The sequence below is a fragment of the Equus quagga genome, chromosome 14 (genome assembly GCF_021613505.1).
Source record: "Equus quagga isolate Etosha38 chromosome 14, UCLA_HA_Equagga_1.0, whole genome shotgun sequence".
NCBI lineage: Eukaryota > Metazoa > Chordata > Mammalia > Perissodactyla > Equidae > Equus > Equus quagga.
In genome coordinates this window covers 72,044,313-72,116,401 of record NC_060280.1, presented here as the reverse complement: position 1 = coordinate 72,116,401, position 72,089 = coordinate 72,044,313, and the positions used below count along the sequence as shown (strand labels likewise).

Below are 72,089 nucleotides of genomic sequence, written 5' to 3'. Positions count from 1 at the left end.
GGACTAAGTCAACAGTCTGAGGACAGTGAAATGAAAGAGTCTGGGTCCTTGAGAGTATTCACTTTCTGACTCACCCCTAGGACAGTGTACATACTGGTTTATTATTCTGTGAGAAAAGTGCCTATTTTAAATTAATTTTTAACAGAATTCTATAACTTAAAGCAAGAAACTTTCTAATGGAGGGCATGAGTTAAATGCTACATTCCTGAGATATAAAATGGAAAGTATATTATTTTAATAGATTAATACTTTGAAGGATAGTCCTACAACTTTTCAGCAAACATTGAACAGAAAAGCTATCATTTGCAATGATAGAAAATAGAGTATGTGCAGATTTAAACTTGAATTTTAATATATTCTTTGGTTCACTTGGCTGGTGCTTTCTGTTCATTATGCTCTTGTGGTCTATGAAATGTAAACATTCTCCAGCATTCTTTTGTTTATATTTGTTAAGAAGGGTAAGACTTTGCACAATACTCAATGTGCTCAAAACTCTTAAATCAATCGAAATAGTACCTTCCCAGTTTTAATCAAATTTAACTCTCACTTGATTTCTTCTTTAATTTTATCTGAAACTTCATCATAATTTGATACTTACACTTTGATTACAATGTTTCAATTGTTCCATGGATAATTGAGAAACACTGAAAGTTCTTAAACTAGGAAAGGACAGATCTGTGCTTTCAGAACTTATTCCGGCAAGCAGTGCATATGGCCAATTAAGAAGGAGTATGTGGGAAAAAGCTGGAATAATAGTTGGAACCACTGCAAATCAGCAGTACAGTTCAATTAAATCCTTCTAAGTACCTGAATGTACGTGGTGGCTGAGGGAAATGGATGGAACTCAGTGTGGTTGTAGACTCTTATACTTAGCATGAAAGAAATGTGGAAAACATTCTGAAGGTTTTCACCAGAAGACAATATAACTTACAGAATTATTTATGGAGTGCCTACTATGTACTCTGCACTATACATTGCACCGTGAGAATGGTACTAAGAAAGACAGAGGAGATGTTTGTCCTTATAGAACTTATAGTTTATGGGGAAAAACAAAATTAAATGAAAAAAATGTTGTGTTACTATGGAGGATCTATTGGAAGTTTTGAGAGCATGAATAATGACAGCTGTGATTGACTGACTATTTACCACATGCGAGGTAACGGTCTCACTATTTGACATGCATTTTTTCATTTAATCTTCAAAACAACCCAGTGAAATAAGTGCTATTATTAACATCATTATTTTAGAAATTATGAACTTCCATAGAGAGTTCAAATAACATGTCCAAGTTAGTAAATGTAGGAGTAGGAGTCAACGCATGCCCTCTAACTACATAGCCCCCATTCTTTTCTAGAATGAGAAGTAATTAATTCTCTCAGTTAAGGAACTATTACATTTAAGGACCCAGCAGGATCGTCAGGTAGAAATTTCTAGCAGATATTTAGAAGTGAAAACTTTATGAGGGAAAAAGTCATTAATTCTTTTTTTTGAGATAACCCAGGAGAGACAACAACTAAATCGAGTTACTGCAATTTTTGAAAAATTTCAGGTAAAAAAATGAAAAAGACTGTAGGCAGACTCTGGAAATTTTCCATTTAGAATATGGAAAGAAACAGAGAAAGAAGATATATAATAGATTTTGCTTGAGAGATGAAGATGATAAGAAGATGGGTGTTTATTTTTGCCTCTGCCTTAGGGGATATACAAACCCTAGAGTGAAGTGTAAACTAGATTAAAACATTAAGCCCCTAAGGAACTAAAGAGAGATCATGATCCAGAGTGTAAATATAATTCCCTTGTTTCTCTTTTACACATAGAATCTAATCCCTGGGGAAGACAATGAGCAAGCTTCTGCCCGGTTTATAATCAAGCGTTCTATATTATTAAAACTTAAATTCCATCTTTTTTGTCTTATCAAGTGGCAAATATGATAATAATAAAGACTGTTTATTTTTCTCTACTCCTTGAGAGGGCTCAAAGTCAGAATCAGAAATTATGATTTGTAGTTTAGAAAGATTTCCAGGGCATATATGAAATAAATCTCTGCTGCATTCTTTTGGAAGCAGAAGAAGCAAAGCCCTGGAACCTGAAATTGCCTCTCCAGGACCATGTGGGTACACACCAAGGGTAAGAGAGCACTAATGTTTTCTGGCCTAAGGAGAGTGAGTTTCTGAATTTTATTTATGTTAATGTCCTTCTTGTTTTGAGATGGAAGTCCAGGGATGTAAGATCTGCTATTTTCTTTCTCATTTTAAGCAGTCCTGAGATTCAAGTGAAACTGCTGGGAGAATGTGTTCAATGGAGATCAGAGAATATTCAGAGCTTAGGAGGCTCAGAAAGTGCAGTGTCTCAGTCAGTAAGTTCTCTCCCCATGAACAGACTCACCCTTCTAGATTTATGACTTTTACTCTGTGACATGGGGTAGTAACTTAAATTCTCTTAGACTTTGGTCCCTTAGTTTTGGTTAGAAACAACTTCTTGGTCCCACTCCACCAAGTCTAATCTGCATTAGAGGCCAGCACCAGGTTGGTAGGGTCTCTGCCTACAACTTTACTGGTGAGGGGAAGGCTTAAGTGAGTGAAGAAATTGTAAGATGAGAGAAGGATGATTATGTCCTGGTCCATCCTTCTCTCTTATCCCTTGGTTTTCCAGCAGTTACATTTTCAGACGGCAACGATAGCCTTCCCCCAATAAGATAATTTTGTCTTGCCCTTTGCCATATTTAGCCTATTAAGACTCTAGTAAGGGAAAGTCCATGTCACTCAGTATCATGATGGTAACAACATATTCTATGGGTCCAAGTTGGGCTAGTCTGAGGCATACCCAGTGTATACACCCTTGTAGGACAAGATATTGTGTGAAGAGCTGAATTCTTCTTTAATGTAATCTTTTTCTCCTATGTCCACAGATTCCCTTGGAGAAGAATGGCTCCTGGAAATGGTTCCATGGTGACTGAATTCATTCTGGTGGGATTAACAGACCGATCAGATCTCCAGATTCCCTTGTTCTTCCTGTTTCTAGCAGTGTATAAGGTCACTGTGTGGGGAAATTTGGGCTTGATAACTCTAATTGGGCTGAATTCACACCTGCACGCTCCCATGTATTTTTTCCTCTTTAACTTGTCCTTCATAGACCTCTGTTATTCTTCAGTATTTACACCAAAAATGCTGATACATTTCTTATCAAAGAAGAATGTTATTTCTTACATGGGGTGCATGACTCAGCTCTACTTTTTCTGTTTTTTTGGCATTTCTGAAGGCTATATGCTGACATCAATGGCCTATGATCGCTATGTGGCCATCTGTAAACCACTTCTCTATAACATTGCCATGTCCCATAAAGTGTGTTCCAGCCTCATGCTTGGTTCATACTTGATGGCATTTTCTGGTGCTATGGCCCACACAGGATGCATGCTGAGAGTGACTTTCTGTGATGCAAACATCATCAACCACTATTTGTGTGACATACTTCCTGTATTCCAGCTCTCCTGCACGAGCACCTATGTCAATGAGCTGGTTGTTTTCATTGTGGTGGGCATCAACATCATTGTGCCCAGTCTCACTATCTTTGTCTCTTATGGTTTCATCCTCTCCAGCATCCTCCACATCAGTTCCACAGAAGGCAGGTCCAAAGCTTTCAGCACCTGCAGTTCCCACATTATTGCTATTTCTCTATTCTTTGGATCAGGTGCAATTATGTACCTCAAACCATCTTCTGCTGGGTCTATGGATGAGGGAAAAATCTCTTCTGTCTTTTATACCAATGTGATTCCCATGATGAACCCTTTAATCTACAGTTTGAGGAACAAAGATGTTAAACTTGCTCTGAGAAAAACCTTGAGCAGGAGAAAGTTTTCATTAGAATCATTGTCTCTGTGCAGGTAGACATAGTACAGGGAGATTCCATGTGTTTATTTACAAATTTTTTAGTAGCAGCCTTCTTAGCCTATTTTTTTTTCTCACAATGGTATAGGAAATTTGATGCTTCTCTCAATCATTTTCTGCTTTCTTTAGAGTAGTCTGCTTCCTTTCCTCACAATTTCTTCTCCTTTTTCTCATTTTTCTATTTAAAAGTAGCATGAAGGAAGAAATTTATCTGTTTTCTTTCTATTTTCATTATCCACATTCTTTATTTCCCCTAGAAAAAGATGAATCATTCTGCTAATGATCAATAAAGTAACACTAGTGTGACATCTTTCTTTGGGCAATATCATAATCGCTACTTGGAACTTGCCTTTGGAAGCATGAATCAGATAATCTGTACCTACTCTTTTTTTTCCATCCTATAGTGGACAGGAATATGACCCCTTCAAATGCCAGGGTTTCACAATTATAGCAGATTCCATAATGACCTTCAAATATATCCCACTTTGCAGAGGTAAACACTATGCATTAAACTTCTTTCATTTTACTTGAGAGATTTTATAGTTACCTTTCTACATTCAGAGTAGTACATAATGATTGTCAATATATATTTGTTACATGGATAGAATAATGACACTCAGACAGGTTACTGATTTACTTAAAATCACAAAGCTTGTTTATGAAAAAATCTAAAATAGAATATTAGACTCCGGATTTCAAGTCTACTACTCTTCTTTTTTTTTTTTAATTTTCATTGAGGAAGATTGGCCCTGAGCTAACATCTGTGCCAATATTCCTCTAATTTTTCTATATGGGTTTCCTCAACCGCATGGCTTGATGAGTGGTGTGTAGGTCCATGCTCAGGATGTGAACCCCTGAACCCCAGGCCACCAAAGCAGAGCTTGTGACCTTAACTGCTATGCAATTGGGCTGGCCCCATCAAGTTTATTGCTCTTTAGAATATACTTCCTTTCTACGTAATTTTATTTTTATTTTAGTAAACAGGAAATATGAGAAAACATTTCTATTCTGAAAGAACTTTTTCCACACACACACAAAAGAACCTGAAATGTTTTCAGGGTCTTATAATTCAGAGAATGAGAAATGGGAGGAATAATTTCCCAGGGACAAGTTATTAGTTCATGACCCATGGAGACATGTGGCCAATAAAGAAAAGTTCCCTCAGTAGGGGATAAGCAATGAGATTTAAAAAAACACATTTCATTCTGAATTTTTATCCTGTTCTATAGAGTACTGTAACTATCTTTCTGTCTATAAAGTACTGTACTTATCCTCTACTGTTCTTAAAACTTTCATTAAATCTTATAATACATAATGACCACATATTAATAGTGGTTTGAGAATGAAGACCGTTGGTTATGGTCACATTTGTGTGGAAACAGAGATGGGACAATATCTTAAGGAGGTTATATAGTGAGTGGAAGAATGAATAGAAAATAAATTAATGGAAAAAGAAAGCCTTTTCCATGTCTCTCTTCTCCTTTCTGAAAAAAATCCTACCAATATTATAGAAGTCAACCTTCCAGATAGGATGAAAGCTTAAGTTATTTGATATTAAAAAGTTTTACAGCATTGGTGGACCTGGGAACAACTAAATTATTCCTGTTTTTCATGGCTTCCATATGCTACTCCCATATGTATTTTAAAGTACAAAAGCCTCAAATTGGTGCTGGGAGAGCAATGACAATTTGAAAGAAATAGTTGGTGAATAAATTAAATTTAGACAATTTCTTTTCTAGAATTTGATGTTGGATTATTTTTCTTTTGAGAAAACAAGTAAAAAGATAACCACAAAAAGATCCTCAATATGATGTATCATGATAATTTAAACATGATCTAACATAACTGTAATAACATTTACTATTTTACTGTTTTTCTAATCTCCACTCAATATTTAGGTATTTTTCAATTTAGCATAGTTGGATTGTTGGCTTTTGTTCATTTTTTTGTTTTAGATGTTCAGCATTGCTTAAATCTTTGACTTATGGTTTTAAATGACCGCTCACACCTTAGCCCTTGACTCCAATACTAATATTTGAATGTACTATGTGTGACAATGGCTCTTAGAAGTCGTGCTGCAGTTTTCTCTGCACTGTCACATCTGTCCCTCTATGTGTTCCTCAGGGAGGAACTTTGAGATAAATGGAGAAGGGGATCCTGGTTCCCATTTCATAAGTGAAACTAACACATAGAGATTTTCATGGCTTGTTCCAAATCACAATTTATAAGTGCTAGAGCTGAGATTAGGACTTGAGTGTTTAGATTCTAAAATATCAGGTTCTTAAAAATTATAGAAAATTTACCATACATTTAAAAATCAGTGAAACATGAACAATGGTTTCAATGAATAAAAATACCTCTGAACACAAACAAAAGCAAAATTTTCAAATAGGGCAAATGTTCCTAAAGGATATTTCATGTTTCATTGACAACCATTGCCTAATTTAGAATAGATGAATATATTACTGGATATATTCTTATTTCATACTTCTATATACAATGAATGGAAACACATAAGTTTAGTCTATAATGATCATTACTGTTAATAGGTGCTTACTAAGTGCCAGAGTCAACAGTAAATTCTTACTCTCAAGATTGCATTGAATTTTCACATCAGTGATATTGGTAGGCAGCAATATGATTAGCCCATTCTGGCAGATTGCTAGCTATTCACCTCTTCTTCCACAGCACACATTTCCCAGTCATTCTTGCAGAATGATGTAGCATGTGACTGAGATTTAGACATTATGAACATCATTCCATGGCCATGGAGTGCCCTTTCTACATTCTCTTTGTGCTGGATGCAGATGACCATGAGACCCTACTTAGGTGTAAAGCTCTAAAGAAAAGCCAGAGAGGGAATGCAATAGAGTTAAGAGAGGGAATGGAAGAACAAATGGAACTAGCATCAAGTAGGGGCACTTAGAGTGCTGTGGATGCTGGCAGTAATCTATTTATAGATCTGCATGGTGATTATAAGCTTTTCATTTTATAATAGACATTTGAAGTGTATATTTATAGACTTTTACATATGTATTTATGCTGTTTCACAATAAATTAAAGTTACAGAACTTTGATTATACTTCTACTTAAACTGAGCATTAAACTAATCCCTAAGCAAAGACTGAGAATAACAATTCAAGTCTTTTGGAACAGCCTTCCTAGCAGATTGGCTCACACAGAAGCCAGCAGAGGTGGAGTAACATGTGCAAAGTAATCTAGACCTGTCCAGGGCAGAGAGAATCCCTCTACTGCACTCAGTGAAGAATTTCTTCCAGTGTCTGTGAGAGGAGGAAAAAGAATGTAAAATCCTACTTTATAGATTTGTGGTAGGTATAAAACATTATATTTAATTTAATGGTATAGTAGAGAGGGTATAGTTCTTATTCCATATAATTTTATTTTCTTAACCCTTTCTGCTTTCTTTATAGAGTCTTTCACTAAAGAGCTTCTGCAGGCATTATTTTTAATAGGTCCATGATGAGAAGAATTTGGAGATATAGAAATATTTAGACATAGAGAAAAGACTGTTCTTCAATCTCCAGAGTGTTATAAAACATAATGATTGAATCAGAGCCTGGTATCACAATTGTAATTGAAGTTTAGGGATGATTCAGCAGTAAGTAACTTTGTGTCAAGTTCCAGAATATTGGGTTAAAGCACTTTATATTTCACCTACGTCTCTGGATAAGCATTGTTCCTGGATAAGAAGACAGGCCTGAATCTGAATACGGAACTCAGGTTGTCTCTGTTTAGTAAAGCAGAGAGTGAATAAGTAGTTGGCCCTTGGTCTTTGCATGTTTGTACTCGTAATGCAATTGTCATGGTTATTAACTTTCCATAAACTGGATAGAACATGGAGCTTGCTTTTGATTCCAAGTAAATGATTTTTTTTTTTTAAGATTTTCTTTTTTTCATTTTTCTCCCAAAGCCCCCCCGGTACCTAGTTGTATATTCTTCATTGTGGGTCCTTCTACTTGTGGCATGTGGGACGCTGCCTCAGCGTGCTTTGATGAGCAGCGCCATGTCCTCACCCAGCATTCGAACCAATGAAACACTGGGCCACCTGCAATGGAACGCGTGAACTTAACCACTCAACCACGGGGCCAGCCCCCCAAGTAAATGATTTTGTTTATAAAAGTGATGGTAAAATATCATGATGACATAGTGCTGAAAATAAACATTTTGTTAGCTGTTGCTAGGAATTATAAAGATAAAAGAAACAAAAAACATTAAAAGTAGAAAGGAACTATTATATAAAATAAGGGCCAAAGAAAAAGTTCACTTATCACTAACAGCGGGAATAGGAAATGTGAAAAGATTAAGAATACTTTGACAGAATTCTGGCTTGAATCTTTGGATTGGAACTCTCCAACTAGTATAGTCTGCTGAGGCAGAATATATTCTGCTATTCTTAACTTGGACTTGCATTTCACAGGCAAGAACCTTCTGATACCCTCTCACTGAAAAAAAAGAAAAAAGGCTTTTAATTGTTCCCTGTTTCTTTTATATTTTAAACAATTGAGGTGTGATTGACATGCAAAAAGGTGTACATATTTAATATTATCAACTTGATGAGTTTGGAGATAAGTATTTACTTGTGAAAATATAATCACTATTAAGGCCAAAGACATAGACATTACCTCCAAAAATTTCCTTCCACCTTTTAATTAGTATTTTATTTTGTAATAAGAGCAATTAAATTTTACTCACTTGACAAATTTTAAGTATGCAATACAGTACTGTTAGCTATAGGCATTATGTTGTATTGTAGATCACCAAAACTTATTGTTGTATAACTGAAACATCGCACCTTTTGACCATCACCTCTCTGCTTTCTTCTCCCCAAAGCCCCGGCAATCGCCATCCTGCCTTTACATCGGTGAGTTTGACTATTTTAGATTCTTCATGTAAGTGAGGTCATACAGTATTTGTCTTTCTGTGTGTGGCTTATTTCACTCAGTGTAATCTCCTCTAGTTCCATCCATATTGTTACAAATCACATAATTTCTTTTTTAAGGCTGAAAAATACTCCATTGTACGTATATACCACATTTTCTTTATCCATTTATCTATCAGTGGGCATTTAAGTTATTTCCATACCTTGGATATTGTGAATAATGTTTCAGTGAATATAATTGTGCAAATATCTCTTTGAGATACAGATTTCACTTCCTTGGATATATACCCAGAAGTGGTATTGCTGTTTCATTTTTAATTTTTTGAGAAATCTCAATACATTCTTGCATAATGGCTATATGAATTTTACACTCCCATGAACACTGTACAAGCATTCCCTGTCCTCCATATTCTCACCAACAGTTATTATCCTTTGTCATTTTGACTAGAACCATTCTAACAAGCATGGGGTGATATCCGATAGTGATTTTGATTTATATTTCCTTGATGATTAGTGATATTGAGTATTTTTTCATGTACCTGTTCACCATTTGTGTATCTTTTTGGGAAAATGTCTGTTTAGTTCCTCTGCCCAGTTTTTAATTCTGTTTGTTTTCTTGTTATTGAGTTGTATGAGTTCTTCATATATTTATGGTATTAACTCAGTATCAGATATACGGGTTGCAAATATTTTCTCTCATTTTGTAGGTTGCCTTTTCATTTTGTTGATTGTCTCTTTTGCTGTGCAGAAGCTTTTTAGTTTTATGTAGTCCCACTTGTTGATTTTGGCTTTTGTTGCTTGTTCTTTTGGTGTCATTTTCAAAAAATCATGGCTAAGACCAATGTCACAGAGTTTATTCTCTATCTTTTCTTCTAGGAGTTTTATAGTCTCAAGGTTTATGTTTAAATCTCTAATCCATTTTGAGTTGATTTTTGCATGTGGTGTAATATGAGGGTCCAATTTCATTCTTTTGTATGTCAATATCCAGTTTTCCCAGTACCATTTATTGAAGAGTCTATTATTTCCTCATTTTATATTCTTAATTACTTTATTGGTTAGTTGACCATATATGAATAGATTTATTTTTACGCTCTTTATTCTGTTCCACTGTGTCTGTTTTTAAGCCAGGATCATACTTCTTTTTTTTAAGATTTTTTTTTTATTTTTTCCTTTTTCTCCCCAAAGCCCCCTAGTACATAGTTGTATATTCTTCGTTGTGGGTCCTTCTAGTTGTGGCATGTGGGATGCCGCCTCAGCGTGGCCTGATGAGCAGTGCCATGTCCGCACCCAGGATTCGAACCAACGAAACACTGGGCCGCCTGCAGCGGAGAGCGCGAACCTAACCACTCGGCCAATGGGCCAGCCCCAAGGATCGTACTTCTTTGATTGCTCTATCTTTGTAATATACTTTGAAATCAGGAAGTGTGGTTCCTCTAGCGTTGTTGTTCTATCCCAAGTCGCTTCAACAATTTTAGGTCTTTTGTGGTACAGTATGAATTCTAGGATTATTTTTCTGTGTCTGTGAAAAATGCCATTGGAATTTTGGTAGTAATTGCAAAGGATCTCTTGTTCACTTTGGATAATATGGAGATTTTTAACAATTTAATTCTTCCTATCCATTTTTCTGTATCTTCTTCCAATTCTTTCACCAATGTTCTATAGGTTTTAGTGTACAGATCTTTCAGCTCCTTGGTTAAAATTATTCCTTAGTATTTTACTTTTTTACCTAATATAAATGAGATACTATTACAAATGTTTTCTTAGTTTTTTTCAAACAATTCACTGTTAGTCTAATCTAATTTTCATATGTTGATTTTGTATCTTGCTACTTTACTGAATTCTTTTATTAGTTCTAACATTTCTGGTAGAGTTTTTAGGATTTTCTCTATATAAAGATCATGCCATCTGTAAACAGAGACACATTTACTTCTTCCTTCCTCATTTGGATACCATTTATATCTTTATTATTCCTAATTGCTCTGGCTAGAACATCCAGTACCATGTTGAATAGAAGTGGCAAGGATGTCTTGAATCAGATCTTAGAGGAAGAGCTTTCAATTTTTCATCATAGAGTAAGATGATAGCTTTGTACTTGTCATAGATGGCTTCCTTATGTTGAGGTACATTTCTTTCATACATAATTTGTTGTGAGTTTTTATCACAAATAGATTTTGAATTTTGTCAAATGCTTTTTCTGCATCTGTTGAGATACTCATATGATTTTTTCTCTTTTCAGCGTCACGATTTTCTTTTAGTTTCTTTTAAAGATTTCCATCTTTTTATTGATATTTCCATTTTGTTTACATATTGGTTTTTTAGACTTTGTCCAGATCTTCATTGAGTTCATTCACCCTCTTTAAGACAGATGTTTTAAACTCTTTATCTAGTAGATTTACCATCATGTGTTTTTTCCTGAGACAGTTTCTGTTGATTTATTTTTATTTGAATGGGCCATACTTTGATGTGTTTTTCTATGCCTTGAGGGTTTTTTGTTGAATTTTGGGCATTTTAGTCTAATAATGTGGTGACTCTGGAAATCGGATTCTCCTCCTTCAGAGATTGTTGTCGTGGTGAGGTCAGGGAGTCATAATGAGTCACAAGAATTATGTGTGTGATGTGAGTTCACTAGAGCTTAAATATTGTGACTTCATGATTTAGTCCTTCCAGATTATATTTTCTTTGTACCTTAGAATTATTTGTGAGCACAAGGTATTGGTATTCATCAGATTTTAAAAAGTTATTCGCTAAATATCAGAATATATTAATTATTCAAATACAAATTCTTAGAATCTATGAAATTAAAAGTAAAAAAATTAAGCTTTTGAAATAATTTTTACTTAAACACCACTAAATTTAGCTATATCTATTTTTACCAATTACCTGAGTTTCCATACCTAGGTACTTTCTTCCCTTCCCCTTCCACTCGAATTTGACTTAGTCCTCTTTAAGGTCAGATACGTATCTACATTTAGAATCTTTATTTTATTCGATTTAACTTTCTGAGTTACACAATATTACAAGCAACTTTATCAAAATGAAGAAGTATTTAAACAGGAAATTTAAAGAAAATCAACCACATTGAAAATCAACTTACACATTACATGAGGAGGAAAATATTGGAGTGTCAGATACCAGGAGATGTGTTTTGTCCCTCCCTGAAGACAACCAGCTAAGGAAGAACTTATATTTTCAAATCTATACAGTGGTTTATTTTCATAAAATCAAGTATTACATTTTTTGTAGGATGAGGGATTTGTTCTTTTTTAAATAAACTATTAATTTAATTTTTTTCTCTTTCTAAGCATTTCTTTTTTTAACTGAAGTAACATTGCTTTATAACATTACATAAATTTCATTTATATACATCATTATCTTTTGATTTCTGTGTAGCCTACATCATGTTAAATACCCAAAGACTAATCTCCATCAATGACCATAGACCTGTGCCTGGTCATGCCTTCCCCTTCCTCCCACCCTGCTTCCCCTCTGGTAACCACCAATCTATTCACATTATTTTTGTGTTTGTTTGTTGTTGTTGTTGTTTTAATCTCCTATTTATGAGTGAGATCATATGGTATTTGATGTTTTTTCCCTCTGACTTATTTCACTTAGCATAGCACCCTCGTGGTCCATCAATGTTTTTGCAAATGACAAGATATCATTCTTTTATAGCTGAGTAGTATTCCATTGGACATACATACCACATCTTCTTTATCTATTCTCCTTTTGATGGGCACTTAGGTTGTTTCCAAGTCTTGGCTATTATGAATAATGCTGTAGTGAACACAAGGGTTCATATATCTTACGCAAGTGTGTTTTCCTGTTCTTTGGATAAATACCCAGCAGTAGAATAGCTGGCTCATATGGTAGTTCTATTCTTAAATTTTTGAGGAATCTCTATACTGTTTCCATAGTGGCTGCACCAGTTTGCATTCCCAACAGTGGTACATGAGAACTTCCTTTTCTCTACATCCTCTCTGACAATTGTTATTTCTTGTCTAATTAATTATACCCATTCTGATGGGCATATAGTGTTATCTCATTTAGTTTTGATTTGCATTTCCCTAATAATTAGTGAAGTGGAACATGTTTTCATATGCCAGTTGGCCATCTGTATATCTTCTTTGGAAAACTACAAAACATTATTGAAAGAAACTGAAGAAGACACAAAGAATTAGAAAGATATTTTGTGCTCTTGGATTCGCAGGATTGATATAGTTAAAATGTCCATACTTCCTAAAGCAATCTACGGATTCAATGCAATCCTTAGCAAAGTTCCAATGATATTCTTCAGTGACAGAACAAATAATCCTAAAATTAATACGGAACAATAAAAATCCCTGGATAATCAAAGGAATCCTGAGAAAAATAACAAAGCTAGAGGTATCACACTTCCAGACTTCTAAATAGACTACAAGGGTATAGTAATCAACACAGCATAGAAATGGCACAAAAATACACACAGGTCAAGGGAACAGAATCAAGAATGCAATAAACTCACATATCTGTGGACAGCTAATTTTCTACAAGGGGGCCAAGAACAGACAATGGAGAAAGGAAAGTCTCTTCAATAAACGGTGTTGGGAAAACTGGACAGCCACATGCACAAGAATAAAAGTAGACCATTATCTTACATCATACACAAAAAGTAACTCAAAATGGATTAAAGACTTGAATCTAAGACCTGGAACCATTAAACTTTTAGAATAAAACATAGGCAGTACGCTCTTCAACATCGGTCTTAGCAGCATATTTTCAAAAAGTTTGTATGACCAGACAAGGGAAAGAAAAGAAAAAATAAACAAATGGGACTACATCAAACTAAAATCTTCTTCACAGCAAAGGAAACCATAAACAAAGCAAAAAGATAACCTAACAATTTGGAGAAGATGTTTGCAAACAATATATCTAATAAGGGATTAATATCCAAAATACACAAAGAACTTATACATCTCAACAACAAAAAAACAAACAGCCCAATTAAAAAACAGGCAAAGGATCTGAACAGACATTTCTGCAAAGAATTTATACAGATCGCCAATAGGCACATGAAAAGATATTCAACATCATTAATTATCAGGGAAATGCAAATCAAAACTATAATGAGATATCACCTCACTCCCTTCCGAATGGCTGTAATTAAAAAGACAGGAAACAATAAGTGTTGGAGAGGATGTGGAGAGAAGGGAACCCTCGTACACTGCTGGTGGGAGTGCAAATTGGTGCAGCCACTGTGGAAAACATTGTGGAGATTCCTCAAAAAATTAAGAATAGATCTATCATATGATCCAGATATTCCACCACTGGGTATTTATCCAAAGAACACAAATGTTTAAAGAAATATGCACCCCTATGTTCATCACAGCATTATTCACAATAGCCAAGACTTGGAAGCAACCTGGGTGCGCATGAAGGGAAGAGTGGATGAAGAAGATGTGGTACATATACACAATGGAGTATCACTCAGACATAAGAAACTATGAAATCTGGCCATTTGTGACAACATGGATAGACCTAGACGGTATTATGCTAAGTGAAATAAAAGGGAGAAGGTCAAATACTGTATGATCTTACTCATAGGTACAAGATAAAAAGAATGACAAACACAGAAAAACAGAGATTGGACTGCTGGTTACCAGAAGGGAAGAGGTGGGAGGAAAGTGAAAGGGGTGATTAGGCACATGTGTGTGGTGATGGATTTTACTTAATCTTTGGGTGGTGAACACGATGTAATCTACACAGAACTTGAAATATATAATGATATACTGCTGAAATTTATATAATCTTATAAACCAGTGTTACCGCAATAAAAAAAAAAGAAAAGAAAAAAAAGTTGCCTAAAATTTGTAAAAGAAGGGCCAGCCCAGTAGTGCAGCGGTTAAGTTCGGACATCCCACTTTGGCTGCCCAAAATTTGCTGGTTCGGATCCAGGGTGCAGACCTATGCACCACTTGTCAAGCCATGCTATGGCAGGTGTCCCAGATATAAAGTAGAGGAAGAAGGGGATAGATGTTAGCTCAGGGCCAGCCTTCCTCAGCAAAAAGAGGAGGATTGGCAGCAGATGTTAGCTCAGGGCTAATCTTCCTTAAAAAAAAGAACAAAAAATTTGGAACAGGAGAATGGAGTCAAAAAGCCACATCAGGATGGAAAGCAGCATGAATTAAGACAGGAGCATAGGAATGAACCCAGCATAGTTGAAATATTATAGGAACTACTCTACCCATCATGACATACTGCTTTTTAGTAAATACTATGCTATTAAAATATTACTATATTTTATTTATGCATTATTCATTTTATTTTAATCACATTTTGCATTGTTTTTCTTCTTAGACACAATGCTGCATTCAAATGTTAAACTCCAGAGAGAGCAACACGGAGTTATCTATGACTAATACAAATATTTGGAAAAGGGGAAGAAATTGCTAATAATTCCTGATTTTCATTCTCCCTTCCTTCCTCAATGATAAATGCCCTGAATCTTAGTGTGGCACAAGACTATATAGATAACCAAGGTATTTAATAGACTCTCTTACAGCTAGGTTTGGCTATATGACTAAGTCTTTACCAAAGGTAAATAGGTGGAGATAAGATCTGGCACTTCTAGGTAGTGTTCTTCAAGTTCAGAGATGTTCCTTTCTTCTTCCCTATATTTATTTATGATAATTGGGTGGTGGAGATGAAGGAAGGATCTGGAGCTATTACCTGAGATCAATAGATAGAAGCTACATGTTGTAGTCAGCAGAGCAACAATTTAAAAGATATTTATGTTCCTGATGAACAACTCTTTCAGCCCTGAATCATCTCCTGCTTTAGGCACTATGGTACATGGAAATATCTACACAGCTGTCTGTGTGTGTGTGAGATGCACAGACAAAAATAATTACAACTAAATTAGAAGATAAAAAATGATTCTTTCCAAAGTTCACTCTAATGGCATACTGAGGATTCTTGAAAATACTAATTGTACATGAAAAACTGTTTTCTTTTAGAAATTTAATGAAGACAAAGTCTGTATTGGATTATCATCTGAGTGCATCATAGTGCCTAGTGTTAGAACACATTACTCTAGCATGCTCTTTTCAACTACTAAAACATTTGATGGTATGTTTCCTTTTGTAATGGTACTTAAGAAATCCTACATTTATTAGTCAGATATTTGTTAATTGTTTTCTCATTTGTAGTAGGCCTCCTTCCTCAAGGTCCGTTATCACTTTTTGTTGTGGTAGAGCTCCTCTCCACTTGGAAATATACCTGAAATCTGTTTTAATATTTTCCAGTTTTATTGAGATATAATTCACATTCAGCACTGTATAAGTTTGGAGTATATAGCATACTGATTTAATTTACATATATTGTGAAATGATCACCAAAAGAAGTTTAGTTAACATCCATCGTCTCATATAGATTTGAAAAAAAAGAAAAAGAACGTTTTTTTTTTTTCCTTCAGAAGACAATTCTGAGAATTTACTCTCTTATCAACTTCCAAAGACAGTTATGCACCACATAACAACGACTTGGTCAATGACGGACTACATATATAACAGTGGTCCCAAAAGATTAGGACCCTATAGCCTAGGTATGTAGTAGGCTATACCATCTATGCTTCTGTAAGTACACTCAGTGATGTTCACACGATGATGAAATCACCTAACGATCCATATTTTAAGAATGCATCCCCATCGTTAAGTGACACATGACTGTATACCATACAGTAATGTTCAAAATAGTCATCATATTATACATTACACCCACAGTACTTATTTATCCTATAAGTGGAAGTTTGTACCTTTTGGCCAGTTTTGTGAATTTCCCCTTCCCCCATACCCCAAATCTGGTAACCAAAAATCTGACTTCATTTTCTATGTTTGTTTTTTTATTCCACACAAAAGTGAGATCATACAGCATTTGTTTTACTCTGTCCGACTTATTTCACTTAGCATAATGGTCTCAAGTTCCATCCATGCTATCACAAATAGCAGGATTATTTTTCAGTTTTATGGCTAAATAATATTTCATTGTATGTATACCACAACTTCTTTTTCATTCACCCATCAATGGACACTTAGGTTGTTTTTATGTCCTGGTTATGGTAAATAATGCTGCAATGAACATGGGAGTACAAACATCTATTTGACATCGTATTGTTTTCTTCAGATAAATACCCAGAAGTGGAACTGCTGGATGATGTGGTAGTTCTGTTTTTAGTTTTATGAAGAACTTCCACTCTATTTTCCATAGTGGCTATATCACTTGACAATCCCACCAACAGTGAATAAGTGTTCTCTTTTCTGCATATTATCATCAGTATTTTATTACAAAATTTTTATTAAAATATTCTAACATTTTAATAGTATGTTCTCCACCAGTTTTCAGAATCACTGGAAACATTATAGACATTTTGAAAAATCTTTCTTAACACTTAACAGTTTTTATACACAAATGCTTGGAAACACAAAAAATTATCATAAATAGTTATTTGTGTCTATCACTCAGTGTGAAAATAATTTACTAGATGTTTGTTTAATACTTAGGGTAACAAAATAAAAATTACACACATAGAGTTTCCAGTTCAAGATGATGATGTAAGAAGATTATAGAAGCACATCCTCCCATGGACATACGAAAGCTACAGCTACATATGGAAAAATTTACTCTAAAAAAGAACCCAAAACTCACTGAGTAACTCCTACATATTGGGTGAATGAGGACATACCCACAATGAAGTCAGTAGAAGAGGATGAGACACCAGCTCAACATTAACTCCATCTGGTTACAGTGACCCACAATCAGTAGGAAACTCAAGACCCTGAGAGATGAAATATTTGAAGCCCATATCTACCATGCCAACTTTTAAGACCTGCATCTGAGAGAAGAGCTCCCAAAACATCCAGCATTGAAAGCAAATGGAGCTTACATCCAAGGCTATAGTGAATTGAGGAAGAGTTCTTAATGGACTCCCATGCACAGACTCATGCACCCCAGGGCTCAGCACAGAAGCAGTTGACTGAAAAGCACCTTGACTTTCTTTGAAGGAGGCTTATTTGCTTATCCTAAAACATTGACCTGAAAGGCAGGCATCTAATTATATACAAGTCGGGGACTATTGAAATATTCTCTGTGGACAGAGGCTGGGAGTTGCTACCATTGTGCAATCCTTCTGCCTCACTCTAGCCAGCTGGTATGTCCTGGGAATGAGCTTGTACACTTGTCTGGCACCCCAATTTTTGCAACTCCTGCCCAGAGGACACTTCTAGTCATCTGGCTCTGATGGACAGTGGGGCTTACATTTGTAGGTACTACAGGACTGTAACCAACAGAGAAATAGTTTTTAACTGGTTACCACCCCCAGGACACAACAAGAGGCAACAGACTGGGGCACCTAGTCTTTTTGTGAAGAAGTCTATTAGTTTATATTCATAGAGGCCGTCTGAGTAGTAGGCTTCTGGTTTGACACACAGCTAGGTGCCTTCTGAAGTGCTCTCCAGGGACAGAGATTTGTGGAAGTCATCTTAGCACACTCCCTCTGCCTCACTCCAACTCACCAGTGTCTCCTGGAAAGGAGCTTGACTCATCTGGCACAAGGGTTTTTGCAGCTGACACCCACGGATCACTTCTAGATCACCTGGCTCTGATGACCAGTAAGACTTGTGCTCATAGTCCCACAGGATTATATAATTTGCATATGTTAAAGGTGCTGCCTGAAAGTCTGGCTCCCAATAAGCGTGCAGCTAGTTGGTAATGGAGATCCTCCCCTTTGGGAAACTGACAGGTCTTAGCACAGCCTTAACTACTGGGAGTCACTAAAAATAAAGTAGGTTGCTTGGACAATCACAAAGGTTTGAGAGACAACCAAGAGTTAGGGCAGGATTGTATTAGAAGATTCATCTTCTACACAAGGCCACTCCTTGAAGACTGAGAGAGGTGGTGATATAGAACCTGAAGTGAGTCTGCTCACCCATTGCACAGCAGGCTAATCTCTGACATTGGGTATAGTGGAAGAAAGTAGGAATTTTATTATTGTACAGCTCTGAGCAAGGAGAAAGAGCAACAAATGCTGAAATCCCAAACTCCCTGAAAAGCTAAAAGGAAGGGTTTTTATTTAGGGTTTTAGGTAGAGGAAAGGGAACATATGGCCTTGCTGGTCGGAGCTTTCCCACCAGCCTGTGTTTGGCCTTGAAACTACTTTCAGAGAGGAGGGAGTCCATGACCTTGCTTGTCAGCAGCTTTTCCACCAGCCTGTATCTCTTTGTGGGGAGGGGATAATGAATCCAGGTGCTTGTCCTTGGCTGTGTTTGTCTCCATGGAGGATAGTGGATTCTGGAGCTAGGAAGCCACGGAGTAATCAGGGAGTGAATGTTTTGGTTTAATTCCATGTATGCTGGGTTAATGTGGGGGAACTGATAACAGGGTTGGTATCAGTGGCTGTTTTATTTAATGCATAGATATCAACAAAAAGAATCAAGGAAAAGGAAGAATATGTTCCAAACAAAACAACAAAAAACAAAACCTCAAAAAAGTTAAATGGAGATAAGTGATTTACCTGATAAAGAGTTCAGAAATAATGACAATGACGATCACTGAGCTTGAGAGAAGAATGGATGAACAAGGTGAGAATTTCAACAGAGACATGAAAATATAAGGAGGTACAAAATAGAAGTCACAGAGCTGAAGAATACAATATCTAAAATGAAAAAGGCACTAGAAGAGTTCAACAGCAGACTAGCTGAAGCAGAACAAAGGACCAGAGAACTCAAAGACAGGACAATAGAATTCACTCAACTAGAGCAGCATAAAGAAAAAAGAATGAAAAAGACTGAAGATTACTGAAGATTACTTAAGGCACTTATGCTACAACATCAACAGGATGGTAAGGTACAATAAAGACATATTATATATTTTCTCCTATATTTGTAAACTGTATAAAACACTACAAGTTACCTTGCAGGTGAATAATACAGAAAAACATCCAAGAATATTGATCAGACAATAATGAATAGGATGGTTTGAACTTGGGAGAGACAAAAGGCAATTAAGTACTTAATACATCATGTAAATTCACAGATACAAGATGTTAAATGCCAAGAAGCAGAAAAGCAATAAAATGGGATAAGTGAAGAGATGTTTGAAAGATCAAATTGACATGAATTGATAACTATTTGTAAAATATGGGGCAAAAAAGCATGAACTACATGAAAGTGATACAACTTCTCAGGATTTTTGACTTCCATGAGCAGTTGCCTTATAAATAGCCATAGAATTACTGGTATAATGATAAGACGGCATTTTGGGGCTGCTTTTATATAAATTGTTTCTATCAAGTATAATAATTTGGGTCTCTATATTGAGAGTATAATTAATATCTAGCTCTGCTCTATTTGCTTTGATTAGCACATTTGAAGAATTTTGATGATTTCTGTTATATAAAATTAAATAAAGTTGAAATACCATGGAAGATATCCAGAGCATAGCAACACAGTCATAAAATAACTGAAGATGTATTATATGTAGAAAGGAATTTTCAGGAAGTCTTTAGACCTACCCACAATTACCTGGGGCTCAAATACCATTTTCAGTGAAATCATGGCTTCAGGTGTCAATAGACTTGATCACTTGTTATGTTTTGGACCCTAAACATTTACTCAAACTAAGTAAAACTTCAATTACTTCATTTTAAAAAAAGGGAATAATTTAGGGCTTGCCAGGAAGGAATACATTAAATATGAAATAAAATGACCTGTTTAAAGTTCTTGGCAAAGTGCTTGCTATTTTAGAAAATCTCAGTAACATATGTTGCCACTATCATCTTCATCAAAATCATTATCACGGTACTTATTGTTATTTGGACTATTATTAAAAAAATAAAATAGAGCTCCTATAAGTCTCAGGAGTCTTTATTTTATTCTTAGTATTTGTTTCTCCATGTATAGTAATTGTAACATAGGTTCAAAGGAAGCGGGCTGGAGAGGGATTTTGGAGGTGTGTTATATGGAAAAACGTCACTGAATTTCCAAAAAAATTCACATAAAAACAAATAAATTACACATTTCAGCAAACCAAAGTTCTGTTTCTGATATGACCTCATGACCTTAATTCTATCATGAACGTATTCTACTGTCCAGAATTTTCTTGAGGGCAAATTTGACATCGTTATTCCACAGACTGTAGATCACAGGGTTCAACTAGGTATAAAACACAGAGGACACTTTCCCTTGATCCATGGAACTCACAGATGATGGCTGCAGGTACATGAAAGCAGCAGATCCAAAGAAAAGGGGAACAGCTGAGTTGTTGGAACTGTATGTGCTGAAGGCTTTGCACATGCCATCAGTGGAGCGAATGTGGAGAATGCTAGAGAGGATGGAGATGTAAGAGGCAAGGATAGTTAAAGCAAGAATCAGGATGTTAAATGCACTCAAGCTCAGAACCAATAATTCATTGATAGATGCTGGAAGAGGATAGTTCCAAGACTGGAAAGAGATTGCAGAAATTATGGTTAGCCACTTTCGTTTTGCAGAAAAGGAGTATGAACATGAAGGCTTTATGGACTGTAAATCAATGATGCCCAAAATATAAACCCCCAATGTGAGGCAGAAGCAGATCTAATAAGACATGATGACGTTGTAAACAAGGGGTTACAGATGGCAACATAGTGGTCGTATGCTGTTGCAGACAACATGTGACACTCTGCCATATCAAAAATAAGGAAGAAATAGAGCTGAATGATATTCACCAGCATTTTGGGGGTAATGACATAGGACTAGCAGAAACTGATGAAGGGCAAGCTGCTGAGGAAATAGTACATGGGGGTGTGCAGGTAATAACTGAGCCCAATGAGTATGGTCATGCCCAGGTTTCCCACCACCATGACTGCGTAGATTCCTAGGAAGAGGAGGCAGAGTGGTAGTTGGAATTCAGCATGTTCTGTTAGCCCAGTGAGGGTGAACTCGGTTACTATGGAATGCTTTCTAGGGTCCATTATCCTCTCATAGAGTTCTAAGTATAAAAAAGAGAAAATGAATGTATTTGAGCGTGTATATGCACATGTGAATGTGTGTGTGAAAGGGAGAGAGAGTAACTCTTTGGAGATCATTATTTTATCCCTCATCAGAGGAGACTCATAATGCAGGTATATCTTGAGTGTCTTCCACTACTCTAGGGCAATCATGCCAGGTGACCCGAGAAGGAATCATAAATTCAAGAAACTTATCATTAAGATATTTCTATTTTTTTAAACACAAGTTTATGGATTCTTGAGTCAGTTAATAGGAAAGCTATTACTGTTATTTCTGAAGACTCTGTTTTTTTCATATATTCTATATGTACATGTTCATATCCTGCCTGTCAAATGAGACAATGATTAAATTTTCATCTGACTCAGAAGAAGAGAGCAGCAAACACTTTCTACAATTAATAAACAAAGGATTCATAAATTTGTGAAAAAATTATTTTGGTCTGTGCTATTTTCCTTACTAGAGTTCCTTCTCAAAATACTTGAAGGACTGGGCAACTATCAGTGTTGTTTCACCTGAAATTCTACTCTTCTGTATGTCCTGTGTTCCATTACCCAGCCCTACTACAACACAAGGCAAGAATATAACATACTTATATCTCAACAGCTTTTCCAAGAGTAAAGTATTGTCTTCTTTTGTTTCTTATTTAAATAATCTCAGGGGAGTAACACAATGACTTAAATTTAGGTCATGTGTTCCACCACTGTGGCCAGACAAGAAGTAGACTATGAATGATTTATATTGATTGGACTGCATGGTTACAGTGGTGGAGGTCAGAAAACTACTCTTTTTCTCATAATATGAGAAAGGTTGTGGAACAAAAACACTAGGTGTCTTCTTATCATGTATTTTGTATGTACTGTCTATAACATTTAAAGATGATGAAGATATGGATTAGTAAACACATACAAATACAATTAGTCAACAATGTGATCTGTTTTCCTAAAAAGACTAATCTATATTTCACTTATATTTGCAAAGAAAATGAGTAGATTCTAGAAAATGGAAATTTGTATCCTTAATTAACACTCAAGCAATAGTTGGATTAGTGTTTTCAATTTGGAGTATGGTACTTTATGTGATATAGAATAACTAGATAATTCAGAAAAATTATCTAGAAATCTTATTGTGAAGAATGGCTGAAATAACTCAGGATATTTAATTAGCAAAGCAAAAAATCATGTGGCACATGACAGTTGTTACCAAATGTCAAGCATATTGCTATGTTTAAGAAGTCTTGGACTCGTATATGTCTTCTTGAGAGTGAAGTAAAACAAACTGCTGGAAAGTATAGGGAGAAATATCTGGTTTTTCATCAAAGAACATCCTAGCAGTCAGACATATCATGATCCTACAGTCATAAATGTTAGAATACAGCCCGAATAGCGACTTAGCAGACATTGTTCAAGGATCTAAGCCCTAGATGGGTGGCTGCATTAAATCATCTTTAATAACACTTCCAATTCCAATATTTCATGATTTCATAATTCTAATAGCTCCTAATTTTAAGTTGGTCATGGATTTTAACCTTAACTCCATACTTGCTCCAATCCTCTGAAAAGTGGAAATGTTAATTCTATGTAACATAAAAATTAAATTAAATGATGCCTGCAAGATGCTGACTAGTTCCTGGCTTTTGGTAAGAACTTAATGAATGTCAATGTTGCTTTAACTGTAATCTATTGAGTTTCTTTCTGTTATATATATTTATTTTCCCAACATTTTCATTCCCAGAATGGCAATCAGAGTTTTAATTTGTTTTCCTCAGTATATCTTATTCTTGTTCCTCTCCATTAATACCCACAATAATACAGAGATTTAGAACTTTTTACTTAATATTAATATCTTATCAATATTTTCCATGGTATCCAAATAAAGTCCAAACCAATTTCTTCATCACTGAACATTTAAATCTGGCAAAAAAGAAAAGTATGCTTCTTTATGTCCCAAAGGGAACATAGGATTCATATGATTTAGCTATTACACAAAAGAGTATTTGGTAGACTCAGTTTTGACTCATCATATTCCCTTAGCTTTTCTCTTCTTCCATTCTGTCTTCTATAAAATCTATTTAATAGTTAAGATCCTTTAATTAAAGACTTTAATAGTGAGAGCCTCAGTTAACAAGATCATTTTCTATGTGTTCTTGAATATGTTTCTTGTATTCACATTAAGCAATTAATACTGTATTAATTATTTTGAGTTGCTTCTTATTTTTTCTTCTATACTAGACTGTGAATCCAACACAGTGTTTGGCATAGTGCCTTGTATATAGTGAGCCTCAATAAATATGTGTTTAATAAAGTCATTGAAGGAAAGTTAGAGATAAGTTAACAAGGACTCAATACAAGTGAACAAAGCTCTCAGTCTGCCTGAGTTGAAATGAGTGAACAAAAGATGTTTGCCATATTTTTATATTACACAGGACAGGGAGATAATAAAGGAACCTGTACTCATCAGGGAGTGTGAAATTAGAATGAGGACAGTTGAAGATGGATAAAGAGCTATGTGCATCTTTATGTGTACTGGGAGGACCTAGAGTAGCAGAACTAGGATTTTAACAGTCAAGGACTGAGATTCAGACATACCCCTCCCTATTCCCAGAGAGTTCAGCATTGTGTTTTTTCTTCTACATTCCTCTGAAGGAAAATACAAACCTGAAAATACTTAGGGATAATTCTGAGTACTAACCTTGCAGGCCTCCTTCATGCTAACAGGGTCAAAGACTAAAAGTCTCCTTTGGCAATTATTTTGAGTCACTGATCTTGATCTCATGTGAAGCCAATGATCAAAGCCAACTAGTCCTCTGCAAAGGTTGGTTGATATGATATGATGATTTTATTAGTAAACAAGGCCAGGGGCACAAAGTATGGAGAATATCAAAGAATACTGACGAGATGGATTTATTTCCTGATTTAAGATAGATGTCTTACTGAAAAAAGTGCCATATTTCATGCATATAAAATATAATAACCCACATGGAGGCCTTTGAACATTTTTTTACAAATGTTTAGAGGTAATATGGAAGGCAGCTGTGCTCACCACTATACCACTAACACTAGAGGTAGCATGGGTTATTATGGGTAGATAGACTCTGGGCCTTCCCAGAAATGATGCGGTTCTCCATGTGACTGACACTATGAATGCTTTGATATTTTTCTTCCAAGTAATCAAGTAGTAGCAAAAATCTCATTACTTGTGGACATACATTGCTGTCTCTGGACTGTTTCCTTATCAAAACTTCTCGAGGAATTATAAATTTTTGCTAACATAAAATATCTTTTTTCAAAGGAAACTTCTTTTTTCAAGGATTTTATTTAGGACTATCCTGACATCTTTATTCCTCAGGCTGTAGATCAAAGGGTTCAGCATGGGCACCATCACGGTGTAAAACACTGAAGACACTTTCCCTTGGTCCATAGAACTGACTGATGATGGCTGTAAGTACATGAATGTCGCAGAGCCAAAGAAGATAGCAACAGCTGAGATGTGGGAGCTGCATGTGCCAAAGGCTTTGGATCTTCCCTCAGTTGAGTGGATGCGGAGGATGCTGGCAATGATGAAGACATAAGAGACAAGGATGGCCACAGTTGGGGTAAGGATATTAAAGGCACTGAAACACAAAACTATCACCTCATTGATGTAAGTACTGGAGCAGGAGAGCTCCAGTAGTGGAAAAATGTCACAGAAGTAATGGTTAATTATATCAGCCTTGCAGAAAAGTACTCTTAGCATGAAGCCCGTGTGAGCTGTGGCACCCGTCAAGCCAATGATATACACCCCAACTGCCATCCGGAAGCAGATCTGATTAGACATGGTGACATTGTAAAGCAATGGGTTACAGATGGCTACATAGCGATTGTATGCCATTACAGCCAACATATGACATTCTGATATAACAAAAACAAGAAAGAAATAGAGTTGAGTCATGCATGCAGGGTAAGAGATAACATTCCTCTCTGTTACAAAGTTCACCAGCATTTTGGGTGTGACGATGGAGGACTGGCAAAAATCTATTAAAGACAAGCTGCTGAGGAAATAGTACATGGGGGTGTGCAGGTGAGAACTTAGTCTTATCAGTGTGATCATGCCCAGGTTCCCCACCACCGTGACCACATATATTCCTAGGAAGAGGAAGAAAAGGGGCAACTGGAGTTCCGGCTGTTCTGTTAGTCCAGCGAGGATGAACTCAGTCACTGTGGAATGATTTCCTGCTACCATCTTCCTCTGGGAATTTTACATAGGAAGAGAAGAAGAAAAATTATGGTAGGTATTTCTTTTCTCACCACACAATGTAGTGTGAAGCAGAATTCAAGTCTTCAACCAGGTAGCTCCAGTTCTCTGTCTGTCCCTGATCTATGTCAGTGGCCAAAGACCCTGAGATCTCACTAATATTGGACATGCAAATAAATATCAGGTAGAACTATTCCTTTTTTATTCTACACTATTAGAGTGGATCTTAGTAGTGCCCAGTCTGTGACCATCCAAAGAACTTTTCTGTTGACTTTGATTGAGTGTTATAAGAACTTTCCATGACTTGTGTATGTTCCTCTCAACTGTTCTGCGGAGGAAATACTATCATGCTTATTTTACATATTAGTTAACTGAGGCTTAGAGTGGTTGGATATTTGTCCATAGTTAAGCATGTAATAAGGAAACAATCAAGGATATGAGATGAGACCCGTCTATTTCATCTTCCATCTCTTATTTTAGCTCCTCATGTCTGCCCTCCTATCTTTGTCTCTTGTCATGTAAGAATAGACAATAGTGTATCAACAACCGATCCAGAATGGATTCCCTTGTAGTGAGTATGTTCACTAGTGGTACCTCTTCAAAAATGCAGAAATAGTGGTCCTGGAAATTAACCGGATGGCTAACAATAAGTCTGTCATTCAACTTGAACTCCACATCCAGGAAGGAAATGAGTTTCCTAATGAAGATTCATAAGTGTGAAATATTAAAGTGCAAATTCATTCATTTCAAAAACACTTATGGAGTACTCACCATGTGCCAAGTACTTTGTATGACCTGATGTGGTCTGTGACACTCAGGACTTATGTTCTGATGTTTAAAATAGTTGTAATAAAGTACAATAGATGAACTTTCAAAAAAAATTAGTGATTAAGTGCATTTAATTTCAAAATTATATGCATAAGATAGTACAAGTACGATGTAGCATAGAAATATTCAAAGAAATATTAATGATTGTTTTTATCATTTTAGATCATATAGTAGAACTTGAGTTTTTGCCTTGTATATTTAATTTCTAGTATATAAAAACCATTTAGTGTTTTTTCACAAATAAATTTTAAATGACAAAACATACTTTCCATAAATTAATAAATTATTAACATTTTAGATGTTTTTTTCAGAAAAGATATTAAAAATCTTACAGTAGTTTAGAAGTACAAAGTTCTGAACTCAAGGATAAAATAAGCATAAAAACTAGGATAAATATCTGTCTTAAAAATATGACTGGAGCACATTTTGTATTTTAAACAGTGTACTCAAAATATCCAGAAGTTATATTTCATTATTAGTCCAAATTAATACCTTCCAAATTTCAAAATGATTTTTAGCTATGTTTAGTATAAACATAGCTCATGTGTCTCCAGTGCAGATGATATCCTCAGCCATATTTTCAAAATGCTCAAATTAAACAGTCAAATGTCATCCCATATATTTGCAGAATTTCACACTTATGCTCATTCACCACATGGGCCATCATTCTTGAAACTGTTTTGGGAAACGGATGTTGTCTTACATCCTCTCCTGTGTTAGTTCACACTGCAGCCTGCCTCTGCTCTCATGCTATAATAAGATATCACCTCATACACATTAGGGTGACTATTATCAAAAAGACAATAACAAGTGTTGGCAAGGATCTGGAAAAATTGGAATGCTCACACAGTGCTGGTGGGAGTTCAAAATGATACAACCACTTAGAAAATCAGTTCAGCAATTCCTCAATGTTAAACATAAAGTTACTTTTGATCCAGGAATTCTACTCCAATGTACATACAAGAATTGAAAAAAAGTCCATATAAAAACTTGTACATGAATCTTTAGAGCAGCAATATTATTCATAACAGTCAAAAGAGTAAAAGCCATCCAAATGTCCATCAAGTGGTGAATGGATAAACAAAGGGTGGTATATCCATATAACAGAATATTATTCTCCAATAAAAATTAATGGACTATTGAGACACGCTGCAGCATAGATGAACCTGAAAACATTATGCTGAGTAAAGAAACAGACACAAAAGACCATCTATTTTATAATTCCATATATATAAAGTGTCCAGAAAAGATAAATTCATGGAGAGATAAAGTAGCTTACACTCTTCCAGGGGTGAGGGCAGGGTAGAAAGAGAAGAGACTGTTAACAGGTATAGGGCTTTTTTGAGGGGGAGGGGGGAGGAGTGATGAAACTCTTCTAAAATTAGGATGTGGTAATGATTGTGCAACTCTATGAATATACTAAAAAACACTGATTTGCATACATTTCACAGGTGAGTTTTATGGTATGTGAGCTGCATCTCAAGAAAGCTGTTATAAAAAAGTAAAACAACAAAACCAAAATAATAGTGATAATGTACTGACCATACAAAAAATTCCACCACGATTTGCTAATTCGTCATTGTTCTCTAAGCCTTCCTCATCTAGGTTCTGCCTGGTGTATGCATCTTTATTTGTGCCAAATATGCCAATTAAGTTTTTCTTCAAACAATAAGATCTTTTCCTGCCCACAAATTTGTACTGTATCCACTCAAAAATTAAAACTATCTTTTATAATTTTATTTTTCTAACACATATACAAGAAAAATATAAGCCTTAGTCATGAATTGTTAATAGGTTCCAAACAGAAGGCAGACATATACTCTATTTAAAGCTTTTCTCCTTTGTCTTCAGCAGAGAAAAAAATCAACGAATACAAAAAAAGTAAAGCAAGCAAAGTAAAAGAGACCTGAAATTGCAGTGTCAGAAAATATCCAGCAGACTTAAGCGCAGTGTCTAGTAATTAGCAATTTGCTATCTGATGTCTGCTTCTCTCTTACCCTGGATAATCAGTAAGTTTTTGCCATCTCCTGCAGAAACCAACCACCCCTGCATCTCAGTCAATTCTACACTTTACTATGAGAAATTTAAGAACGTCTAATGTACAAAATTGTCAACTCATTATGAAACCAAACTTGTTGCCAATTTTATAAATCCACAATGGTAGTTTCCCAGTTAAGTTTTACAAAATCCTAGTTATTTCTTTTAATTCATCCCCTAATTTTGCCTCACTTGATATTTAACGGGGTGGGTTGCTGTATCCTTCCATATTTCTGACTCTTTACAGTGGCTAACAGACTGTTTTTCCTCTATTTCTGGCGTCTCACAAGACTGACCCACCAAATAATTGTGCCCATAACAAAAGCTCCCTTATCTCTTGCCCAGTCTTTGCAATTTTGATGGCAGGTGTTGGGCTCTTAATCATCACTTGTGACCAGCTCTCCCTGAAATCTGATTCTAACATATGCTCCTAGTTTTTATTACTTCCTGTTCTACCTGGGTGATACAACCTGTCTGTTTGAACACCAGTGAAGTTACATGTGGAGAACTCCAACATGCATCAATGGTTTTATCTTTGTTTGTTCTATCTAAGAGAAGAATGAATCCTGAGAAAAATATCAAAACAGTTTTAAGAAATAAAAAAAGTTTTGCCCTCTTATAAAAGAAATGTTATGATTTATAGGTGGTATAAGATCATTAAAGTATCTCTAGAGTTTTTCCTTTTTTAGTTTTACTAGATGAATAGAGTAAAAGAATGATAAGGCCTAGGTTATCCTGATTTTAATAAAGTATTGGCTGCTTTTCTTGTGATAATCTGTGAACATGATAAAGTTATGTGTGGTAAGTTAAAGCACACAACAATATAGTTATATGAATTCAAGGAACATATAAAGATTAATCATAAAGTGAAAAATTTTGAGTTATTATCTCATAAAACAGTATACTTGGGGGCAAGCCCCATGGCCAAGTGGTTAAGTTTGCATGCTTCGCTTTGTTGGCCTAGGGTTTTGCCAGGTCTGATCTTGGATGCAGACCTAGCACCACTCATGAAGCCATGCTGGGGCAACTTCCCACATAGTAGAACTAGAAGGACCTACAAACAGAATACACATCTATATACTTGGGGCTTTGGGGAGAAGAAGGGAAAGTAAACAAGTTTGGCAACAGATGTCAGCTCAGGGCCAATCTTTAAAAAAAAAAAAAAGATTGGCAAAAATGTTAGCTCAGTGGCAATCTTTAAAAAGAAAAGAAAAGAAACAGTATACTTAGTCTTATCTTGAGAAACATTCTATCAATAAACTGGATGATGCCATAAAAGAAACTATTATGAAATTCATACATAATCTTAACTTAGAAAAGAGTAATGAACATTTGTCTCATGACGAGGATTCAAGAAGATTTTAGTAGGCTCTGAATCTGCACTGATATTAAATAGGAGAATGTAACAGTTGTAAGCATAAAGTATGTTGGGAGCACTCAGCATAGAGAGATGAATAAGACAAGGCCCTGCTTTTCAGTGTGTTACAATCTAGAAAGAGTGGGGAGGTAGACTAGACAATGTGATAAACATATGTTGTCCAGGTCCTCCAGGAACATGGTGACTAGGATGCTAAACTAGAATAGGGGTCAATGAAGGCTTCCAAAAAGAACTGAATCTGGAATGATAAGTAGTAATCAGCCAGGTCTACAAAATGTTCAAGACTGAGAAGCATGGGCTTAAGAGCGCTTCACCTTCAAAGGATCTGGAACAAGAGAAAATCACGTAAAAATGCCAATCAATTCATCAAAAAGAACTTAAAATCCATAATTAGGGGAGCGATAATTGTCCAAGAAAAACTGTTTCTGGTGAATTGTGCTTAGTTCTAGGGGCTACGTTTTAGGATGGCGATTTTCAAATTATAATTATCCAAGAAAACAAGATTTAAATCAAAATAATATACTTTGAGTAGTTATGTGACTAATAACACAAACTGGAATTAGATTTATTGTATGTTACCTCAAAGGATAGAGCTATGGCCAATGAGATACCTGTTTCAGCATCAAAAATCTCTCTAACCATTAAATGTGTCTGAAAATAGTGTGCGTTGACTTGTGAAAAAGATAATTTTCTGAGTTCAAATGTGTTACAGCAAAATATGAGTGATCATTTTCAGATAGATTTAGGAAATCAATGTAATATTGTGAGGAAGCTAGACTTCTTTAATATTCTGAGATTTAAAAATTCTAAAATAGATGGAATTTAGATACTCACACTTCACTTGAAAACCTTAGCCTGGGTTGTATATACACTTTATACCAAGTACTCTCTAAGGGAAATAGCTCTTGATGATGACGGTAGAGGCTGTTCAAAATAGAAAATCCTGGACTCTCTCTTACTTAGGGGATCAAATGCAGATCCCAATTCCTGAGTCGTTCACATAGATATTATGAATCAAAATCCATGATTTCCTATTGCAGCCTCCTCATAATGCTACCAGAGGCACTTGCCAAAGTGACATGTTTTTATCTAGGATTTCAATATACAAGAGGTATCATGAAAACAATATAGATGGAAGCTCCCTCAAGATTTCCTTTCACCAGGGATGAGCTATGGGGGCTTACAAGCAATTACAATTTGCTTTTTTGTTCTTTGTTGATACTCTCGTCATTCCCTTGTGTGCAATATTCTCTCTCAGTGTTGACAGAGGAGACACTCATTAGGTCAACGACTTGAAATTCAAGCCTGGCAGACATTGTTCTAGAAAGTCTTTGTGACAACAACTTCTTATCTGAGTATAGTTTCTGGAATATTTGAAGCCACGATTGCAATTGTTTCTGTTTATTTATCGTTTGAGGAAATAGTTGCTTATATTTAATTATTATTAGTAGTTGTTCTTTATAGTTTTCAAAATGCTTTGTTTTTACGTGTATAAATCATCGTATATAATGATAATAGCCAGGATTTATTGAACACATACCATGTGCCACATGTAATTTTAATCATGTTATATTTACTAACTTATTTAATTCTCACAACATGTTAACGTGGAAGATAATATTAGGTTGAATCGGGTAGCAATTTTGCATGATTCAGCTTAATATTAACATATTTAATTTAAAAAACAAGGGACACTTGTCTTTGAGGTTCCTCAAGAAACATCTGAGACACTAAAGGTTAAGTAACTCGCCCAAGCTTACCAAGATATTAAGTTGCAGATGAGCTTGTTAATAAAATGATTACATTTGAAATGTTAAATATGTTTTAAAGCATTCAGTCATTTACTCATTCAATAGACATGCAATATATTATATTATGTTTTCATAAAAACTCAGAAATGTAAACTCTATGTTTTTAAATAATGTCTACAGTTGAACTTAATGCATACACAGTTAATAGTCATCAAGACTTACTTTGTGTCAAATAGTTATTTAAGCACTCTCCTGCTTTATACTTATATAGTCATATATACTAGAAGTGTCTTCATTGTACAGATGAGATAATTGAAGCACAGAAAGGTTCATGAAGACATTATAAATGATTAAAACAACAGCAAGTATAAAAAAAGTTTGTGTCTGGCAAACTGAGGTTTGTGGGCACTCTACTTAGAAAAAACTAAATTTCTGCTATGGCCCAAGATGGGGTAAAATCATTCATTCATTCACTTTCTCATTCAAAATTCCTTCTCTTCCTGTTATGAATAAAGCTTTGTGCTGGGTACTTGGGTTATAATGGTGAGCAAATTAAATAGAGAAGGATTACTGTCTTCTCCTCAGTGTTGTAGCCACTGTCCCTGTGTGGCCATTCACCATCTCTGTTACACTGACATATTTCAAGTAAACAATAGCCACATGTAGCTAATGGCTACTGTATTGGAGAAGGCAGAAATAGAGCATTACCACCATTTCCAAAAATCCTATTGGATAGTGTTGGTTCAGTGGAAGTGGAAGTAAATATGAAAAAATTCATCAAAAGTAAAATTGTAAAAGTGGTAATTGCTAAGGAATACAGGCCCATTGTGCTATGAGACTCTGTCTTTCATGGTGTCAAGCATCTAAACATTTTGGATACTTACAGGTGACCACTCTGGTAATAGTCCTGAACCTAGAGGTCATTTCCAAGGTCATGTTAGATCCATCTTGACAGTGAAGTGGAAGAGGTGTGGGGAACTTCTGGTATTCCACACCACTAAACTAAAATATCTTCTTTCACCAAATATTTCTTGTGTATCATTTGATGTAATATTGCTCGAGCCCTCGACATTCTGGTCATTTATGTGGTCCCAAACTTCACCATCTTGGCAATCTCCCCTTTAAAATGTGCTGTCCATTCTGGGAAGATGGTGGCAGAGGAAGACTCTGAACTCACCTCCTCCAATGAACACAAGAAATATGCAACTACCTGCAGAACAATTTCCTCTGAAAGAGGTCAAGGCAACTGGATGAAAAGAACCCCCACAACAAGGGGCAACACTGATAAGATTGGAAGAGGTATAAATATACCCCTGCTGAGGAAAAAAAAAATAGCCTAGCCACTGCGCTTCATGACTGGGAGTAATCTCAAAGGTACAAAGTTTTTCCCAGAGGAGCAGAGGAATCTGAGCAAGGGATCTATACCGCAATAAGCATCCCAGCCTTTAGATTCAGTACAACCTAGAGGAGATCCCATTATATGTGGCTTTGCTAGATTCGAAAACCAACAGCAAATACTCCCAGAAAAACTGCTGTAGTTTAGAGAAAGAAAAATCTGCTCTTAAAAGGCCCACACAGAGATACACTCATTCCAGTCACCAACCTAAAAACACCAGAAGGAAATGTGTATCGTCCATTGCTAACCTACTAAGCTCTGAGTGGATCTCAGAGAAACAGGAGGTAGCTGGACCCATCCCCCCAGGGACTGAGACTTTGGTGGTGGCCACTATTGTGACCTAGTTCAGTGGTGCTGACACAGACACTGGCAGATGCCATTGGAGTCTTTCCCCTAGCTTGTTAGTGCAGGAAGTTGACTACTCCACTACATCACTGATTCAGTAAAGCATAGCCAGGGCAGGCAGACCACCCAAGGTACTGGCCCCATCCACCAGTAAGCACATAGGGAAATAGAGGCCCATGTAGGAGGCGTGTGTGAGATCTCTTCAGCAGTGCATATGGGTCCACCTTGGTGGGGTGTGCATTCAGGGCAGGCCTGCATTGGCAGGGTGGGTGGGTCCACAATGTTAGAACATGTTGGCCACAGCACACTTGTGCTTCTGACTATCTCAAACAGCCACACAAGGGATCTGCCTCACTTTCCTATGCCTAAAATGATGTGTGTTGCATGCCTGGGACTGGCCCAACCCATCTTCAGTTCTGAGAGAGCCAACAGCAATTATGTGCCACAGGGGCTGCAACAGAGTTCTGTAGCAATTGTGAGATCTAGAACCTAGCAACCAGCTCCGCTGGAGGCCTGCGTCATTTAATAGCAAAATAGCAGTAGGTCTGTGCTATCAGATCTTGCAGCAAACTGTGTTGGGGTTTTGCCCCAACTGAAAGAATGACATTAGAAGCTACACATTGTCGAGCCTTGCAACCAGCCTGCCTGGGGGCAAGTTGACTCTACCCATGTGCTTGCAGCAAGAATAGCCCTACCAAAACAGAAGGGCACACACAGCCTACATGAGGGACACCCCTTTAGAATTTGGAAGAGATGACAAGAGTGAATCACATTGCAGGGCCTCACAAGGCCTCTCTTGCATAGGCCACATTTCCAAGTTTGAGAGATGTAGCTGATCTACCTAATACATAGCTATAAGCACAGAGAAGTATGAAAAATGAGCAGACAAAGGAATATGTTCCAAATAAGGGAAGAGGACAAATCCTAAAAAAAAATCCAAGTGAAAAAGAGGTAAATATTCTACCTGATGAAGAGTGCAAACCAATGCACATAAAGATGCTCAATGACCTTGGGAGAATAATAGATGAACACAGTGTGAACTTAAACAAAGAATTGGAAAATATATATATAAAAAAAAACAATCAGTACTGAAGAATACAATAATAGAAATGAAAAATTCACTAGAGTGTATCAATAGCAGAGTAGGTCATATACAAGAATGGATCAGTGAGCTGAATGAAAGACTAGAGGAAATCACTCAAGTGGAACAGAATAAAAAGAAAAGAATTTAAAAGAATGTGGAAAGCTTAAGGGACAGCTAGGACAAAATAAAGAGTACTAACATCTGTATAATAGGTGTCCCAGAAAGAGAAGAGGAAGGAAAAGGCACAGAAAACCTACTTAAGGAAATAATAGCTGAAAAGTTCCCTAACCTAAGGAAGGAAACAGACATCTGGACACAGGAAGCATAGACAGAACCAAACAAGATGAACCCAAAGAGGCTCACATCAAAACATACTATAATAAAATATCCAGAATTAAAGATAAAGAGATAATCCTAAAAGCTGCAAGAGAAAGGATATGAGTTATCCACAAAGGAAAACCCACAAGCCTATCAGGTGATTTTTCAGCAGAAAGCTTAAAGACTGGAAGGGAGTGGCATAATATATTCAAAGTGCTGAAAAGAAAAAAACCTACAGCCAAGAATATACTACTTGGCAAGATTATCATTCAGAATGGATGGTGAAATAAAGAGGTTTTCAAAATAGCAAAAACTAAAGCAGATCATCACCACTAAACCAGTCTTAGAAGAAATGTTAAAGGGATTTATTTAAGTGGAAAAGAAAAGTCAACAAATAGAAATATGAAAATTATCAAAGAAAAAATATCAGGGGCAAAGGCAAATATACAGGAAAGGTAGATCAACCACCAATAAAGCTAGTAAGAAGTTCAAAAGACAAAAGTACTAAAATTATCCATATATTTGATAAAAGATAAAGGGATACACAAAAATGAAATAGGTAAAATATATCAAAAACATAAAACCTGGTCAGCAGAATACAAGCCTAGAGCTGTTAGTAAGAAGTCAAATTTAAGAGACCATCAACTAAATGGAGATTGCTATTTATATGAGCTATTATATTTGAACCTTATGGTAACCACAAAGAAAAAAACCTATAATAAATAGAAAGAAATAAAGAGAAAGAAATCCAAACATTACATTAATAAAAGCCATCAAACCATAAGGGATCAGTGCAAGAGAAGAAAGAAACAGAGAGGAATTATAAAGACATCCCTGAAAAAAGTAACAAAATGGCAATAAGTATGTATTTATTGATAGATACTTTAAATACGAAAGTACTAAATGCTCCATCAAAAGACAGAGGGTTGCCCAATGAATTAAAAAACCAAAGAAACCCAAGACCCATATATATGCTGCAAACAAGAGACACACTTAAGACAAAATGACACTCACAAACTGAAAGTGAAAGGATAGAATAAGATATTCTATGCAAATGGCAATACAAAGAAAGCTGGGGTAGTGATACTTACATCAGAAAAACATCAACTTTAAAACAAAAGCTATAACAAGAGACAAAGAAGGGTATTATATAATGATAAAGGCAATAATTAAAATAGAGTAGTAATAAAGCAATTATTAATAGACACAAAAGGAAAAATTGACAGTAACATAATAATTGTAGGTGACTTTAACACTCTACTTGGACCAACGGATAGATCATCAAAATGGAAGATCAGTTAGGAAACATTGGCCTTAAATGACGCATTAGATCAGATGGACTCAATAGGTACACACAGAACATTTCATTCAAAAGCTGCATAGATCATATTTGTTTCATATGCACATGGAATATTGACAGGGATAGATTACATACTAGGCCACAAAAATGCCTCCATAAACTTAAGAAGATTGATAAATTATAGTAAGTATCTTTTCTGACCACAATAGTATGAAACTAGAAATCAATTACAAGATGAAAACACACAAAGATGGAGATTAAACATACTGCTACTGAACACCTATTAGGTCAATGAAGAAATCAAAGGAGAAAAACAAAACCCAGAGACAAATAAAAATGAAAATACCACATACCAATATTTATGGGATACAGCAAAAGTGGTACTAAAAGGGAAGTATATAGCATTACAGGCCTACCTCATAAAAACAAGAAAAATCTCAACTAAACAATCTAACTGTACACCAAAAGGAACTGGAAAAAGAACAAACAAAGACCCAAATCAGTAGTAAGAAGGAAATTACAAAAACCAGAGTGAAAAGTAAATGAAATAGAGACTAAAGACAATAGAAGAAAATGAACGAAACTAAGAGCTGGTTCTTTGAAAAGATAAACAAAATTGACAAACCTTTAGCTAGATTAACATGAAAAACAGAGAGAAGACTCAAATAAAATGACAAATTATAGAGGAGACATTACAATGGACACCACAGAAATACAAAGGGGATATAAGAGAATACCACAAAAAACTATACACCAACAAATTGGATAATCCAGAAGAAATGGATAAATTCTTAGAATCATACAACCTTCCAAAATTGAGTCAAGAAAAGAATAGAGAATCTGAATAGATCAATCACTAGTAATGAGATCAAAACTGCAATCAAAAACCTACCCCCTAAAAAAATCCTGGACCAAGTGGATTCACCTGTGAATTCTACCAAACATTCAAAGAATGTTTACTAGCTATCCTTCTCAAACTCTTCCAAAAAATTCAAGAGGAAGTGATACTTCCTAACTCATCCTATGAGAGCAACATTACCGAGATACCAAAATCAGAAAAGGATAACACACACACCCACACATTACAGGCCAATATCACAGATGAACATAGCTGTAAATATCCTAAACAAAATAGTATCAAATAGAATACAACAACACATCAAGAAGATCATACAACATGATCAAGTGTGATTTATTCCATAGGTATAGGCCATATATGACTAACCCACAGCTAACATCATAATCATTGGTGAAAAACTGAAAGCTATACCTTTAAGAACAGGATAAAGACAAGAATCCTCACTTTGTTCACTCTGACTTTACATAGTATTGGGAGTCCTTGTCAGAGCAATCAGGCAAGAAAAGAAATAAAAGTAATCAAAATTGGAAACAAAATTGTCACTATTGGCACTTGACATGATATTATATATAGAACCCTAAAGAATATATAAAACATTATTAGAAAAAGTAAATGAATACAGTAACGTAGCAGGATGCAAAAGCAACATGGAAAAATCTGTTGTGTTTCTATACGGTAACAAAAAATACCAGAAACAGAAATTAAGAAAACAATCTCATTTTTTATCAAAACAAAAGGAATACAATATGTAGGAATAAATTTAACCAAGGAGATGAAAGACATATATACTGAAAACTATAAAACATTATTGAAAGAAATTCAAGAAGATACAAAGGGATGGAAAGATATTCCATGCTCATGGATTGGAAGAATTAACATAGTTAAAATGTCCTTACTTCCTAAAGCAATCTACAGGTTCAGTGCAATCCCTATCACAGTCCCAATGACATTTCTCACAGATATAGCAAAGAATCCTAAAATTGATATGAAACTACAAAAGAACTTGGATAGCAGAAGCGATTGTGAGAGAAAAGAACAAAGCTGGATGTATCACACTCTCAGTTTTCAAAATAGACTACAAAGCTATAGTAATCAAAACAGCATGGTACTAGCACAAAAACAGACACAGATCAATGGAACAGAATCAAGAACCCAGAAATAAACCGACTCAACTATGGACAGCTAATTTTTGGCAAGGGATCCAACAACATACAATGGAGAAAGGAGCATCTCTTCAGTAAATGGTCTTGGGAAGACTGGACAGTCACATAAGAAAGAGTGAAAATAGACCATTATTTTATGCCATAAAAAATAAATCAAAAGGGATTAGAGGATTGAATGTAAGACCTAAATAATAAAACTTCCAGAAGAAAACATAGGCAGTGCGCTCTTCGACATTTGTCTTGGCAATACCCTTTTGAATATCCAGGATAGGAAAAGTAAACAATTGGACTAGGTCAAACTAAATGGCTTCTTTACAGCAAAGGAAACCATCAACAACAGCAAAAAAGGCAACCTGACAAGTGGGAGACAATATTTTCAAATCATATATCCAACATGGGGTTAATATCCAAAATATAGAAAGAACTCATACGTCTCAACAGCAACAAAGAAAACAATTTGAACAGACTTTTCACCAAAGATGATATACAAATGGCTAACAGACACATGAAAAGATGTTCGTCACTAATTATTAGGGAATTGAAAATCAAAACTACAATGAGATATCACCACATACATCAGAATGGCTATAATTGAGAAGACAAGAAATAACAAGCATTGGAGAGGATGTTGAGAAAAGGGAACCATCACACACTGCTGGTAGGAATTTTAACTGGTGCAGCCACTATAGAAAAAAATATGAAGATTCCTCAAAAAATTAACAATAGAACTATCATATGATCCAGCTATTCCACTTCTTGGTATATATCCAAAGAACATGAAAATATGAATGTGTAAAGATATATGCATCTCTATGTTCATTACAGCATTATTCACAATAGCAAGACTTAGAAACAAACTAAGTGCCCATTGATGTATGAATGGATAAAGATGTGGTACACATATGTGACAGAATACTAGTCAACCATAAAAAAGACGAAATCTTGCCATTTGCAACAACATGGATGGATCTTGATATTACACTAAGCAAAATAAATCACATAGAGAAATCAAACAGTATATGATTTCACTAATAAGTTGGAGATAAAAACTACAACAACAATGACAATAAGCAAACACATAAACACATAGACCAGAGGCAAAGAGGGCAGGGAGGAGGGTGAAGGAGAAAGAGGTCATATATATAAGTTGATGGATGGCAATTAGTCTTTGGGTGGGGAATATCATGTAGTCTACACAGAAATCAAAATAAAATGACATTCACCTGAAATTTACATAATGTTTTAAACTAATGTTACCTTAACGGAAAAAAAGAAATATGGAAATATTTAGGAATAGAGAAAAACTGTGCTTCAATGATCAGAGGTATTATAAAACATAATGATTGAATCAAAACCAGGTATCAAAATTGTAATTCCAGTTTAGAGAAGATGCAGCAATAAGTAACATTGTGTTGAGTTCCATAATATTGGGTTAGAGTATCTTATTTCACCTTCCTGGATAAGCAGTGTTCCTGCAAATCTGGATAGACCTGAGTCTGAAGATGGAAGTTGGGCTGTCTCATATAAGTAAAGTGGAGAGTGAATAAGTAGCTGACTACAAAGTAGTCTTTGCATGTATATATTCATAATACAATTATTTTTGGATTTGTCTTTCTATAAATAGGTCACAGTAATAGGAAGTTGCCGTGATTTGGAAGTTTTTCAGCCTTTGTTTTCTTTGAATATTTCTGTTCTTTTCTCATTCTCTTTTACAACTGGAGTTTCTATAATCTAGATATTGATCCACTTGATAGTGTCCAATAAGGCCCTTAAGTTTTACTCATCATTTTTCTTTCTTTTCTTTGTTTTGCCTCTCTGATTGAACAATTTTCAGTGAACTTTTTTCAAATTCAATGATCCTTTCTTGTGTTAGGTACTGTTTTCTGTTGAGCCCCTCTACTAAATTTTTGAGTTCAGTTTTTGTATTCTTCAGCGCCATGGTCCCTATTTACTATTTTTAAGTTTTCTGTCTCTTTGTTGACATTTTCACTTGGTTGTTGTATTGTTCTCTGAGTGCAACGAGCATCAATATGATAGTTGATTTGAGTTCTCTCTCAAGTAAATCACTTATTTCCATTGCATTATGGTCACTTTGTGGAGATCTCTCTTTTTAGAAAATATTTTGGAGTGTCTTTTTTGTCATGAACTTTGCATTGGTGTCTGCACATTAGACAAGACAGCCAAATGTCCTAATATTCATGGAATGACCTTGTGCTGGATCAGACCCCCAACAGCAATCCTGGCTAGAGACTCTGGAGGCCTCTCAACTTTGTGTTAGTCCAAACGGCTTTCTTTGTTGTTAGTGGCTCCCCGAGGCATCCAGAGTGTACCAGGTCCCATCAGTGCTCTAAAATAAGCAAGACTAAAACCAGTTCCTCAGGCAGCCCCGAAGTAAGTTGGGTCGTTTGTGCCTGGTGTACCTTTCTCTTTCACTAGGGAGAAGCTGGAAGAAAGGAGTTTTCAACTGCCAGCTCTGTGCAGAGTCAGGGGGTGGGACTATGATGACTTCCAGTCCAACCACCATCTTGGTTCTGCCTCACGCTAGGCAGATAAAATATGATGTATCTTGTGTCCTTCAGCTTTCTGAGATAGGCTATCCTGTAGCATCTTCTGGACATCCCCTCAAAATGTTGGGTCATTAGACATATGGTGCAACTCTTTTCTTTCCCAGGGAGAAGCTAGGAAATGAATGGCTTTGTTCCAATCAGAAGGTGCTGTGCAAGGATATGTATTAAGACCACAGGATGTCTTCAGTTTGTCTAACAATTTCAAAATGATGGGTTCATGCTTGAACTGAATACAAAATCCCCTTAACTAATATCTGGATTTATTACAAAGGGAATCTGTACATGAATCATTTTTGAATCAGTGTGTTTATGAGAGTAGGAGAGTCTAGGGCTTCCTCTTGTGCCATATTGCTGAAGAGGAAATTTGAGTTTAGTTTTAGCTCTTCCTTGGGGTATGTATAATCCCTACAGTGAAGGGGAAAGGTAGGTAAAATTTTGGGTCCCTAAGGAACTAAAGACAGGTTATAATCCTGTATGTAATCACAGTCCCCTAGTGCCCTATTACACCTAGAAACTGTTCCTGGGGGAAGAGACTGAGCAAGTTTTTGCTCCATTTATGACTGAGTGTATTATATCATTACACCCACATTCAATCTTGTGTCTTTCCAAGAAGCAAAAATGATAATGATAAAGATTTTTTATTGTTGTCTGCTGCTTGAGAGGACTGAAAGTCATAATCATAAATTGTAATCTGTAGTTCTGAAAGATTTCCAGGGTAAGTCAGAAATAAAGTGTGGGCTGCATCCTTTTAGAATCAAGGGAACCAAACCCAAGAGCCTGAAGCTAGCCTTCCAGGACCACAGGAGTAAAACAATGAAAAGGAAGCACCAAGTTTTTATGGCCTAAGAAGGGTGAATTTTTGAATTCCATTTATGTTAAGGTGATTCTTTTTGAGACCGAAGATCAAGGATCTAAACATGCTACTTTCTTTCCCGTTTTTGCAGTCCTGAGACTCAAGTGAAATTGGTAAAAGTATTTCTCCAGGGGGCGCAGGGGTGATCCAGAAAGATAGGGAGTCTCAAGGGATGCATTATATCAGTCAGTAAGTTCCCTCTCCATGGATGGAACACTCATCCTACTAGATTTATGATTTTTACTCTGTTGAATGGGGAAGTAACTTAACCTCTCTTAGACTCTGGTCCTGTAGTTTTGGATTAGAAAGATTGCTTTCACTTTTACCCCATCATGTTTAACCTGTGTTAGAGGGCAGCACCAGGTATCTAGGTTTGTTGCCTCCAATTTAACTGGAGGAGAGGATTCAAGTGAATGAAGAAATGTTGAGACAAGAGAAGGATGATTATGACCAAGTAGAAACTTCTCCCTTTTCCTTTGGTTTTCCCAACAGTCATTATTGTATGGAAGCAGAAGCCTGCATGCTCTAGGCCAAGTTTTGGTGTACTTTGATTTATTTAGTTTGTAAATATTCTGATAAGGGAAAGTCTTTCTAACTCATTCTTATGACAATGGTAAAGCAAATTCTGTGGCTCAATGTTGAACTATTCTCAGACCCTCCTAGTGCATACTCCACTCTTGTGATAGGAGATATTGTGGGAGGCATTGATTTGTTCTCTATGTGACTTTTTCCTCTTGTGCCCACAGCTTCCTTTAGAGAAGAATGGCTTCTGGAAATCGTTCCTTCATGACAGAATTCACTCTATTGGGATTAACAGATCAACCATATCTTCAACTTCCCCTGTTCTTCCTGTTTCTAGTAATGTATATATTCACTGCATTGGGAAACTTGGGTATGATGATTTTAATTGGGCTGAATTCAAACCTACACACCCCAATGTACTTTTTCCTTTTTAATTTGTCCTTCATAGATTTCTTTTATTCGTCTGTTTTTACACCCAAAATGCTAGTTAACTTCATATCTAAGGAGAATATTATCTCCTACATGGGGTGCATGACACAGCTTTACTTTTTGTGCTTTTTTGGTATTTCTGAATGCTATGTGCTGACATCAATGGCCTATGATCGCTATGTGGCCATCCGTAAACCACTTTTGTATAGCGTTGTCATGTCCCATAAAGTGTGTTCCAGCCTTATGCTTGGTTCATACTTGATGGCATTTTCTGGTGCCATGGCCCACACTGGATATATGCTGAGACTGACGTTCTGTGATGCAAATACCATCAACCATTATTTGTGTGACATCTTCCCTCTGCTCCAGCTCTCCTGCACAAGCACCTACGTCAATGAGCTGGAAGTTTTCATTGTGGTGGGCATCAATGTCATTGTGCCCAGTGTCACCATTTTTGTCTCTTATGGTTTCATCCTCTCCAGCATCCTCCACATCAGTTCCACAGAAGGCAGGTCCAAAGCATTCGGTACCTGCAGTTCCCACATAATTGCCATTTCTCTCTTCTTTGGATCAGGTGCATTTATGTATCTCAAGCCATCTTCTGCTGCATCTATGAATGAAGGAAAAATATCTTCTGTCTTTTATACCAATACGGTTCCCTTGATGAATCCCTTAATTTATAGCCTGAGAAATAAAGATGTTAAACTTGCTCTGAGAAAGACTCAGGATAAAGTTTTGATCAGATTCAGTATCTGTCTTTGCACGTAGTTACAGGACAGAGAGATTCTGTATGTTTGATTAAAATATTTTTAGCGGATGCATTTTTATCCTACCATTCCTTTAAGATGTTAAAGCAAATTTGAGTCTTCTCTCACAGTTTATAAAGTAGATCTTTTTTTTCTCCTCACCATTTCCATAATATCCTCTCCACCTTTCTTCCTGTTTAGTAATGACATTAAGTAAGAATAAATTGTCTCCTTTTTTTTTTCATTGTGACTTTGAACTTCATTTTTCTGTAGAAAAAGATGAAAGGTATTCAATTTATCAAATTACGTCACACTAGAGCGACACTGTATCATTGAGAGTGTGCTTATCTGTGTCCTTGGGGGTGTGCTTATCTGCTGCTTTCTATTAGAAGCATGGATCAGGGGCCGGCCCTGTGGCTGAGTGGTTAAGTTTATGCGCTCTGCTTCTGTGTCCCAGAGCTTTGCCGGTTCGGATCCTGGGCAGGGACATGGCACTGCTCATTAGGCCATGTTGAGGTGGAACCCCACATACCACAACTAGAAGGACCCACAACTAAAATATACAGCTATGTACTAGGGGGATTTGGGGAGAAAAAGCAGAAAAAAAGAAGATTGGCAACAGTTGTTAGCTCAGGTGCCAATCTTTAAAAGAAAACAAAAGAAGCATGAATCAGATACTCTGTTTCTAATTCTTTCTTTCTATTCCCCAACTGGCAAGAATACGTCTTCTTTAAATGCCAGGGATTGAAGATTCTGTAAACACTATCAAATATAATCCATTTTGTTACCCTAGACATTATGTATCATTCTTCTTTTAGAAAAGAGTTGTCTTTTTTATCTTTGTACAGACAAATCAGCACATAAATGGTTGTCAATATATATTATTGTATGGATAGGAAAGTGAAACTCGGAGTGGTTAATTATTTAAAGTCACACAGCTTCAGAAACAAAAAATAAAAAATCATATCCTTTCGTTTTCAAGTAAACTACTCTTCGTAGTATACTTTGTGTCTGCTTTATTCTATTACTTTTGTTTCAGTAATCACAGAATGTTAGAAAACATTGCTAATTTGAAAGTTGATTTTGCTTTGTTCCAGAATGATACATGAATTTCTCCCAGGGTGGGCATTACTTTTTTTTGTTTTTTGTTTAGGAAAACAGTTTAAGAGTTCTTTTTGTTGGCAAAGTGGAGGCCTTTGGGCTAGTATATTTGGCAGATTATTGGATCAAATAAAGAGGTTAATTTTTCTGCAAAATTAAAAAGCTTAATTTGGAATGTTTACAAATGTTCGTTATTCAGAGAACAGGGCATGGGAGAGAAAGGAGCTCAGAAACATGTCATTCAGTAGGACTCAACAGACACCTAAATAATAAATAAGAGGTCTCTGTGTGGGGAGTAGTCTTTAAGGTTAGAAACCACATTTCAATCTGAATTTCTATCTTGTTCTATAGAGTATTGTAAATATATCCCATGATCTTTAAACTTTGAAAAAACTATGATACGCAACATCTGTACATCAGTAGTGTTCTGGTGAATGAATGTAGAAAACTTGTAGCCACATTTGGGGAGCCAGGTAGAGAGAAGGCAGCAGCTACAGCAGATAAAATAGTGAGGGGTAATTGGAACTCAAGTTAAAAGAAGGAATTTAGAAGGGAAAATCAACAATAATGAAAGTCTTTGCCTATGACTCTCCTTTCTGGAAGATCCTAGAAATATTATGTAAATCACGGAATTTCTCTAGATAATGAAAGCATAATTTATTTGATATTAAAAAAGTTAAACAATAGGGCTGGAGGAGCTTGGAACAATTAAATCACTCCTGTTTTTGTTGACTTCCATATGCTACTCTCATATGGATTTTTGAGGGACAAAACCCTCAAATTACAGCTGGTAAAGCAATGGCAACTAAAGGAAACATTTGGTGAATAAACTAAATTGTGAGAATATCTTTTCTGGAAAGGATGTTTTATTATTACCTTTTTGGAAAATAAGGCCAAAACAAGTTACTCTAAAAAATCTCAATTTGATGTATCAAGTAACAATTAAATATTGTCTAAGATGCCTTTAATAGTATTAACTATTAATGCTTTTCCTGGTCTCCACTCAATATTTAGCTATTTTCAAATATAGTATAACTGGTTTCTTGGCTTCTTTGTTTGTCTTTTAGTTGTTTGACACCCCTTAATCTTTGTATTATGGTTTTAATTGATCACACTTATTCTATCTCCTGACTGAAACGTCAACATGCTTCATTTTAACTTTACAAGTTCTGCTTATAGAAAATAGTTGATATTGGTTGGAGTATTCCTTTATTTATTTATTATTTACTTATTTATTTTTGGTGAGGATAATTGACCCTGAGCTAACATCCATTGCCAATATTCCTCTTTCACTTGAAGAAGATTGTCACTGAGACAACATCTATGCCAAACTTCCTCTATTTTTATTGTAGGCTCCACAGCATGGCTTGATAAGCAGTGTGTAGGTCTGCACCTGGGATCTGAAACTGCAAATCCCAGGCCACTGATGCAGAGCATGTGAACTTCCTATGCCACTGGGCCAGCCCCATATTATTTTTTGGTTTTCTCTTACTTGCTCTTCCTCTTGAAAAGGTAGTCTTCCTTATTGAAATAAATATGTGGATACCAGTAAAGAAATAAATAGTATCTGTGCTATTTAGAATTCTTTGTATACCTTGCAGAGCTGCGCCCACTCTATTATATATTTTATCACAACATGAAGTGTCCCAAAGAGTGGCTTACATCTGCTCACTAATCTTTCATTTCATGAGCCTCAACATTCAAATGAAATATCTTTCATTTACAGAGAAGACAAATTTTCTTTAAAATTAATTGCTGTCTTCAGTTAACTAGAAAAAGTTAAGAAAAATAGATTAAATACAGTTTGTAATAATTAAGACTGATAACATTTTAAAAGAGGCAACCTAGCTGATAGTTTAAGCAAATTAAGCACTTTTTAATCAGCAATAAGCACTACGTGTCCACCTTTTAAAATTTTTTCAAAAGGTAAGGAATCAATTCAAGATATTTTATATACACAGTCTATTTATCCTTGGTAGGTTTTTTCTTTTGTGTTATGTGAATGGCATTCACATGTTATGAGGCTAATTATGATTCCACTAAAACTGTCGCAGCTGAGAGTGAAGCAGGTGAGTGTCAGTTTGGCCTGTGCCTGTACAGAGCTGCTTCTAAGTCAGAATGAAATCTTCAAATTTCTGGGCTTAACAGAAAGCGGTCCTCCTAGTTAAGGCCCAGAAAAAAAGTTCTTTGATTACAGCCTGAATTTGTGTGATGTAAACTTTCTCTGAGGGAGCTGCTGTTGTTGCTCAGGATCAGATTTGGAATGAGCATGATCAGGATGCACCGTGGTTCAGGACTCATGATAACTAGAAGCATAGGGGTCTTGAGTTCTATATCCCTTTCATTTCTGGACCCCAAACTTTATTGAATCATATTCCCCACTCCTATTTACACTGCCTCCTTCCACAGACACACATACATGCACACACACAGTGAGTTCGTGTCTTATATTTTATAAAATCCTTGCCTAACATCAATTACATGGTATTCAATCCACTTTTCATCTTTGCCAGAACAATCAGGTAGGTTGTTCCTGGTTGCAGCCTCCAAAGAGGCAGGGCTGTGCAGAAAGTACTCTCTGAATCTGACCAGAGAATATGGTTATTGCTTCACTCATTCATTTTCTTATGTTAAAAAAAATACTTTTCTTTTTTTTTTTTTTTTAACCTGTTAAGTCCCTGGCAATGTGTGGCAATGTGATGTATATGAAAAACAAAAATGGCAGTGTAAGAGACTGATATAATGGTAGATTTTCAAAGGAAACATAATAGAATTACATCCTGTATGTGGATAGATTCTAAAATTGGTCCTATAATGTCACATTACTCCTGAAAATTGCCTGTGTCAGCAAATGTCCATGCTGGGTACAGATATGGTATTTTTCCCAAAGCATGGGAGACAGTTGATTTTTCTCTCAAAGATTAGGAATTTCTCTGTATATTCCTCTGAGCACCAGATGAAGTAGTTGGTTTACATGCATAATTTGTCACATAAATATCCACTACAGACAGTAGAATCTCAGTGAGTGTGGGAAGACTTAAATTCTGAGACAGAGACTCCCAGCATCTCAGTGAGTGGGAGGGGTGGTGAAATCATCTGGGGTGTTTAAAGTCTTTCTGTGACATCAAGTTGAAAAGATCCACGTAAAAAATTGAGACACGCACAGGATTTTACTTTAACTCTTAGGATGAGTGTTATGTTGCAGGTTTCTCTGCACTGTCACATCTATCCCTCTACGTGTTCCTCAGGGAAGAACTGAGAGGTACATTAGGAAGGGGATCTTAAGTCCCATCTCATAGATGATGAAATTAATGCTCAGTGATGTTCGTGCTTTGTTTCAAATCACAATTTATAAATTATTGAGCTGAAACTAGAACTTGGGTGTTTTAATTCTAAACCTGTTAGCATTTTCAAAAATATATTATTATGCAAATTCCCCATAATGTGAAAAATCAGTGAAATTTGAACAATCGTTCAAGTGAATGAAAAAGTCTTAAAACCCAAATAAGAGCAAAATACTCAAATAAGAAAAGTGTCCAGAACGTTTCTTTCAAATTCACATTTGACAGATCTATTGCCTAATTTTGAATGTGTGAATAGATTCTTATTTGATACAGGCCTAAATGAGAAATGGAAACAGATAAGGGTAGTTTATAGTAATCAGTATTATTAGATGTTTACTAAGTCTCAGGTTCAGCAGTAAGTTCTCACATTCAATGTCTTATTTAATGTTCACATCCAAGAAATTTCATAGGCACCAATATAGACATACCTCAGAGATATTGCAGGTTCAGTTCCAGATCATTTCAATAAAGCAAATAATACAATAAGGGGAGTAACACAAATTTTTTGGTTTCCCAGGGCACTTAAAAGTAATGTTTACACTATACTGTAGTCTATCAAGTGTGCAATAGTATTATGTCTAAAAAAGGACAATGTAACATACCTTAATTTGAAAATGCTTTATGGGCCGGCCCTGTGGCATAGCAGTTAAGTTCACACATTCCACTTCTCAGCAGCCTGGGGTCCACCGGTTCGGATCCCGGGTGTGGACATTGCACTGCTTAACAAAAAGCCATGCTGTGGTAGGCGTCCAACATATAAAACAGAGAAAGATGGGCATGGATATTAGCTCAGGGCCAGTCTTCCTCAGCAAAAAGAGGAGGATTGGCAGTAGTTATTTCAGAGCTAATCTTCCACCAAAAAAATAAAAAATAAAAAAAATAATGAAAAGCTAAAAATGCTTTGCTGCTAAAAAATGATAACCATCCTCTGAGCCTTCAGTAAGTAGTAATCTTTTCACTGGTGGAGGGTCTTGCTTTGATTTTGATGGTTGCTGACTGATCAGGGTAGTGATGCTGAAAGTTGGGGTTGCTGTGCCAAATTCTCATAAAAAGACACTGATGAAGTTTACCCAATTGATTAATTTTTCCACTCATGAATGATTTCTGTGTTGCATGTGGTGCTGTTTGATACCATTTTACCCGCAGTAGAACTTCTTTGAAAATTGGTGTCAGTCCTCTTAAATACTGTTACTGCTTTATCAATAAGTTTTTGTAATATTCCAGATTGTTTATTGTCATTTAAACACCCTTCACAGCATTTTCATCAGGAGAAGATTCCATCTGAAGAAACCACTTTCTTTTCTCTTTCATAAGAAGGAAACCCTCATTCATTAAATTTTTATCATGAGATTGTGGCAATCCAGTGAGATCTTCAGGATCCACACTTCTAATTCTAGTTTGCCTGTTACTTCCGCCACATATGCAGTTACGTCCTCCACTGAAGTCTTGAACCACTCGAAGTCATACTTGAGGGCTGGAATCAACTTCTTCCAAATGCCTGTTAGTGTTGATATTTTGAACTTTTCCCATGAATCATGAATGTTCTTAATGGCATCCTATGGTGAATCCTTTCCAGAAGGTTTTCATCTTACTTTTCCCAGATCCATCAGAGGAATCACTATCTATGGCAACTATAGTCTTATGAAATGTATTTCTTAAATAGTAAGAGTTGAAAATCGAAAGTAAGCCATGATCCATGGTTTGCAGAATGAGTGGTGTGTTAGAAGGCATGAAAAGAATAATCTCATTGTGCATTTCCATCAGAGCTCATTGGTGACTATGTACATTGACAATAAGCAGAGATATTTTGAAAGGAATTCTTTTTTTCTGAGCAATGTTTCCTAGCAGTGGGCATTAAAATATTCATTAAGCTATATTGTAAACAGATATGCTGTCATCCATGCTTTGTTTTCCCACCTATAGAGAAGAAGCAGGGTAAATTTAGCAAAATTCTCAAATGTCCTAGGATTTTCAGAATGGCAAAAGAGCACTGGCTTCCACTTCAAGCCATCAACTGCCTTAGCCCCTAAGAAGAGAGTCTACCTGTCCTTTGAAGCTTTGAAGCCAGGCATTGAATTGTTCTCTCTGGCTATGAAAGTCCTAGATGGCGTCTTCTTCCAATGTAAGGCTGTTTTATCTACATTAAAAATCTGCTGTTTGGTGTAGCCACATTCACTGATTATTTTGACTAGATCTACTGGATAACTTGCTGTAGCTTCTACATCAGCATTTCAGTGCTTCACCTTGCACTTTTATGTTATGGAGATGGCTTCTTTCTTTACTTCATCACAACCTCTCCTGACTTCAAACCTTTCGTCTGCAGCTTCCTCACCTCTCTTAGCCTGCATAAGATTTCAGAGAGTTAGAGCTTTGCCTTGGATTAGGCTTTGGCTTAAGGGAATGTTGCGGCCCATTTGATCTTCTATCCAGGCCACTAAAACTTTCTCCACATCAGAAATTAGGCTGTTTCACTTTCTTATCATTTGTATGTTCACTAGAGTAGCACTTTTAATTTCCTTCAAGAAGTTTTCCTTTGCATTCACAGCTTGGCTAATTTTTTGGCCCAAGAGAACTAGCTTTCAGCCAATCTCAGCTTCCAACACATCTTACTCGCTAAGCTTAATCATTTCTAGCCTTTGAGTTAAAATGAATGACCTGTGACTCTTTCTTAACACTAAGAGGAATGTAGAGTTATTAAGTGGCCTGATTTCAATATTTTTGTATCTCAGAATAGGAAGGCCCAAGGAGAGGGAGAGAGACGGGAGATGAATGGTTGATGGCAGAGTTAGTACACACACAATACTTATTGATTAAGTTCACTATCTTTTATGGGAATGTTTTGTAGGGCCCAATATTACAATACAACATTACAATAGTAACATGAAAGATCACTGATCACAGCTCACCATAACAAATATAATAATAATAAAAAAGTTTGAATTATTGTGACACAGATGTGTCACAGAGACACAACATGAGCAAATGCTGTTAAAAAGAAATGATAGTCATAGACTTGCTCTACACAGGGGTGCCACAAACATTTAATTTGTAAAAATCACAATTATCTGTGAAGCACAATACAGCAAAACACAATAAAATGAGTATTCCTGTATGATTAGCTCATTGTGGTAGAGATTGCTGTCTGTTCACCTATTCTTCCAGAGCATACATTTCCTAGTCTTTCTTGCAATGAGGCACAGCACGTGTTTGAATTCTAGACATGATGGACACCATTCCAGTGTACTTTTAATTCCACTCAAAGAACTCCTTTTAGCATCTCTTGTAAGGGAGTTCTACTGGGGATGAATTCCCTAAGTTTTTGGTTGTTAGGAAAATTCTTTGCATTGCCTTCATTTCTCAAGAACAGCTTTGCTATCTATAGAATTTTGGGTTGACAGTTTTTTTCTTTCAATATTTTCAATATATCCTCCCATTCTCTCTCACCTTGAAAATTTTCTGAGGAGAAATCTGAGCATTGTCTCATGGGGGTTCCCTTAATTGTAACTTGTCTCTTTTTTCTTGCTACTTTCAATATTCTTTCTTTGACTTTTGACAATTTAATTATAATGTGTCTTGATATAACCCTGTTTGACCTCAATCTATTTGAGGTCTTTTGGACTCGTAGATCTGGATGTCCATTTCTTTCCCAAGGTTTGGGAAGTTTTCATCTATTATTGCTTTTAATATACTTTATGTCCCTTTCTCATTCTCTTTTCCTTCTGGCATTCCCATAATGTAGATATTGTTTCTTTTGGTTGTGTCCATAATTCTTATAGGCTTTTTTAACCCATCTTTATTCTTTTTTGTTTATTTGTTTCTCTGCTTCAATGATTTCAAATATTCTGTTTCCTAGAATACTGTTTCTTTCTCCCGCATGGTCAAGTCTTCTGTTGAAGCTCTGTATTGAATTATTCCGTTCAGTTCAGTCATTGTATTTTTCAGCTCTAGAATTTTCATGTGTTTTGTTTTTAAGGTTTCTGTTACTTTGTTGAGCATCTCATTTTTTTTATATATGCTGTTTTGTAATTTTATTTAGTTTTCTGACTGTGTGTTCTTGTATTTCATTAAACTTCTTTAAGAGGATTGTTCTGAATTATTTGTCTTACACTTCATAGATCTCCATTTCTTTAGGGTCAATTATTGTAGCTTTATTAGTTATTTTTGGTGGTGTCATGTTTGCATGATTTTTTGTGATCCTTGATTGCTTACATTGATGTCTGTGCAGTAGAATAAAAGTCTCCTTTTCCAGATTTTACAGGTTTGCTTTGGCAGACACAGTTATTCACAATTCCACTCAGTTTGGGCTTCTAGATGTCCCAGCTGGTAATGTCCTTGGGAAGGTGGGCTTGCTACTATGGTCTGTTTTGCGATGAGGGCACTGCCTGAGCAATGAGGTTGTGTGGGGGTGGGTGCTCCTGGCTGAGAAGGGATGGATAGGACTGCTGGCTCAGTCCCTGCCAAAGAGAGATTATAGGATGACTTCTGCAGCTTCTTGGGTTCTCTGGTCAGGCTTTTTAGGTGATGGGTACTGGGTACTATACTCAGCAGTAGGTGGAACTATGAATAAGCTCAGTTGTCCTGGCGGGGCAACAGAACAGGCTCCAAAGCCTGCACAGTTTGTTGCTTGGTACCCAAATCAGGAAAGACTATGCGCTGAATTCTCTGGTCAGATGGAGGTCTCTGGTTTTGCTCTGCAGACAGGCAAAGCCATGGGCTGTGCTCTCCCTTCAAATGCCACTGTAAGCAGGGCTGTAGGATGGGCTATGAAGATTCCTGTGTTCTCTGGTTAGGTTTGCTGGTTTGAGCAGGTTGATGGCTGTATTCAGCTGTGGGTCAGGCTACAAATTAGTCTCCCCATCCAGGAGGGAACCCCATATAGACCTCAAAGCTGGCAAGGCTGTTGTTTGGGGATAAAATTAGGCAGATCTGTACACCAAACTCTTTGGCCAAATGAGGTCACTGGCTTGTCTCTGTAGGGTGAGCATTCTGCTCAAGTGCTGCTGGGCCAAGCAGTTTCCTTGGTGCTGCAGCCAGGTTTCCTGGTTGGGCAGGGCCAAGAGTTATGCCCAGCAATGGATGGGAATATAGATTAGCTCCCATGCCTGAATGGAGTGGGCAAATCAGCTCTAAGGACAAAAAGGCTATTTTTTTGTAGCATTGACTCAAGCCAACCTGTGCTCCAAGTTCCCTGGTCTAACAGGCCATGGTCTTTGCTCTGTTGATGATCACTTCTGTCTCCTGGGCTCTCTGCTTGAGTATTTTTTGTCTATAACTTTCCAGGTGTTCTAGCCAGATGTTCTGTTTGACAGGGCCAAGAGCTACACTTACTTATGAGCAGGATTATGATTTAACTCCCCTGCCTGGGCAGAGTGCAGACCAGGTTCCAGGCATTTTGTTTGAAGCTACAAATCAAACAGATCTGCACTCCCCCAATTTCCCTGTCCATACTGTACTGTCTTTGCTCTGTAGATGAGCATAGCTGCTGATTGGGATTACTACTTGGGCACTGAAGGGAGGAATTCAGACTGCCAACATCCAAGTGCTGGTTATTGCATGTCCCTCCCGCCTTCTCTATCGCAATCAGATACCCAGTGGTAAAGCCCACAGATTCCACTGAATACCTTCTTTTTCTTTTATACAACTTCTATAGAAATTTTCTTTGGGGTTGCCATGAGGCTTATACAAAATATTTTATAGTTATAACAATCTCTCTTAAGTTGTTAACAAATTTATTTGCTTATAAAATCTCTATGCTTTTATTTTCCTCTACACTTTATTATTTTTATCACAATTACATCCATTTGTATTCTGTATCATTACATATTTTAGTTATAGTTATTTTTAATATTTTTATCTTTTGATTTTTATTAGCACTGAAAGACAGTTACCCATCACAATTACAATTATATAGTATTCTGTACTTTTATATGTGTTTACTTTTATCAACTCATTTTACACTTTGCTAAGCTAATATGTTATTGTTTAGCATCCCTCTATTTTCAACTGAAGCAGTCCCTTTAGCTGCTTTGGAAGGCAAGTGTAACAAAGATGAAGTCCTTTAGTTTTTTTTTTGTCTAAAATAATCCTTATTCATCCATTTTTGAAGGACAGTTTTGCCAGTTATGATAGTCTTGGTTGACCATTTTTTCCCCACACTTTGACTATATCATCCCACTCTTTTCTGGCCTGCAAAATTTCTGCTGAAAAATCCACTGACATTCTCATGGGGGTTCCATTTGAGTAATAAGTTGCTTTTCTTTTGCTGCTTTAGAAATTGTCTTTGATTTTGGTAATTTCTTTATAATGTGTCTCACTGTGGATTTCTTTGGGGTGATCTTATCTAGAATCTGTTTTTTTTAAATTGGCATCTGAGCCAACAACTGTTGCCAATCTTCTTTTTTTCTGCTTTTTCTCCCCAAATCCCCCCAGTTCATAGTTGTATATTTTAGTTGTGAGTCCTTCTAGTTGTGGCATGAGGGATGCCACCTCACCATGGCCTGATGAGCAGTGCCATGTCTGTGCCCAGAATCTGAAGCAGTGAAACCCTGGGCCACCAAAGCGGAGTGTGCGAACCCAACCACTGGGCCATGGGGCTGGCCCCTAGAATCTATTTTGCTTCCTGGATCTGTATGTCCATTTCCTTCCACAGATTTGGGAATTGCTCAGTTTTTGTTCTTTGAATAAGCTTTCTGTTCCCTTCTCACTCCCTTCTCTATTGGGACTCTTAACGTGAGTATAGTGATCCACTATCATGTCCAATGAGTCCTTTAGGCTTTCTTCACTATTTTTTATTTTTTTATATAGTTCTCCTCCTACTGAATAATTTTCAGTGAACTTTCTTCAAATTATATGAGTCTTTCTTTTGTTTGATCTAGTCTGCTGTTGATCCACTCTAGTGATTTATTTCCTTTCAATTGTATTCTTCAGATCCATAAACTTTGTTTTAATATTTTAAGCTTTCTGTCCATTTGTTGAAATTTGCACTTTGTTCATATATTTTTCTCTGACTACAATGGGCATTTTTATGACAGTTAATTAAAATTTTCTGTCAAGGAAATTATATATTTCCATATCAATAGGGTCTGTTTGTGGAGATTTAAGAATTACATTTTAGAAATTATTTCCCTATTTCTTCATTTTTCTTGATCCTTTGTGATGTTGCCTGCACATTATACAAAACACCTGTTCTAATATTCATATTGTATTGGGGAATACTCACACCTGTAAGTCTGGCCAGAGACTGTGAGGGTCTCTCAACCTTTGTATTAGTCCAATCTTTTTTTTTAATTCTTAGTGCCCCTGAGACATGCAGAGCACGCAAGACCCCATTATTGCCCAAAACAAGTAGACTGAAACCAATTCCTCAGGCAGGCTGAGATAAGTTAGGTCATTGCATGCATGGTGCAACTTTTCCCCTGATATTGGAATAAAGTGGAATAAGTAAGGAGAAGTGGGAAGAAATAAGTTGGTAAGTGCTAGCTCTCTCTGAGCCAGGGGGAGAAATGTGGTGACCTCCATCCCAAACCACCATAATGGTTCTCTCTCACCTTGGGCAGCTAAAGTATCCCATGTCCTGTGTCCCATCAGCTTTCTGAGACAGGCCATAAGAAGCCAGTCTTCTGGACAGTCCCAAGAAAATTTGGATCATTGGATGAATTGTGCACCCACATCTCTCCCCAAGGAGAAGCTAGAATTGGGGAGTATTGTGCCATTTGTCAGTATTTGTGCAAGGAGATGTATTATGCAAGAGGCTATCTTAAATTTCCCTAACAGCTTAAATATTATGAGTTTCATGCTTGAATAGGGTGCAAGACCCTGTTAACTTATATGTGGGTATCTTACAAAAGGAATATGTACACGAATTATTTTTAAATCAGTGTGTTTATGAAGGGTAGAAGAGTCTAGGATCTCCTTTTTTGCCATCTTCCAGAATGGAAAATGGTGTCTTCCTTGAGGTATGTATAATCTCTCCAGTGAAGAGAAAGCTAAAGTAAAAAAGAAAAAAACAGTCTCTAAGGAACCAAAGAAAGATTATGGCTTGCGTGTAAATAAAACTCCCTTAGTTCCCCTAAAAACTATCCCTTCAGGAAGAGACTGAGCAAGCTTCTATCCTGTTTATAACTGAGTACAATATATTATTAAACTCACATTAAATCTTCTGTGACTTACCAAGTTGCAAAAATTATAATAATAAAACTTTACTTTTCTCTGTTTCTTGAGTAGGCTGAAGTCATAATCAGAAATTCTGATTTGTAGTTCTGAAAGATTTCTGGTGCATACCCAAAATTAAATGTGGGATGCATCTTCTTAGAATTAAATGAACCAAAGCCTCAGAGTATGAAATTGCCCTTGTGGAACAAATTGCAGAAATTGCCCTATCAGAACAGTGATAATGAAGCACCAAAATTTTCTGGCCTATGGTGGGTGAGTTTCTGAATTCCATTTATATTAACCCCCTGGATGTTTGAGATGGAAGTCCAAGCATCTAAGATATGCCACTTTCTTTACCATTTTTGAGTCCTGATATTCATGTAAAATTGGCAGCAGAATCTGTTAAGAGTGTGCAGGGAAAATTCAGAGACCTCATTGGGCTCAAAGAATGCATTATATCAGTCAGTTCCATCACAGTACTCTGACTCTTCTACATTTATAACTTTCACTCTGTGGCTTGAAGCAGTAACTTAGCCTCCCTTAGGCTCTACTCCCTTAGTTTTGGATTAGAAACAATGTTTTACTTCCCACCTCAACAAGTCTAATGTGCATTTAGAGGCCAGCATCAGGTAGTTACTGTCACTGTCTCCAATTTCACTGGTGATGAGAGGGTTCAAGTAAATGAGAAATATTGACATGAGAGAAGGACCATTCTGTCCCAGCTCAAATTTCTTCTTATCCTTTGGTATTTCATAAGTCCTTGTTTTCATATAGAATCAATGACCTTCACACTGTAGACTAAGTTTTGATGCTTTTTGCTAAATTTAGCTTGTAAAGACTCTCTGTCTCAATCGGTTTCAAGATAATGGTAGAGGAGATTCAACGGGTCAAAATTGGGGTAGTCTCAGACTTTCCCAGGGCATATTCCACCTCTATGTATGTAGGAAAACCTGAGTTGTCCTCTATGTAATTTTTTTCTCTTGTGTCCACAGATTCCCTTAGAGAAGAATGTCTCCTGAAAATGGTTCCTTCATGATTGAATTCATTATTTTGGGATTAACAGAACAACTAAATTTCCAATGGCCCCAGTTCTTCCTATTTCTAATAGAGGATATAGTCACTGTGTTGGGAAAGTTAGGCTTGACAACTGATTGTGTTGAATTCACACATACACACCCTCATGTAATTTATCCTGTTTAATTTGTCTTTCATAGATTATTATTCTTCTGTTTTTACACACAAAGTGCTGATTAACTTCATACCGAGGAAGAATATTATCTCTTACACAGGGTGCATGACAAAACTTACTTTTTGTGTGTTGTTGTGGGGTTTTTGGGTATTTTTGAATGCTATGTCCTGACACCAATTGCTTATGATCGTTATGTGGTCATCTTTACTTTACTTTTGCATAAAATATCTGTGACTCTAAGGTGTGTTCCAGTTTCATTCTTTGCTCACATTTGATGACATTTTCTTGTGCCACAACTCACAACAGTTGCATGCTGAGGTTAAGTTTTTGTTATGCAAACACCATTAACCATTATGATCACCCCTATGCTGCAGTGCTCCTGCATGAGCACCTTCGTCAATGAGCTTGATGTTTTCATTGTGGTAGGTATCATCGTGCCCAGTCTCACCACATTTATCTCTCATGTTTTTATCCTCTCCAGTATCTTATCTTCCATCTCAGCTCCACTGAGGTATGTCCAAAGCATCCAGCATCTGCAGATCGAACATAATTGCTATTTCTCTGTTCTCTGGTTCAGATATAATTATGTTTCTCAAAGCATCTTCTTCTGTGTCTATGGATGAGGGAAAAGTCTCTTCTGTGTTACACATCAGTACAGTTCCCTTGAAACCACTCAATTTATAGCTTGAGGAACAAAGACATTAAACTCATGTGGAGAAACACACTAAATAGGAGTCATTTTTTTTTCAGAAATAGTATATAGCTATGCATGTACTTTTATATCTCACCTACCTGAATAAGCATTGCTCCTAGAAATGAGGATAGATCTGAGTCTCAAGGTGGAAGTCAGCTCTACTCAATAAAGTGGAGAGGGATGAAGTAGTTGACCATTATTTATAATGGAATGGTTATGGGTTTTATGTGTGTCTATATAGGTCACATACTTGGGCAGTTGCCATGAATTCAGAATAAATTATTTTATGTATTAAAGTGATGATGAAACGTGATGATGAAAATGTAATGAAAATGAACAGTTTGGCAGTTATTGCAAGGAATTATAAAGATAACAGAAACAAAAATTACTAGAAATATAAATAGACAATTCTATAAAGTAAGGGCCAAGGACAAGTGTTCACTCACCACTGATATTAGAATTAGGAAACGCATAAAGATTAACATTAATTTGTCAGAGTTCTTACTTGAATCTATGGATTGAATTTCCATATTAGTAAAGACTACTGAGCCAGTGATTCAATGGTATTTTTACATTTGTTCTGGCATTATTCAGGCAAGGAACTTCTGTTATCCAGTCACTAAAATAAATAAATAAATAAACATTTAACTAGTCTCTAAATTTCTAAAACCCTCCCTACTATCCAAGGAGAGCTCATGTTATAGGTATTTTCATCAATGAATTCATCTTTGATTATCGAAACTGAAGTTTGGAATTGTAGCTCATTATAGAAACTGTTAGGGGTGATATAGTTCTAAGTACTAGGTAAGCAACTGTGGATTGAATGTACAGAGGAAAATATTGTCTTTCACAACTCAGAATATTTGTTTTGAAGTAGATAATATTTTGAGCTTTGGGCCATTAAATTTATCCTGCTTGGAATTACTACCTCCTATTTTTCCCTATCTTATTACCTACTGGCCTCACCTTCTCAAGAGCTTTTTTTTTTTTTTTGTCTCCTTAAGCCTTAGTAAGTGTTCCCTGCTCTGGCTTGCATTCCATTGGCGTTTGTTTTTACTATATCAGGTATCAAGTTGTATTATAAGTTCTTTTTACATTCATTTGTCAATCTAGTAGTAAAATGAGACTGGAAGTGGATTTTTTCCCTTAAAAATTAGTGAATCTTTGCATAGAGTACAGACTCAAAATGTGTGGGTAAGACAAAACCATTAGTTTTAATGCCACCAACTGTGTTTCAGGCATAAAGAAGAAAATGGAGCTAAGTAAAACTTCACACTTCCTCATCACTCTAAGAAGGGTAAATATATGCTGACTGAGGAGGTGAGTGTAGTCGACCTAGCAAACTAAGAGTCTCAAGAAACTGGCCTTTTGTTGTCTCTTCAGAGAGAAAACCTACTGCTATCAGCTAGTCCTGAAAGATACAAGAATTGTTGTCTTAGATACCTTGGAGGCTGATGTCCACTTTGATTCTTATGGGGCCAGCTAGATAAGTTCTGACCCATGTGCAGAGTTGCCAAACATTCAGGTGATAACATGACCATGCACAAGCTGTATATATATATACACACACACAAACACACATATGCACAAAACCAATTGGTATGCTTATATTTCAAAAATAACAATATTTTTATCTAAAATCAAACTAATCAATTATAATATAAATATTTATCCAGTTTTATATTCAAGTCACATGAGCTTCCATAAATTTGTATTTGATTGAAGAGCCATAGGCTTCGTTTTGAAGAATGTTTGTGACATCTCTACTTAGCAAACATTGGTATATCATACTGAAGTATAAAATCTTTAAGGACATATCATTACTTTGGTTAGTTGTTATATTCTCAGTTTCCAGTACCTCATGGGTGCACAGCTAATATTATTTGAATAAATTGGTGGCTGAGCTATATGTATGCTGCTGCTATGTAGTCACAGCGTGTCACAGGAGTCTCTTGGATGGGATTAGTTTAGTTCAGGTTTAATATGGTGGCATTCTGATTTAGTGATTTCAGATTATTTTTCTTTTCACCATAGAATTATTTGAAAGCTGTAAGTAGGTACTGAGATTCATTGGATCTAAAACAGGAGTTCTTCCCTTAAAATTAGAATATACTGTTTTATTCAACTAGATAAGCATTAGTAAAAACCTTAGAAGCTATGCAATAAAAATATTTTTAAAAATGACTTTTGAATTTAGAGTTTTACTCCAACACCACTAAATTTTGCTATATCCTTTTTTACCACTAAAATGAATGTGCAACTATACATGAATATTTAATTTTACACTTCTCTCCCTACTCAGCTTTGATTTAGAACTATTGTTAGTATTTTAATGAATAAACTTACGACCAGATCTGTATTCACATTAAGAATCTATTTTTTAAATTTAACTTTTAGAAACACAAACTTAGAAGTAACTTCATCAAAATTGAGAGGAAATTGAACAAGAAATTGAAAATAATTTAATCATACTTTCCTTTCTTCTTCTTCTTAAATCTGCAGTGGAGTCTCATGTAAAAACTGTAGTAGAAAAATAAATTGTTACATCAAGTGAACCCCTATAAGAGTATCAATAGATTTTTCAGGAGAAATTTTTCAGATGAGAATGGAGTGACATGATGTATTCAAAGTGCTTAAATAAACAAGAAAAACCTCACATTAAACATCCGTTTATGACAAAAAACCTCAATAAAGTGAGTTGAGAGGGAACACACTATGACATAACACATACCTATGTGACAAACCTACTGCTGAAATTGTACTCAACAGTTAAAGCCTCAAAGTTTTTCCTCTATAATCAGGAATAGGACAAGAACACCCATTCTTGTCACTTTTATTCAACAGAGGTAGAAGTCATAGCCACAAAAATTAGGCAAGACAAAGGAAAGGATGAAGTAAAACTGTCATCATTCATAGGTGACATGATATTATATATAGAAAACCCTAAAGACTCCACAAGAAAGCCTTTCAGGAATAAGTGAATTTCGTAACTTTAAGATACAAAATTAATCTAAGGAAATTGGTCATATTTCTATACACTAATAATGAATTAACAGAAAGAGAATTTAAGAAAACAATCTCAACGAGATTTCTAGGAAGATGGTGGCATAGGACGACTCTGAGCTCACCTCCTTCCACAGACAAAACAAATTTACAACTATCCTTGGGAAAATTAGCCCTCAGAGAGAACCAGAAACTGGATAAAAAGAACTCAAGCTTAACAGAAAAAAAAGAATTACAAAGAATGAAGACAGTCTAAGGCACCTCTAGCACTACATCAAGCTTACTAACATCTGTATTACAGGTGTCTCAGAAGGATAAGACAGAGACAATGGGGCAGAGATTCTATTTGAAGAAATAATACCTGACAACTTTCCTAACTTAAGGAAGGAAACAGACACGCAATTACAGGAAGCACAGAGAACACCAAACAAGACAAACACAAAGAGGGCAACATCAAGACACACCCTAATTAAAAAGTAAAGAATTAAAGAGAGAATCTAAATGTTGCCAGAGAAATGCTACAAGTTACGTACAAAGGAAGCCCTATAAAGCTATCAGCTGTCTTCTCAGCAGAAACTTTAAAGGCTAGAAGGGAGTAGCACAATATATTTAAAGTGCTGAAAGGAAAAAGACTTACAGCCAAGGATACTCTACCCAGCAAGGTTATCATTTAGAATGGAAGGAGAGATAAAAAGTTATCCAGACAAGCAAAAACTAGAGTTTATCACTAATAAACCACCCTTATAAGAAATGATAAAAGTACTGATTTAAGTTGAAAAGCCTACAAATAGGAATAACAAAATTATCAAAAGCAACACTGATACAGGCAAAGGTAGCATATTCAACCACCTATGAAGCTAATATGAAGGTCAAAAGAAAAAAGTGCTAAAATTATGTATTTCCATGATAAGAGGTTAGCAGATACATGCAAACACAAAAAGATGTTAAATATGATATCAAAAACAAAACATGGGGGAAGGGGATTCAAAGAGTAGAGCTTTTGGCAAGATGCCAAATTTAGGAGACCATCAATTTAATATAAATTGCTATTTACATAAGTTATTACATATCAACCTCATGGTAATCCTAACCCAGAAACCCATAATAAGTAACCCCAAAATTGAGATACTGGAACCCAAACATAGTACTAAAGAAAGCCATCAAACCTCAGGGAAGAGAGCAAGGGAAAAAGAAAGGAACAGAGATGAACTACTAAAATTCCCAGAAAAAAGTAAAAAAATAGTCATAAGTACATATTCATAGCTACTTTAAATGTCAATGTACTAAATGCTCCAATCAAAAGACATAGGGTGACTAACTGGATAAAAAAAATAAGACCCATATAAATGCTGCATATAAGAGGCACACTTCAAAACTAAAGACACTCACAAACTGAAAGTGAAGGGATAGAGAAAGATATTCCATGCAAATGGGAATGAAAAGAAAGCTGAGGTAGCAATACTTGTATCAGATGAAATAGACTTTAAAACATAAACTTTAACAAGAGACAAAGAAGGGCACTACGTAATGATAAAGGGAACAATCCCATGAGAGGCTATAATGCTTGTAAATATCTATGCACCCAACATAGTAACTCTGAAATATATAAAGCAATTATTAACAGATAGGAAAGGAGAAATAGATAGTAACACAGCAATAGTAGGGGATTTAACACCCACTTTGTATCAATGGATAGATCATCCAAACAGAAGATAAATAAGGAAACATTGGCCTTAAATGACATATGAGATAAGATGGACTTAGTAGATATATACAGAACATTCTATCCAAAAGCAGCAGAATACACGTTCTTTTTGAATGCACATGGAGCATTCATTCCAGGATATATCACATATTAGGCCATAAAACAAGTCTTAATAAATTTAAGAAGATTGAAATAATACCACGCAACTTTTCCTACCACAATAGTATGAAACTAGAAATCAACTACAGGAAGAAAACTGCAAAAGCCACAAATATGGGAAGATTAAGCAGAATGTTACTTAATAACTATTGGGTCAATGAAGAAATTCAAGGAGAAACAAGAAAAAATTCCTGGAGACAAATGAAAATGAAAATACAACATGCCAAAATTTATAGAATACAGCAAAAGAAGGACTGAGAGAAGTTTATAGCATTACATGCCTCCCTCAACAAACAAGAAAAGTCTCAAAGAAACAATCTAAAAATGTACCTAAAGGAACTAGAAGAATAAGAACAAACAAAGCCTCAAATCAGTAGGAAGAAGGAAATGATAAAAATCAGAGTGGAAATAAATGAAATAGAGACTTAAAAAATGGAAAAAACAAGTGAAATGAAGAGCTGGTTCTTGGAAAAGATAAAGTTGAAGAACCTTTAGCTAGACTCACTAAGAGAAAAAGAGAGAAGGATCAAATAAATAAAATCAGAAATCAAAGAGGAGAAATTACAATGAAATTTCCAAAAATGCAGTTGTTCATTGCCTTTACACAGAGTATTTTCATGGCTTTGATTTTTTCAGAAATTTCAAATTATAACAAATTTCAAGGAAAGGAAAGAGCAGCTCTTAAACATGGTCACTTGGTTTTGAGCAAGGGATGGGAGTTAAACGCAATGGTCACATAAGTCATGGTTTGGCAGGCCCTCTGTTTCTCTCTTTACTCAGATCCCAGGAGAAAAATACAATCAAGCTAGCCAATTCTTAATCATAACTCTCATTTGAAGCCTTATAGTCAGACTTTCTTTAAAATGGGAAACTTTGGCTTTTACAGAATGCCCATGAGAGAGCCTAATGTCTCTTTTTTAATATCACAAGCACTTGTGGAGTTTTCTTGAGGGCTTTCTAACCTCAATTCATGTAATTAACAATTTTCTCTTCACCTTGGATCCTTTTCCAAAATGCTGCATCCTAAATTTCCCTTTTTCTAATCAATTTTATGAGCATAGCAGTTTCAAAATCACATGTGATATACTGGGAAGATATTAAATACAGATCTTAGGTATAGATCTTAAACCAAAGATATAGAGAGTGAAAAAAAGTTGCAAAGTGAAACCTAAAATTAAAATTTCAGAAGGCATTATCTTTGAGTGCCTGCTATAATCTATATGTTTGTGTCCTCCTCAAAGTCATGTGTTGAAACCTAATCCTCAATGTGTTAGTAGATGAGGACATTGGAAGTTGATTAGGTCATGAGAGTGGAGCCCTCATTAGTAGGATCAGTGTCCTAACTATAGAGTTCCCTTGTCTCTTCCGCCATGTAAGGACATAGCAAAAATATGGCAGTCTATGCACAAGTGCACTGAATCTTTCAGTGCCTTAAAACGGGACTTTGTTTTTGGCTCTTCCTTGGGGGACGTACAATCCCAACAGTGAAGAGAAAACTTGGGTAAAATTTTGGGTCCCTAAGGTACTGAAAACAGTTTCTGGTCCTGAACGTAAATACAATCCCCTTAGTTCCCTATTACACCTAGAAACTGGTCCCTTGGGAAGAGAATGAGTAAACTTCTGCCCTGTTAATAACTGAGTGATTATATCATTATTCACACATTAAATCTTCCGTGACTAACCAAGTGTCACAAATAGTTACAATAAAAACTGTTTCTTTTTCTCTGCTCTTTGAGAGAACTGAAAGTCATAATCAGAAATTATGATTTGTAGTTCTGAAAGATTTCCAAGGCATATAACAAATTAAGTCTGGATGTATCCTCTTAGAATCAAAAGAATCAAAGCCTCAGAGCCTGAAATTGTCCTTCCAAGACAACATAGGTCATAATAGTGATGAGCAAACACTGACGTTTTCTGGCTTAAGGAGGGTGAGTTTCTGAATTCCACTTATATCGATGTCTTCCCTGTTTAGGATGAAATACTGAACATCTAAGATATGCCATTTTCTCACCCATTTTTGCAGTCCTGAGACTCAAGTGAAGCTGGCAGAAAAATCTATTAGAGAGGAGGAGCAGGAAATGGTCAGAGACAGTAAGAGTCTCAGAGGGTACAATTCTTCAGGCAGTAGGTTTATTCTCCAATGGAACTCTCACTTTTGTAAATTTATGGCTCTTACTCTGTCACGTGGGGAAGTAATCTCTCATAGAATCTTGTCCCTTAGTTTTGGATTAGAAACAATGTTCTTGGTTCCCACCCCATCAAGTCTAGTCTGCATTTGAGGCCAATATCAGTAGCTAATGTCTTGATCTCTAATTTTACCAGCAAAAGGAGGGGTCAAGAGAATGAAAAAATGTTGAGGTGAGAGAAAAATGATTCCCTCTAGATCCATCTTTCTTTTCTTTTATGCTTTGGTTCTTACAACAGTTACATTTGCATATGGCAGAAGTTCCCATCACTCTGTAGGCCAAGTGTTGATTTTCTTTGCTACCCAGGTAATAAAGACTCCATAAAGAAAAGTCAATGTCCACTCAGTTTCATGATGATTGTAAAGCAATTCTAAGGGTGCAGGTTGGTTTAGTCTCAGACATTCCCCGTGCATACACCACACTTGTGAGAGAAGATACCGCAGAAAAGCTGTTTTTCCTCTATTCACTTTTTTCTTCTTTGCTCACAGATCCCCTTAGAGAAGAATGGCTCACGGAAATGACTCTTTCATTACTCAATTCATTTTGGTGGGATTAACAGATCGACCAGATCTCCAACTCCCTCTGTTCTTTCTATTTCTAATAATGTATATGGTTACTGTGTTGGGAAATGTGTGTTTGATAACTTTAATTGGGCTGAATTCACACTTGCACACCCCTATGTACTTTTTCCTCTTTAATTTGTCCTTCATAGATGTCTGTTACTCTTCTGTGTTTACACCCAAAATGTTGGTTAACTTCATATCAAAGAAGAATATTATCTCCTACATAGGATGCATGACCCAGCTTTACTTTTTCTGTTTTTTTATTATTTCTGAATGCTATGTGCTGACAGCAATGGCCTATGATCGCTATGTGGCCATCTGTAAACCACTTTTGTATAACGTTGCCATGTCCCCTAAAGTGTGTTCCAACCTCATGCTTGGTTCATACTTTATGGCATTTTCTGGTGCCATGGCCCACACTGGATGCATGCTAAGAGTGACCTTCTGTGATGCAAACACCATCAACCATTATTTGTGTGACATCTTCCCTCTGCTCCAGCTCTCCTGCACGAGCACCTACGTCAATGAGCTGGAAGTTTTCATTGTGGTGGGCATCAACATCATTGTGCCCAGTGTCACCATCTTTGTCTCTTACGGTTTTATCCTCTCCAGCATCCTCCACATCAGTTCCACAGAGGGCAGGTCCAAAGCATTTGGTACCTGCAGTTCCCACATTATTGCTGTTTCTCTCTTCTTTGGATCAGCTGCATTTATGTATCTCAAACCATCTTCTGCTGTGTCTATGGATGAGGGAAAAATCTCTTCTGTCTTTTACACCAATACAGTTCCCTTGATGAATCCCTTAATTTATAGTTTGAGGAACAAAGATGTTAAAATTGCTCTGAGAAAAACTCTCAGCATGAGAAATTTTTGATCAGAAACTGTACCTGTCTGTGAATTTAGTTATAAGACAGGGAGATTCTGTGTGTTTAAAATATTTTTAGTGACAGACTTCTTATCTTTTTCTTTCTTAGCATTGTGATGGAAATTTGAGTCTTTATATCTAAGTCTTCTTTTTTCTTCACCAATTGCACAGTATCTTCTCTACCTTTTCCTTATTTATTAACAACACTAAGTAAGAAATACGTTGCCTCTGTCTTTTTGTTGTCAGTTTGATCTTTTTCCACTGGGAAAAGATGAATGGCCTCCAAATGACTGAATTAGGTAAGACTAGAATGAAATTGTATTATTAGGCAGGTTCTTATCTGCTGCTTTCTATTAGAAGCATGAATCAGATACTCTGTTTCTCCTGTTATCTTTCCATTCTCTGATTGGCAAGAAAATGTCCTTTAAATGTCAGAGATTAAAAGTTAGTAATGACTATCAGTTATAATTCATACTGTACCTATAAACACTTTGTATCAGCGTTTTTGCTAAATGCCTTTTTATATCAAAGTGGCGGATAACAGATTCTCAAAATATATGCTTTGCATGGATGGAAATTTGAATGTCAGAGTGGTTAATGATTTACATAAAGTCACACAGCTTCAAAAGACAAAGTCTAGTTTAGACTAAACTCTTAGCCTTCTGACTTCAAGACTATTTATTACCCTTAAGTATATATTGCATCCTCTTCAATCTATTATTTTTGTTTTAGTAGGCATGGAATATGAGAAATCGGTTCTAATTTCATAGTTTGCTGAGCTTTATTCCAGGATGATAAATGAATTTCTCTCAGACTGGGCATTATTTTTTGTTTAGAAAAACAGTTTGATGGTTCTTTTTGTTGGAAAATGGAGACCTGTTGGACTAGCATATTGGTAAGATGACTTGCTCAAATAGAGAGGTTACTTTTTCTGCAAAATGAAAAAACTGATTTGGAATGTTTGCAAGTATTTGTATTTTATAGAACAGAGCGTGAGAGATAAGGAGTCCACAAACATGCCATTAAATCAGGACTCCACAAGACATATGGTCAATAAATAAGATATCCTCATGTAGGAAGTGGTCATGATGATTAGGAACTTCATTTAATACTGAAATTGTATCCTCTTCTGTAGAGTATTATGAATATATTTCACTGTCCTTAAATCTTTGATAAAACTGTATGCACAAGGACCATACATTAGTAGTGTTTTTGAGAATGAAGGTGAAAAAACTGTGGCCCCATTTGAGGAACTGGGTAGAGAGAGAGCAGCAGCTAAAAGAGATAGAATAGTGAGAGATAATTGAAACTCAAATTAGGAAGAATTTATGAAATAAGTGGTTGGATATTGAAAGCCCCTTCTTATGACTCTCTACTTTCTGAAAGGCTCTAGAAATGTTGTGAAGTTCACAGAATTTCTCCAGAAAGACTGAAAGTTTAAGTTATTTGATGTTGAAAAAAGTTAAACTGACAGGCTGAGGACAGGCTGAGAACAACTAAATCAATCCTGGTTTTGTTGGCTTCCATATGCTACTTGTGTACAGATTTTTAGGTACAAAATCTACAAATTGCAGCTGGGAGAGCAACGACAGCTTCAAAGAAATATTTGGTGAGTGAATCAAATTGTGGCATATCTTTACGGGAAAGGATGTTGGATTTTTTTATATAAACAAAAAATGGTATTCAAAATTCTCAATGTTATGTATCTGTGACAGTGTGAATCTTTTCTAAGATACCTGCAATAATATTCATTATTTAATACTTTCCTAATCTCTACTCAGTATTTAGCTATTTTGAAATCTATCGGAGTGGTTTTTGGCTTATTTTGTCTTTTTTAGATGTTCTACATTACTAAATCCTTGACTTATGGTTTTAAAAGACTAAAGATATTTCATCCTTTAACATCAATATTAACGTTTCTTTTTAACTTTACATGTTCTATTTGTATATATTTATATAAAATAGTTGATCTTGGTTGCAGTTTCCTTTGCTTTGTTTTGCTTTTTTTACTTACTGTTACTTTCAATAAACTTGTATTCCTTATGTGAAGAACTGTATGTCTAAACAAGTAAATATATCTGAGCCATTTGGAAACCTACGTAGACATTGTAGAGGTGCATCCACTGTGTTATGAATTTTATCAAGATTTGAAGTCTCCCAGGAGTGGGTTAAACTTGGACACTAGTTTTTCATTTCATGACCCTAAAAATTCACATGAAATCTCTTCATTTTCAGAAAAGATAAACTGTCTTTAAAATAATTTTTTATCTTTGACTAATTTGAAAAAAGTAATAAAAATTGCTTAAATACAATTATAATAATTAAGAATTGTAACTTTTCAAAAGTGACAAACTGGGGCCGGCTGGTGGTGCAGCAGTTAAGTTCACACATTCTGCTTCTCAGCAGCCCAGCGTTCGCCAGTTCAGATCCTGGGTGCAGGCACTGCTTGGCAAAAGCCATGCTGTGGTAGGCATCCCGTATATAAAGGAGAGGAAGATGGGCATGGATGTTAGCTCAGAGTCAGTCTTCTTCAGCAAAAATAGGAGGATTGGCAGTAGTTAGCTGAGGGCTAATCTTCCTCAAAAATAAAAAAATAAAAGAGGCAAACTAGTTTAGCAGCTTAAGCACTTTTTAGTTAGCAATAAACACTACATATCTATCTATTTTGACTTCTTTCAAAATGAACAATCAAGTCGGGGTACTTTACATGCACAGCAAAGTTATCCTTAGTAGTTTTGTTCTTTTGTGTTATGTGAATGACACTGACAAGTTTTGAGAGAAAGTATGATTCTGTTAAAATTATCACAGCTGAAAGTCAAGTAGGTAAACCAAGGGAGTCATCTATTCCTGAGTACTAAGACAGAGCTGGTTCTAAGTCAACATGAAAGCTTCTAGTTTCTAGGCTTAACAGAAAATGGTCTTTCTAGTTAAGGCCCAGAAAACAAGTTCCCTTATTATATCATGCATTTGTTTAGTGTAAACTTTCTCTGAAGGAGCTGCAACTGTTGCTCAGGATCAGGTTTGGAATGAGCATGATCAGGATGCACTGTGTTTAAGGACTGAGGAACACCAGAAGTAAAAGTGGTTTTGGTTCTACATCTCTTTAATTCCCAAACTCCCAACTTTACTGAACTCCGTCCTCTACTCTCTCTTACATTGCCTCCCTACACACACAAAAACGCCCACACACAGTGTGTCCAGTCTTGTGACTTATGAGATCATTGGTTAACATTGATTGCATGGCATGTGACCCAGTTTGAATCTTTGCAAGTATACACAGGTAGATAGTTCCTGGTTCCTGCTCCAGAGTAACAGGGCTGAAGTGGAAATACTTACTAAATCTAGCAAGAGGAAATGACTGTTCCTTCAATTATTCATTTGTTTATGTAAAAAAAACATACTTCTTTTTACTCATTAAGTTCTTGGCAGTGTGTGGCAATGTTCTGTATGTAAGAAACATACATATTTAAGAGACTGATGACAAGGTAGATTTTCATAACGCAACATAGAAGAGTTGCATCATTCACACGGATAGATTCTAAAATTGGTTTTGTATAGTCAACATTACTCCTGAAAATTGGTTATGTCAGCACTTGCCCACATTGGGAACAGACATAGTATTTTTCCCTATGTCTGGCACAATTAGTTTTTCTCTTGAGCATTGGGGCACTTCACTGTATACTCAGCCTGGCATTACATGAATTCCTTTAAAAACAAGAAGTATTATAAAACATAGTTATTGAATAAGAACCAGGTATCACAATTATAATAGAAGTTCATAGATGATTCAGCACTAAATAATTATCTGTTAATTCCCGGAATACTAGGATAGGACACTTTATATCTTACGTTCCTGGATAAGCATTGCTCCTGAAGATCAGGATAGATCTGAGTCTGAAGCAATATTTGGTTAAGTAAAGTGGAGCGTGGATAAATAGTTCACTCTTGGCCTTTGTATGTATGTACTCATAATGCACTTATTATAGGTGTTGTCTTTCTGTAAATAGATCACAATATTGGAAAGTAACCATGAATTCAGAATAAATTATTTGGTTTATAAAAGTGACAGTGGAATGTGATGATGAAAACATGGTGAAAACGAAAATTTGGTAGTTTTTGCTAGGAATGATAAAAATAAAAGAAACACAAAATACTGGAACTAGAAAGGGACAATTATATAAAATAGTGGACAAAGAAAAGAGCTTACTTGCCACTGACATGGTGATGAGAAAATGTGAAGAAATTACCTTTACTTTGATAGAATTCAATCCGGAATCTATGGATTGAAGTTTCCCACTGGTAAAGCTTGGTGAAGCTGAGATTCAACGGTATTTTTTAATTTGCTCTTGCATTATTCACACAATAACCTTCTAATATCCTCTGAACAAAAACAACAAAACAGCACTTATCCTCTAAATTTTTAAAACGCTGCCTAATCTCAAAAGAAAACTCACATTATAGATATTTTCATCAATAAATTGTGATCTTTCTTATTGAAATTCAAGTGTAGTATTTTATCTTATTAATAAAGTTGTTAAATGTGATAGAATTCAAAGTGCTTTATAATCAACTGTGGGTTAAACTGTAGAGAGTGAAAAAATGTCTTTCATATCTCAGAAAATTGGTACTGTATTTGATGTAATTTTGATATTTTACCCATTTTTTTCTCCTGCCTTGATCTACTACCTTCTCATTTTCCCTACCTATTACCCACTCATCTCACCTTCTCAGAAGCATTTTCTGATTCCCAAAGATTTGGCAAGGGTTTCCTTCTTTGCCTTGCATACTGTTGGTGTTTATAGCATGTATCATATTTATTTACAAATGCTTTTTATGTTTGCCAATCTCAATAAAGAAGTGAAAGTAGAAGCAGTTTTCTTCCCTGGTAAAATGAGTCAGTTTTTGCATAGAGCACAATCGAAAATTATGGATAAAACAAAACCATGTTTTAATGCCACCCCCTGTGTTCTAGGCATAGGGAAGAAAATGGAATTAAGACTTTACACCTTCTCTTCACTGTAAGCGATGTAGATATATGCTCACTGAGCATGGTAAGTGGAGTTGACCTAGCAGTCTGAGGGGCTCAAGGAACTGGTGTTTTCTTGTCTGTTCAGGGAGGAAATCTACTGAAAACTACTATAAGCAAGTCTTGGCAGATTTGAATCTTATTATCTTCGATACCCTGGAGATATATGTCCAATTTGACTCTTATGGGACCAGCTAGATATAGCCCTGACCCTTGCAGAGAGTTGCCAGACATTTGGGGGCTCACATCTCCGTGCATGAGTCATATATACATACATACATATATATATATATACACATATACAAGAGTCCCCCCTAATCTGCAGTTTCACTTTCCGTGATTTCTGTTACCTGTGGTCAACTGCCATCTAAAAATATCAAATGGGAAATTCCAGAAATAAACAATTCATAAGTTTTAAATTGCAGGCTGTTCTGAGTGATGAAATCTTGCGCTGTCCTTCCCCATCTCGCCTGTAAAGTGAATCATCCCTTTGTCCA

At 36.0% G+C, this 72,089-nt stretch overlaps 4 protein-coding genes and 1 pseudogene across 4 annotated transcripts; 3 read left to right on the top strand and 2 right to left on the bottom strand.

Annotated features, from left to right (window-relative positions):
• The first annotated feature begins 2,924 nt into the window (after positions 1-2,924).
• Positions 2,925-3,884, top strand: LOC124225597 (olfactory receptor 8B3-like). The gene has a single exon (XM_046638257.1). It carries the CDS (start codon positions 2,925-2,927, stop codon positions 3,882-3,884), a length of 960 nt encoding a protein of 319 aa, XP_046494213.1.
• A 16,998-nt stretch (positions 3,885-20,882) lies between these two features.
• On the bottom strand, positions 20,883-21,763 carry LOC124225596 (putative olfactory receptor 8G3; annotated as a pseudogene).
• Positions 21,764-25,082: 3,319 nt separating this feature from the next.
• On the bottom strand, positions 25,083-29,932 carry LOC124252589 (olfactory receptor 8G1-like). The gene is made up of 2 exons (XM_046686258.1): positions 29,901-29,932; positions 25,083-26,022 (listed from the first exon to the last, which is right to left on the bottom strand). The coding sequence occupies exons 1-2, from the start codon at positions 29,930-29,932 to the stop codon at positions 25,083-25,085; spliced, it is 972 nt and encodes a 323-aa protein (XP_046542214.1).
• Positions 29,933-42,671: 12,739 nt separating this feature from the next.
• LOC124252610 (olfactory receptor 8B3-like) lies at positions 42,672-43,628 on the top strand. Its single transcript, XM_046686292.1, has one exon. The coding sequence runs from the start codon at positions 42,672-42,674 to the stop codon at positions 43,626-43,628; it is 957 nt and encodes a 318-aa protein (XP_046542248.1).
• A 22,014-nt stretch (positions 43,629-65,642) lies between these two features.
• On the top strand, positions 65,643-66,575 carry LOC124252607 (olfactory receptor 8B3-like). The gene has a single exon (XM_046686285.1). The coding sequence runs from the start codon at positions 65,643-65,645 to the stop codon at positions 66,573-66,575; it is 933 nt and encodes a 310-aa protein (XP_046542241.1).
• The last annotated feature ends 5,514 nt before the right edge of the window (positions 66,576-72,089 follow it).

Excerpts from the sequence above, each read along its gene's own strand:
- LOC124225597 (XM_046638257.1), top strand. The coding sequence starts at position 2,925 with ATGGCTCCTGGAAATGGTTCCATGGTGACTGAATTCATTCTGGTGGGA.
- LOC124252589 (XM_046686258.1), bottom strand. The coding sequence starts at position 29,932 with ATGTGGGAAGTTGCCCCAGCATGGCTTCATGA. Across the intron at positions 26,023-29,900 it reads GCCCCAGCATGGCTTCATGA|GAAGATGGTAGCAGGAAATC; the intron begins GTGGTGCTAGGT and ends AAATTCCCAGAG.
- LOC124252610 (XM_046686292.1), top strand. The coding sequence starts at position 42,672 with ATGGCTTCTGGAAATCGTTCCTTCATGACAGAATTCACTCTATTGGGA.
- LOC124252607 (XM_046686285.1), top strand. The coding sequence starts at position 65,643 with ATGGCTCACGGAAATGACTCTTTCATTACTCAATTCATTTTGGTGGGA.